Genomic DNA, 72,089 nt, shown 5'->3' on the forward strand with positions numbered 1-72,089 from the left:
GCACCGGCCCTGGAGTCAGGAGTATTTGAGTTCAATACTGGCCTCAGACACTTAATAATTACCTAGCTGTGTGGCCTTGGGCAAGTCACTTAATCCCATTGCCTAGCCAAAAAAAAAAAACAAACAAACTAAAAATATAGGAAAGATCCAAGGGAACCACAGAATAGGTGAAAAATTTTGGCAACTATTGATAGTTTAATGGAGCAGAGAGTTTAAGGTCTCGTCTGCTTTTCCATACTCCATAAATTCAATTCAACAAATATTTCTTAATCACCTACTGTGTGCCAGTCCTGATGATAGTGACACAAAGACAAAATGAAATGTTACCTGCCCCCCAAGGAGCCTACATTCACATTTCTTACCCAATAAAATGCAAACTATGTATATAGTACACATATGCAAATATAGCTTATATATGTATGGACAAATATACATTTGTTTTTTCATGTCCCTAGCCACTTAGCAAATAAGAAAATACCTAAGGAATGCTTTTTGAATTGAATTGACTTCCTAGTAAGATGACCTGGGACATAAAGCAAAGAACTTTGAATCAAGAGCTATAATGCTTTCTCTTCTGTTTCTAGAACATAAGTATCTTCTCTCCAGCCTCAGTAGCATCCCTGTTGCTTAGACCAGAAACTTTGCTCTCCAATCTGGAACCTCTACTCTGGTCTCTACTAGGGACTGTCTTACCTGATCCACAGTTTCAACCAGACCCTAACAAAGTTTTACTTCACTCCCTACTCACCAGACATCCTTCCACCTTTACTGCGGCATCCATATCCTTTCTCTCTCCACACCTTTTAATTCTGGAATCATAATCAAATCAACTCTGTCATTATTTCTGGAAAAAGAGTTTGTGGCTCTACTTCCTGAATGCTCCACTCACCATCTCTGTTGCATTCTAGAATCTAGTACCTCTCTCTGTCCTCTGTGGGCTGTCTCTCCCAATGGAATGTCCACTCTATGAGGGAGACCCTTCAGTTCCAAGGAGACATCTGTTCATTACCCCGAGTCTTCTCTTCTTAGAACTAAACAGCCTTAGGTCCTTCAGTCAATCCTCCTGGGACATGGACCCAAGGCCCTTCACTACTTCTGGTTCTTTTCTTCTGGAAGCTCTAAACTGTGGCACCCAGAACCAAACACCATATTCCAGAAGCTAGTTGGTGAGAATGCAGTCAGGAAGACCTGAATGCAAACCCCACTTCAGATACTTATTAGTTGTGTGACCCTTGGTAAACCACTGAATCTCTATCTGCCTCAGTTTCCTCCACTGTAAATGGTAAGGATAATAGTACCTAACTTGCAGGAATACTGTGAGAAGCAAATGATATAATAATTAGAATAGACTTAGCATGGTGTCTAGCACACAGTAATCACTATATAAATGTTAGTCATTATTATTATTAGAGGACAGTGGGACTCTCAGGTCTTTCTTCCTAAAGGCTATCCCTCACTCCATGCTCCTTTTAGCTTTCCTGGCAGTTATATCATACTGTTGGTCATATATTGTGCTTGGTCCTCTAAAACCCCTGGATCCTTTTCAGATGAAGCATTGCTTGGTCCTACCTTTGATTTATGTACTACTTCCTCCTTGGAAGAAATCCTCCTCCATCCTTGGGTTGCAAAAATAAAACAGACCCAGTTCCTGACCTCAGCAGCTACCATCAGGGCCCTCTAGGACCATCAAATGGAATCTGTTCATTTTATAAAGATGCTGAGTCTCAGGGAGGGGACTCGTTCAAGGTCATACAAATAGCAAGCTTATCAGGGGCATCTTAGTCACCTAATGAGGCCCTCTCCATTTCCAATCAGATTTATATCAGTAGCAAAAGCATCACCCTTTAGGGCATTTACCAAAGGAGAACAATACAAACAGATCCTTCCTTGGTCTGGTTCCTGCCCTGCATCATCTCTAACTCCCACTAACCCTAGAGGTCAGTTTTAGGGATTCCATTATTTGGAAACTGTGACTCACTCTCCCCTCATAGAATCAAGAGCACCCCTCAAAGAGGGTCCCTCAGACTGGGTCCCATTCTACATTCCCTTCCTGGAATATTCTCCAGAAAACCTGAACTAGCACTAAATTCCTATAACTGTGTCTTCAGATTTAATTTCAGAGCAGTGGTGTTTGCAAATAAAATTCCCTGGGATATTCTATAAGGTCAATTAATTCAAATACCTACATGAGCCAAAAAATAGGATGATGGAAGTGAACAGCTGCAGTGGCTCTTAGAAAATATACATGAATATTTAAAATATAAGTCAGCTCATATTAAAGAACAGAAGGAGACAACCAGAAAATAGGAAGATCATTTGATTTGGAGAGACAAAAGACCTGGATTTGAATTTTACTTCAGACACCTAGCTGGATGACCCTGGAAATATCATTTGACATTTCTCAACTTTAATATCCTCATTTGTAAAACAAAGATGATAATAATGCCTGTCTCATTAGACACTATGGATGCTTGTTGTGAGGATCAGATGAGATCCTTTATCATGTAAAATTCTTTGCAAACCTTGCAACCTGATGTAAATGCTGCTATCATTTCCCCACCCCCAATTACAAAGTAACCTCTTTGAAACCAGGAGCTATTTCTATTAGTTTTTATCCAGTCCAGGTAAACAGCCAGTGCTTAAAAATGCTCACTGATGGGGTGGCCAAGTGGATAGAGCCCTGGAGTCACTAGTACCTGAGTTCAAATACAGCCTCAGACACTTAATAATGACCTAGCTGTGTGGCTTTGGGCAAGCCACTTAACCCCACTGTCTTGCAAAAACCTAAAAAAAAAAAAAATGCTCACTGGTTCATAGTATGTGCTTAATAAAATCGAGCTCTACCACAAGTCTCATTTTCCTCACCCATTAAAGTGAGGGAGGTGGGAGAAAAGTTCACTATAATCCTACAAGTGAGGAAGATGATCATAATAGCATTATTTTTCTTTGTTTTTATCAGTTATGATAGGAGTGAGGAAAGATATATATATATATATATATACATATACATATATATACATATATATATATATATATATATATATATATATATATATATATATTAGGGCTTTGAGTCAGAAAACCTAATATTGGTTCAGATTATTTACTAGCTTATATACTCCTGGACAAGTTATTAAATATTTCTCAACCTCAGTTTCATCATCTATAGAAGAAGGAGATTGGGATAAATTTATTTCCAGTTCTAAAATTAAAGAAAAAATCCATATTCATTCTAATTATCAGATTTTTTAAATGTATGTTATAATACAGAGAGTTTAAGTGACTTGCCATTGGGAAGTGATTTCTCACCATTGGGAAGTGATAGAGAGGCAGGACTTCTGACTCCTAACCCAGAGTCTTCTGGATTGTACAATTCTCCTTCCCAAGGGAGAACAATGGTGAGCTACCTTATTTATGGGTTTGGTAGCAAAACAATTTACAAATAAATGTAAATCAGATGCGGAGGCCAGCTGCAGAAAAACTTCATGAGAAGGGATAATAGAAGGGAAATAAGTTGTGATAAAACCCAAAAGCTTTGAACAAGTTCCAAAAGGCAACCTGAAATGCCACCTCTTTTTCCCCCCTCTCTCAACTCTTCAAGGAAAAAAAATCCTTTGTAGTTTAGTTGTCAACAAAGAAATGCTATCCAGTGTGGACACATCAAGTACCTTTTTTATTCAAGGGAGTCTCAGAGGAATGGAACTACCTCTAAGATTAGATGGAATCTAATTTGGAGAACAGAAATTTATCCTTAACAGGATTCCTTTAATAGCAGGTGCTATTTAATATTATTGATGTGGGTGTTAAAGGACCCCAAAGCATGTCACCTCCTGGAAGGGTTTGGTAATTTCCTTAGTGTGATGGCTGTTAAAAAAAAATTCTCTTCCTTCTTTCCTTTCATAGCTAACCCAGAGGGCATTTACTGAGTTCAAAGACATGGGAAAGAGAAATTTTTATATTCTATGAAGGCCGAAGGGCTGCAGAGAGAGAGAAGGAGAGACAGTGCCAATTACCTGGCTTTTGATTTCCTTTTAACCTAGTGAGTGATTTAAAGGGTAGAATACACAGATGCAGGAAAGAAACCTTTTCAAGACTGTTGATATTCCTCTATTTACTCTTGGTGAGTCACTTAAGCAAGATAGAGATGTGAGGGAGGAAGGGAGGGAGGGGGGAGAGAAAGAGACAGAGAGAGACAGAGAGAGAGAGACACGGAGAGACACAGAGAGACACAGAGAGAGACACAGAGAGAGAGAGACAGAGAGGTGGACAGACAGACAGAGAGAGAAAGAGAGAGAGAGAGAGAGAGAGAGAGAGAGAATGAGAGAGAGAATGAGAGAGAGAGAGAGAGAGAGAGAGAGAGAGAGAGAGAGAGAGGAGACCAAGGGACAGACAGATATACAGAGGGAGAGAGACAAATGGAGGGAGGGAGAGACAGAGAGAAACGGAGAACAGCAGAGAGTGAGAGAGATAGAAAAATCTAAATCAGTATTGGAGTTGAATTGTTTAGGTAGCAATCAGAGGTCCATTTGGGCCTGGATTTCATTCATCATTAAGAGGAGGTGAAAGAAAGTCCTTCTGTCTGAGGGGTGAGAGGATTATTTGATTTTTCCAAAGCCACTCAGACATGAGGCAGAACTAATTGGTGATAATTGTGGTGTCAGAAATCAGATCTGTAGAGGCTGAATTTCCTTCAGGCTTGAAGGTGACAAGGAGAAGCCAGGTAGTACAATGGAAGGGGCTCAGGATTTGGAGTTTAGAGGACCGAAGTTCAAACACCAGTTCTGTCACTGCACTTCCAATAAAGAGAAACATTTATAGAGTCAGAGTTACATATTCAAATTCTGCTTCTCTTATTTATTAGTTGTATGACCTTGGGCAAGTCATATAACCTTGAGGTGGATGGGATACTTCCTGAGGACTCTTGTAGCTCCATGTCTATGATCCTAAGATACTTCCCACCACTTGTACCCTGATAAATCTTCATACCTTCCATTCCCCACAGCATCAAATTAAAAGTCCCTTAGTAACAAACCCTGCAAGTTCCCTCAGGCCTCCGGGACTCCAAGGTTTATTGGCACCTTCCTGATGATGATTGGTCTTGATTCAGCTAGAAGGCCTTAACTTCACTCCCTTCTCCTCAATCATACTAATTTGATCACACAATAAAGAAACTGAAGCCCAGGGTTAGAGCTACAAGTTAACATGACTTGCCCAAGGTCCCACTGCTAATAAATGTAGTCAGATTTTTAGACTCAGATCTTCTGACCCCAGGTCCAGGGTTCTATCTACTATATCATGATTCTTCTCGATCCCTACTTCCTTCAGAGAGATGAGGGAACCTTATTACCTTTCACCTATGCTATTCCAAGGTCTTCTTTTGGTCTCCAGCCTCCACTCTCTGCTCCCTTTTACCCATCCATCGTTCAACTACCAAAATGACGTTGGCTTTTGGCAGTTAGGTTCATAGGCTGGAGTCATAGGTTTGGAGTCAAGAAGACCTGAATTCAAATTTGGATTCAGATGCCTTCAGGTCTGGGACCCTGGACAAATCCCTAAACTCCTGTCTCAGTTTCCTTATCTGTAAAATGGGGGAAATGATAGCACCTCCCTCTTAGGATTGTTGAAAAGTGCTTCACAAAGTTTAAAAGCCCAAGGCTAGCTCCCTCTGTATATTATTATTATTCATCTCAACTATTAAAGGAGGGGGTTGGATTAGAGGGTCTCCATGTTTTATGGATTTCAGTCTCCATGACTGCTCTCTCCTGGTTCTTCTCCTCCCCCTCTGCTGCTCCTTCCCTTCCTCCCTCCCTCCCTGAAAGTGGTCATCCCTTCAGGCTCTGTCCTCAGGCCCCTGACCATTTGGTCCATTCTCTTAGCACCTTCATCAAATGTACAAATGCAAATCCAAAGCTGCCACCTGTCTGTCTGCAGATCCTGCCTATAGAGAACTCAGTTCAGAACTCTGGTCTCAAATTTCCAACTGCCTGCTAGACACCTGCACTTGCATTTCCCCCAGGCTACTCAAACTCAACCTGTCCCAGGTTGAGATAATTCATCTTGCATTGAGCTCCAAGGCCTAGCCTTACTTTTGGTGATGGTACCACCTCTTTCAGAATCAGTCACTAAAACCCAGAATCTTTAGACTCACCCACACACACACACACATATTGCGGTCCACCAGACTTGTCACATTCCCACCAGTCTTCCTCTACAATATTTGGGGGCTCTTCCTGATCCTTCCTTTTTTCATTTCTTTTAGCCTACTCTGGATCATATGAGCTCTCATCAGAACTATTGTGGAAGCCTTCTCGCTGGTCTCCCCTTCACCAATCACCCCTCTCTTTGATCTGGCCTTCCTCTACAAAGTGACCCTTATGGTTATAAGTCTGACCATGCCCCTTTGGTGCCTTATTACTTACCAAATAACACACAAAATACTCAGTATGGCATTCAAGACCCCCCCATTATCTGGCCCCTGATTTATCTTTCTAACCATTTATCTTGCTACCCTCCATCATGCACTTTGCATTGCCACCAACCTAGACCACCCATCAACCTCCTCTTATTCCATTCTTCCTCCATGAGGAGGAATTTGGCACTTCATGCTCCATATGGATAGTGAACTCTTTCTACATACCTACTGATTGAAAACCTTCTTTCCCTTCCAGACCAGCTTGGCTGATCCTTGTAGGAATTTAGATACTGAGGCCCTTTACCTTCCTTCATAATATGGGGAGTGGGACCACCTCAAAAGTTCCTTCCCGCTCAGCATCTATAATCCCCTGACTCCAAGATCACATTATCTAATCTGCTCATTTTGCATATAAAGAAACTGAGGCCCAAGGAAGTGTGACTTGTCTAGGATCACATAGCTAAGAAATATCCAAGGTTAGATTTGAGCTTCAGTTCTCTAATTCTAAAACCAGAGTTTCCACCATCTTCCCTGAAAAGGATCATAGTACACTTATAATGTGAGTAAAAGTCAGAGAGAAAATGGTTATGGTTATGTCAGAAAGAGATGGATTGAATGACAGCTTTTATCTATCAACCAAATAAGCTTTGAACATGAATAATTTGCTGCCTATATAGTTAGAATAGGATGTAAATAAAAAAATGGAGGGCAACCTGGGTTCACAACTGACTTTGGGAATGTACTAATTTACTTATTTAATATGAGAGACATACTAATTTACTATTGTCCTCAGAAAGCCGAGAAAGGTGACTTTCTTTTTTACTTACTTCCTTTCTTTCTCTATGGCTAACAAAATAAGGAAACTGTGCATTGGCAAAAAGAAAAAAACAAAAAACAACACAGAAACACTGATGTGACAGGTATGGGAATGACTCGTTTTATACTGAAATGGATGTTATTTTAAAGATTCAAGAGGGAAGATACAAGGTTCTCTCAGTTTCTCTCTCTATATATATAAATATATTATATATATATATATACATTTATGTGTGTGAAATAACATATAAATATATGTCAGATCATAAAATGAAATTTAAAGTATAACTATCCCCCAAATAAACTAACAGGACTCCTTCCCTCCTACCAGTCATCCTATCTTTTCTTCAGTGGCTAGAGCACTGGGTCTAGAATCTAGTTGGCCTCAGATCAAATTTATCCTCAGATGCTTGAGTATACTTGGAAAAGCCACTTAATCTCTGTCTACCTCAGTTCTCTCTCTCTGGAAAAAATGGGAAAAATAGCCACACTATCTCCCAAAGCTGCTGTGACATCCAATCAAGACATTTGTGAGGCTCTTTAGCCTGTCACTGGTGCTTGTCCATTAGTCCAACTGATCTTACCAAGGTTTGTGCAGATCAGGTTATTATCTCAAAACAGATTAAGATCTATATGCTGAATTGAGTGATAGAATAAATCAGGAAATATCCTTAAGGAAATGAACTCTTTCTTCATTTCAAGGTCTTCCTCCTTCTCTGTCAGCCCAAATGACCCTTCATCCCTGGTAATAATATGACAAAGCTGATGATGTCATTGCTCCAAATGATTGCCACAATTTCTTTCCAAATGTATTCTAAATTCTCAGGTGAGCAGGGAGTCAACCATGAGAACTCTGACTCACCAGAGCTCCAGCCAACTGCCCTTGGTCACTGTTGGGTCAACACACTTTAGACAATGGGCCGTTCCATGTGACGTATCAAAGGGAAGGCTCAAATTCTGGGTTTCACTGAGATGGGAGTTGTTCACTGCTTTAAAGGTTAGTTGGATGTATGAGTGTGAAGTTCAGCAAATTGGGTCTCCTAGGAGTGAGGCAATCAATGAGATCCCTGTCCAGCCTGACCCAAGGCTTTCAGAGGCTGGAGATTCATTATGCCGATTCTTTCACCATGTCAACCCCTTGAGAACAGACCTCGTTCCCCCCCCCAAAATACCTTTAACATTTTCATCCCAATAGTCAATGGCAAGGCCAAAATTAGAACACCTGAGTACACACACACACACACACACACACACACACACACACAGTTTAATCTTTGCTGCTCAAATCAAAAATGAGGACCCTGGTGGCATTAAGAAGAGCAGAACTTTCTTCGAGGTTAGATAGAGCTTGCCAAATTATTTGTGGTTCCAGGATTTAGAAAGAAAAACAGCAAAGATATTTATTGATTTCTTGAACTTTGATCCTTGTGTGGGAGGCCAACACTACTAAAATAACTGATCTTCACATCAAAGAATATGATCCAAGAATTTTTTAGCCTTTAGCACCCAGGTAGAATTCTCCTATTAAAGCTCAGCTATTTATGTCACCTCCAGGTCCTGATCAAACCTGAAAAATTCTGTCTAATATCTAAGTTTTGTCCTCATTGTAACAAAAATCTGGACATCTAGAAACACCCAAATTTTACAAAAGCATTTCTCATGGGACCAGTATAAATCATCTGCATTGGAAGGAATTTCAGAGATCATCTGGTATAGTCCCTTAGTGGTTTTAGGTGAGGAAACAGACACCAATGAAGGTAAAGCGATTGTCCCAACTTCTCCCACGTAGCAGAAATGAGATAGGTCCTCGGTTCCAAATCTGAACCAATTTTGTCATCCATTTTCCTTGGAAAATGAAGTTTCTACTCAATCATTCTAATGATTTAATAGTATGGAGCAGCTAAATGGAATCAAGCATGGGGTCTGAAGTCAGGAAGACTCAATTTCTGAGCTCAAATCTAGGTTTAGATGCTTCTAGCTGTATGACCCTGGTCAAGTCACTTTACCCTGCTTGCCTTCAGTTTCCTCATCTGTAAAATGTATTGGAGAAGGAAATGGTAAACTACTCCAGCATCTTTGCTAAGAAAACCCCAGATTTAACAAGGAGTCAGACACAACTGAAATGACTGAACAACAAAATAATTACATTTTTGGGTAACTCTAGTCCTTTTTTCCTCTACCACCAACATCTACATCACCCTTGAACTCCCAAGGAGTCCAATAGAAAATCCAAAGAAAGGAATAGCTATTGATTCTTCTTTAAGGAAGTTTCCTCTGTCAAATGTAGGTATTTTCTTTCCTAGAAGGTGCATGTTAAAAAAAAAGACAATTGTGAAAAAAATACAGAGAAAAGCCACATAAAGGGAGATAACAGGAAGATCTGAGAACCTACATGATCTGAGAACCTACCTTCTCTGAGGATAATAATGATAACTTCTGCCCTTCCATCACCTAGGTTGTTGTGAGGATAAAATGAGATATTTATAAAGTAATTTGCAAGTCTTAAAGTGCTATATAAATCCTAACTTTTATTATAGTTTAGCTCTTACTAAATGTTTGTTGAATGAAATAATCTATGTATAATGCTTTGTAAATTTTAAAATGCTATAGAAATGTTAACATTTAATAAGGTTAATATTAAGAATTGGACAAATGGCTTCCTATGCTCTTAAAAAACACCACATTAATATAAAGTATTGTCACTGCTTTATTTTCTTGAATATTGAACCAATTTATCTATACGTCTGACCAGAGTCAAGTTGGGTTACTGGGTTATAATCCTGGGTCTCTCACTTCACCTCTGAATCTGTTTTTTGATATGCAAGATAAGTGTGGGAGGGAAGGCATAGACTAGACCCTCTAAGGTCCAGGACAATACCATGATTCTATTATTCCATATTACTGTGACTGCATAGGATAATAAATTATCATAATTCAACTAAATTATACCCTATTCTATATTTTTGTCTCTGCAAATTTGTATTGTAAGGTTCCTTCTGGCTGCAAAATCCTGTCAAAGAAGCAGAAAAGATCCAGAAATTCATTATTAGTTCTTTTTTTATTATTGTAAACTTAAATACTACAAACAAAAGAGGGGGGGAAATGTCAGTGAACACTAAAGAATAGAACATAAAAATAATGCATATAATGAAACTATAAATCTGTTCCACACTGATTACTCTTTTTCAAAGTTTATGATAATTCTGCATGTTATTTTTATGTTATTCTCATCTGTGCTTTCCTCTGAAAAAAACCTTTGGATTCCTTACCTTCTCACCTCATGTGTGGCAATCTCTGTATAATTCTATCCTCATGTCATACTTGAAAAATTTCCTTTTAATCCAACCAATCCTCTATTTTAATCTGCCACAGGCCATCCACACCATGGTCACACAATGTATTGTACAAAGAAAAAGAAACTACTTTGTGAACTCAACCCAAGCACTGATTCTCTAGATTACCCCCATAGCCAAGGGGACTGGGAAAATGATATAAATTTTCCCAGCACCTGAGAATATTGGAAGAATTAAAGAGAACTGCAATTCTAGGGTCTATAGGACTGCCCCCAAAATAAAACACAGGGAAGAGAAAGTAGTCCTACTGTCCATCTCACCATCCAATGAGTTAGAGATTAAGACTTTGACTTGCTGTTGCCCTAGAGCAAGCTTCCCTTGATCCCCAAAGGATTTCTCTCTGGAAAAAATAAATTTGACTGAGAACTTAAAATATAGACGGTATGGTTGACTTTCAGGCATAACGATAGCAGGACCAGTGATCTGTAGAGTCCTTCATGTGATACTATAGAAGAGAAGGACTTAAATACATAATGTATCTTGCTATGTCTATCTCTCTTGAACAAGAATCCCTTTCTTGTGACAGATTCACTGTTTGGTACAAAGGATTGATTCTAAGGTGTGCGTTTGGAGTATATAATACCCATTCTGGGGAGCTCAGTGGTACAATGGATAGCATACTGGGCTTGAAATTGGGAAGACGTAACCTCATGAGCTCAAAATCTGGCCTCAGACACAGCTAGCTTTATTATTGTTATTTATTGCTGTTTTTCAGTAGTGTCTAACTCTCATTTGGGGTTTTCTTAACAAACTTACTGGAATGGTTTGACATTTCCTTCTCCAGCTCTTAGCAGATGAGTAAACTGAGGCAAACAGGGTTAAGTAACTTAAGTCACACAGCCAGTAGGTGTCTGAGGCTGGATTTGAATTTAAAAGGTGAGTCTTCTAGACTCCAGGCCCAGAACTCTAGCCTCCATTCATAGCTACTTTTGGGGCAGACATTGGCAAAGTACTGATGCTAAAAAAAGTCCTTCTCTCACAATCTAATGAGAAACACATTATACAAACATCTATATACAAAGATTATCTAACTTATTTTTTCAGGTTTTTGCTAACTGTGGCTGAAACAACAGCAGACTGTTGCATCTCCACAAGGGTGACTGTTGTAGGATGGTTGTGGCTATGGTTGGAGGTCTTGCTATCCAAAGGGCTCTGGCATTCAGGGTCCAGGTCTCTGCTAGAGTCTGAAGTGGTCAGAGAAGTCATGGTACTATGACTTGTGAAAATTAAGATAAACTATGTAAAACATTTCTGCATACTGTAAAACACTAAAGTCTCTCTATTATTATGACTATATTTTGTGGGGAGCAGTACTGGAAGCTGGAGGGATAAGGAAAAATTTCACATAGAATATAGTACTTGGACTCGATCTTGAAAAAAAAAACCCAAAGATTCCCAGAAAGAAAGCTGAGAGGAGAATCAGTCCTAAGCTCAGGGGACAGTCTCCAGTTCTTGTTCCTATGCTGCCAATAAGACTGATGAGTCATTGAATCCTTTCTGAGAAGTTAAACCTATCAATGATTCAGACATTAGACACTCTCATTTCTGCACCAGCATATCTGACAAAATTTGCAAATAAAATTTTATTTTAGTCACGTTCAGAGAATATGTATTGGGACAGTAAGATTTGAATCAGAGTAATTGCATTGTAAAGATTTGGGATATTTATTAGAATTACAAAAAGCCAATAATATAGTTTATTATTCTCCTATTTCAAGTCTTGGACCTATTTTCCAATAGATTGCAGTACTGATTTATCCCATGGGCTACTTTAGAAAAAAAGGCAGCATTGGTAATTTTCATTTACAAGTTACTGCACCCGCCTTGTCAGGGGCTTCTAAAATATTATTCGCGGCATATATGATTCATGACGACAAGCAGATGGTAAATTTCCCTTTGGCAAAATGCATTAGAACTCTTTGATTCTCTAGTACTTCTACAGCCATGAGCTCTAATGTTAACAAATTATGTGAGATAATGCCTTCAGGAAGATAGCACTTTGAGGAGTGCAGATAAATTATTTTCTCTTGTTTATCGTTCAGTTGTGCTCAGCGTTAACAATAGACATCCCCAGGAGGTGAAGGGTCGCAGGAGCACCATCTAGGAGCGGGTGCTCAATTCATTCGTTTTAAGTTATGCATTTAGTGAGCAAGGAAAATCAGCCCCTTTACCGTGAGGTCACTAATAGCCTTCAGAGGGAGAAGGCCCTTCCGAGGATTACGGTCATGAACCACTTTCCAGATAATGGAGCCAGAGATTCACAACGATGAGGGAGTCAAAGCTAAGTGATGGGAAGTCACAGCTCTCATCATACACGAAATACCCCACAGCTGGAAGGAAGCCTCAGGAGCACCTCCAGGTACCAAAGGGAAGCAAAGACACCCTTTGGAGGAAAGCAGTAAGGTGTTGGTGTGTTCACCTGGCTTTCCTGATTCTGGGCTGGTTGTTGACATACAATTTGATAAATGGAAATTGATATGAAGTTCTTTGGATTCACTCTGTTACCATGCTGGAAGGGCACCTTCCCCTTCTATTTCAAAGTGATGTCAAGGGATGCCCAATGAAGGGACTGTCATAATATCTCCTGGAGGAACAGGAAAGCACTGAGCTATTGAGTTGAACAAGCCCACTCAGTCACAAATGATGGGAATGTTGATTAGTTGTTCAACAAATGTTTGTGGGTTGGTAGATTGGAGTTGGACTGAGAGTTGGGCCTAGCAAAGTAGGTACACTCTGTAGGACTGATTATGCTGACATAAACCATGAGATTGGTCAGCATTAGAATTTGATAGAATGACAGAATGACAGAATGATGGAATGAATGAAAAAACATTTATTAAGTATTATGCATCACCTGATATCTAATCAATGAGGATAGAAACAGAAAAAGCAAGATAGTCTCTGCTTTCAAGGAACTTGCATTCTAATTTGAGGAACCACGCATGTATTTCAGAGTGGATGGAAAGACCTCAAAGTAGAAAGGGAGCTGTGGTCAGATTCAGTCCTGGGAATGTGGAGGGTGCTTTGCCAGGTTATATGGCAGTGTCTATGAGTCTGGAGCTCTTCATGAGAGAGCAGATGATAAAGTTTGATGGGCCTCCATTTGGTCAAAAGGATTGGGGTTAATGTTTCCTGTTCATCCAAGCAAGTCCATTCAAGGGACCATCATTCAATTCAGATCCCCATCACTTGTCACTTGGAATAAAGCAATACCTTCCTAACTGGTCTCCCACAGCTACCAAAACAATCTTGAGACATAGAGCTGACCATGACACTTCCCAGCTCATGAAACCATCAGTGGTTCACTATTTCCTTTTAAGTAAAGACTCCTTTTGAGGGCTCCTCTAATCCCCAAGGTCTTGTATTCTCTCCTTCCTCAAATTAACTTGTACTGTGTAGGCTTGTAGGTTTAGAATTGGAAAAAAAATAGGCCATCCAATCCCACCCCTCACTTTACAGATGAAGGCAGTGAAGCTCAGAGAGGTTAAGCTATAAGGACCTCAAGCTGGTAAGAGCCTGGGTCTGGCTTCCAAATCAACCCATTCTCTCACACTGCCTTGTTTTGTATCATCTGGTAGAATATATATCTTTTCAGGACAGGGAATGTTTAGTTTTTGTTTTTGTATCAGAATTGCACCTTGTATATAGAAGATAAACAAGAATGTTTCTTAAAATGAATAAAAATGGAACTGAGTACAAAACAAAAGCTACAAGCTCAAACTCTTAATCATCCACTTGTCTTCCCTTTTAGGGGGAAAAAAAATCAAATTGCAAGAAAACAAGCTTTAAGGGTTATCAAACAAGATCCAGCCTCCAGGATGTGCCCTGAGGTTGCCATGGATTCAGTACCATCACTTAGACCTTCTGTGTCTCAGCTCTTGCACAATCAATCAGTCAACAGCATTTATAAAACAACGCTAATGGACTCAGCTCTATGCTAAAAATATGAGATCTTATCCCAAACCTCAGGCTATTGACATTCTGATTGAGAAGCCTCTGATTGGAGAACATTGGCAGAATACAATCTGTGGCTAAATTATGTCATTAAAACAATAATAATAATAATAATAATAATAATAATAATGTTTTCCTTCATTTTCAAAGAAGATCATGACATCAGGGAGGTAATGCCATGACAAGCACATGAATTGGATTTGAGTGTGTGTGTGTGTGGGGGGGGGGGGATGCTAAGTCTCCGGCCTCACTTTTTCCTCCAGCCTCACTTTTTCCTCCAGAGTCATCTGGATAGGAATCAGAATTTCTTCATCTCCATTAAAACTTTAAATGTTGTTCAAAAACCAAGGGGAGAAGGAGGATCATAGAGAAATCAGTTGAAAAAACTAGGCCTGTTTAGCTTGAATCAAAGAAGGGTTAAGAAGGACATGATAGTCCTTCAATTGGGGAATGGCTTAGCAAACTGTGGTCTATGTACGTCATGGAACACTATTGTTCTATTAGAAACCAAGAGGGGTGGGATTTCAGGGAAACCTGGAGGGATTTGCATGAACTGATGCTGAGTGAGATGAGCAGAACCAGAAAAACACTATGCACCCTAACAGCAACATGGGAATGATGTTCAAGCTTGAAGGACTTGCTCATTCCATCAGTGCAACAATCAGGAACAATTTTGGGCTGTCTGCAAAGGAGAGTACCATCTGTATCCAGATAAGGAGCTGTGGAGTTTGGACAAAGTACAAGGACTATTCCCTTTAATTTAGAAAAAAAACAGATAGCTTATTGTCTGATCTTGTTACCTCTTAGACTTCTCTTTAAGGATATGGTTTCTCTCTCATCACACCCAATTTGGATCAAGGTACAACATGGAAACAAAGTAAAGACTGACAGAGTGCATTCTGTGGGGGGGGGGGGGGGAGGGAAGCAAGATTGAGGGAAAAATGTAAAACTCAAATAATATCTTTAATAAAAATAAATTTAAATTAAAAAAAGGAGGACATGATAGCCACCTTTTTTTTAAGGTTTTGCAAGGTAAATGGGCTTAAGTGGCTTGCCCAAGGCCACACAGTTAGGTAATTATGAAGTGTCTGAGGCTGGATTTGAACTCAGGCACTCCTGACTCCAGGGCCGATGCTCTATCCACTATACCACCTAGCTGCCCCTCATAATAGCCATCTTTGAGGGATCATTTGGTTCTACTTGGTTCTGGAGGAAAGAACTAGGAATAAGGGGAAGAAAAGGGGGAGGCAAAAATGGCACACTGGAAAGTAAATGGCTCTGGAATGAAAGAATTGGGCTTCAAATCCCACCTCTAAAGCTTGGTGCCTGTGTGACTTTGAACAAGTCCCATGATTACTCCAGGTCTCAATGTCCTCAGCTGTGAATTGAAGGGATTGGACTAGATGCTATTGGGGACCCTTCTAGTTCTAGAAACAAGATGCTATGCTAAATTTCAGAGGGTGGTATTAGGTTCATGGTAAGAGAAAACTTGGGATGTAGCTGGTTGCCCCTCCCTGAAAGTCTTCAGATCAAGGTGGACATGACAGCTTCTCAGGTATGTTGTAGAGGAAAATAATATTCCAGTAGAGATTGTATTAGATGGTTCCTGGGCCTCTGAAACTCTGAAATCCTGAATCTCTCTGAGCCTCGGTTTCCTTTTCTATAAACTAAAGGTAATACTTGTAATTCTCAACTACCAGGTATGGTTCCCAACAGGTTTCATTTCTCATATTTGCTCCACATTTGATGCCTGCTGCAGTTTTCATAGTGACCAGGAGGTGGCGGCACGGGTCCCTGTAAATGAATTGAATAAATGCAGAGCTGCCTCCGCCTGTCACTCAGCCTGCATCTCTTGCACTGTCCAGCAGGTGGCACCAGCTCCTTCTGATGTTCAGTGGCCTCCAGTTCATGGCTTTACAATGTTCTACAATTCTAAATTGGTGACATCACTATTCCTCTTAGTAGGATGGGGGAGGGGGAGCCAAGACTCTTTAGTCTTGGGTCCCCATCTCAATATTCAGCATAAAGTATTGAGGGTTTCCTTTTCTAGGTGAGGTGACCCTGATTCTCCAGCCTACCACTCAATGAGGGTTGCACCTGGGTATCTCCACCCAGTCAAATTTAGTCCTCTAGTTCACTGAGAGGAAACACATCCTGCCCCACCTACATGTACTTTTAGCTGCACAGTAGAGACAACTATCTCTTCATTACAGACTTTATCTTCCAGATTCCAGCAATCTAGAGGCAGATTAAGGGGTGTGATAAAAAGGGTCAAGAAAGATCCAAGGTCAAAACTAACCTCTGACACTCTCTAATTGAGTACACACATCCTGGGAAAATCTCAGAGCTATAATGTTCTCACTAACATCTACTAAGTGGAACAAAGTCTAGAGTACTCATTTGTTTTACAGGATTTTGTAGGAATTAAATGGAGACAATGATTGGATGCCATTTTGCAAAATTTAATATTTGAACTTCTCTCCTGGGTCTATGAGCTCAAGGATGTGGATATTCCATCCAGTTGTGCTAATTGAAGTTTATTGTGGTCATGTTTTGACTACAAATTGAGATAGAGATCATCCCTAATTTTGCGGGGGGAGGGGGAGAGAAAATTACTTAGCTAGTAAGGGTGTGAGGCTGAATTTTAACTCAGGTCCTCCTGACTTCAGGGCCAGTACTCTATACACAATGGCACCACCAAGCTTCTTCCTTTCTTCCTTTTTCCTGACGCCACAGGGTTATGAATGGTACACATGGGCTGCCTCCTTTCTCCATCCCTTTATCCTTTGCTTTGCCAACCAGACTGAGATGTCATAATAGAGAAAGTCATGGACTTGGACTAAGGAAGACTTGTTTCAATCTTACTTCAGATACTTCCTACTCATGTGATTCTAGGCAAGCCACTCAACCACTCTTGTGCCTCAGTTTGCTCAACTGAAAAATGGACTTGATGGCCTCTAAAATCCCCTCAACCTCTATATCTATGATCCTATGAGCTTGACAGGCCCTGACCACACAACTGCATTGCCTAGGGCTAGTTAACCCACTGGGTGTCAGAACCAGTGACTGAAGAAGACAAGGATGTGGGTTCAGTCATTCTAGGGAACAGCTCATTATGCATCCTGGTCATAAGCTGCACCCAGACCCAAATGAGCTATCACACCTGGTTATGAGGTTTCCTGGATGAGACAAAATGATGACTCAGTGTTACCCATCACTACTAAAAGAGTAGCAAATTAATAAATACATTTAGACAGCTTTCCTTGCATGGGTACTTAGAAGCCCTGGTGGGGGGGGCAGGAAAATTCAGGGAGCTGGAGGGTTCATAAAATATCTTCTTTAAAAATTCTGAGTCAGAGTCAATAAAAGCAAACATTCTAATGTACTATGTTGTTGTTATTGAGTCATGTCTGATTCATCATGACCCCATTTGGACTTTTCTTGGCAAAAACACTGGACTGGTTTGCTGTTTCCTGTTCCAACTCTTTTTACAGATAAAGAAACTGAGACAAACAAGGCTAAATGATGTGCCCAAGGTCTTGAATTAAAAGTGTCTGAGTTCATATTTGACCTCAGGTCTTCCAGACTCAAGTCTTGGTGCTCTATTCACCAAGCCACTTAGCTGCCCCCATATTGCAGATAGATAGATAGATAGATAGATAGATAGATAGATAGATAGATAGATAGATAGATAGATGATGGATGATAGAAAGGTAGATATGTGTGTGTATACATAGATCTATTTATATATACACACATGAATATCTCTATATAATCTGCACATACATATACACAAAATATATTCAATAGACTTAAAATACAATAAATATTCCAATATACAAACCAAAAATTTTAATGATACAACTTGATCAAGTGCTTCATTTTTTAAAATGACTGTGTAAATTTGACACTGAAATGGAAGAGGCAGAGTAAGAGAGCTGGCTAGTATGCCAAAAGTAGCGCAGACCTATTTTACTGTCTCCAAGCTGTACATGGAAACCAAAGCTCATCTTTTGGATAGTATATTTTACCAGAATTGCTGTTGTGAGTACCAGTGGCTGAAGAACCATAATTATTCCCCAGAGGTCACTGGCAAGGGATAATGGCAGGTATAAGCAATCTACAACAGGCAACCAATGGGGATCACAAGGAAAATGTCTGATAGGAAGAGAATATGAACTGCAAGAGATGCAAGGAGGACAACCAAATAGGACGTCAGAAGAAATCAACACAGTTGGGTAGAACCCCTAGGTTGAAATTCTGGGAGAAAATGGATGAGACAATCATGGAATAAATATGGAATTAAATTGGGCAAATCATAAAATTCATGGACTAAATAAACTATGATTTGCACCATTGGAGGGAACTCCTTGATTCATAAAATCACATACTGGCATATGAAAGCCTACTAAGTTTGAATTCAAATTCTGCTTTATATACTCCCTATCTAATAATAATAATAATAATAATAATAATAACAATGTTTGTCCTTCATTTTCAAAGAAGACCATGACATCAGGGAGGTAATGCCATGACAAGCACATGAATTGGATTTGAGTGTGTGTGTGTGTGTGGGGGGGGTGCTAAGTCTCCAGCCTCACTTTTCCTCCAGAGTCATCTGGGTCCAGTGGCCAGATAGGAATCAGAATCTCTCCATCTCCATTAAAACTTTAAATGTTGTTCAAAAACCAAGGGGAGAAGGAGGATCATAGAGAGATCAGTTGAAAAAACCCTGGGAAAATCATTTATCTTTTCTATACCTCAGTTTCCTCATCTGTCAAAAGGTGAAAATACTAGCAGCTACTCCCCCCAGGGGTTGTTGTGAAGATTAAATGAATAAATATGTATGAATACTGCAAATCTTAAAGCACTAAGTAAATGCTAGCTGTTTTTAATTTTAGCAAAATAGTAACAAAAATGGCCTACTCATTTCTACATCTTTTTTCTGAACACTCTTCTATATGCCTTTTTCACTGAATCAGTTACTGTTTATATTGTCTTAGCTACATCGTCACCTATTACTTTACATGAATTTACAAGATTATTATTTGTATACTCTTCCTTCAGCACTACTTTCTTAAAGTCTTCCTGCATTTATTCATTTTCTTTGTAGAAATCATTTTATTTGGTGGAATAATAACCCCCTCCCTTCATATGCCATAGCTTGTTCATACATTCCTCAATAGCTGGACCCATGAATTTTGCCTAACAATTTGCTATTACAAAGAATATTTTTATATAAGTTAAGCAAAACATTTCTCTGAAGGAGAGATTCTAAGCTTCTATCCCCAATACTGGCCATGTGACCTTGGGCAAGTCACTTCACCACAAATGGGAAACTTCCTTAGGAGTCTCAATTATAGAGAAGATGCTGCCTTGTTAGAGGCAGTTTCTTCATCCAGAGAATTTTTCATTCCAATGAAATCACCAGTGACTTCCCTCCCTCTATCTCTATTATTCTTACACGTGGTCAAATTTTTATTTTTAACTTACTCTTAAAATTTGCTTGCAAGACATTTGATTGGGGCTTGAAACAAACCAAGAGAGTCATATGTCAGTCAGCCCCAGGTTTTTGGTCATCATTGCCACCCTCTGATTAGATAGATTCTGTTCTTAGATACCGAAATTCAGTTCCCGGTGAAATTGTCTTTGGAATCTGATTATCTGAAGGTAAAATGTAGCATGGAAGAGGGGCCTTCAACGGACCCCTCTAAATAGATAATGTTCAGATGTTTAGAGCTGTGAGTTAAAAATGAAATCGTTTTGTACAATGCCAGCTTTCACATCTGCAAATTGAAAACCCTAATGCAATAGAGTTCTTTGAATTCTTTGCTTCCAGCTGGGGGTAGATTGTCATATCGGAGAATGATCATCAGATAATGCAGAAGAATTCCATAGATCATGAAGCATTCATCCCCTAATGTGATAGCCTTCCCACCCTGGCCGGTCCATTCAACCCTATCGGTCTCCTCTTGCTATTGGCTAAGACTCAGACAATTTCAATACAAAATAGAAAATAGAAAATACAATCTACAGAAGTCAAAAGACTCCAAAAGAGAATTATAGGCCTCAGTCTCTTGTTTAAATAGCCAAAGAAACTCCAATTCTCATAGAGGAAGCTTCCATCTAAGCTGGTGGCCTTCATCTCAGAGCCAGCAACCTAAGCGCATAAAATACAGATTACTTTTGATGTAGGCAATGCACAGAAAAGCAACTCTTCCGTGTCCCAATAAACTGGAAAAAAAGGGCCATCCTGTGAAAGTTCTACCTTCCCACCAGTGATAGGGCTAAGACCATCCATAACTCCAAGGACTCCGGGTGATCTCTGGGACACATCACTGCACATTTGGGAAACATTTCTTCCTAGGAGTGCTTTGGGTTCGGAGCCAGTTGGCATTCTTTTTTATTTTAACATGCAGCAAAGGGCTGCCAACATTTCCATTTAGAGTGTGTGATTAGGACAGTCGTGTAGGCAGCTGCAAAACAAGCTTATCTACTTACTAAACTCAGCCCAGACTGTTCAGAACTTGCTGCTCTTATGGTTTTATAAAAGATGATGTGAGTTGCTACCAGGTGGGAGCCCAGCCAAAAAGAGGAGGCGGTTGCATTAAGGGTCATTTCCTATTTTCATTCAAGTTTTTGTTTCATTTCAATCTTTCTTTAAAAAAAATTATGAACTTAACAAACACCAAATTTTTAAATGACCATTTTCCTCTACAATGTCAGACTGAAATAGAGAATTATACAGGAAATGAGGAATCTTTATCGTGTACAGCTAAATTTTTCTTTTAATTCAACCTTTAACTTTTCATTTTAATAGAATTCCTATCATATAAGTATTCTCAAATAAAGGACAGCTAGGGGGTAGAGAGGCTAGAATAATGGCCCTGGAGTAAAAAAGATCTGAGTTCAAACCTGACCTCGGACACTTAGTAGATGTGTGACCCTGGGAAATTCACTTTACCTTGTTTGCCCCAGTTTCCTGAACTGCAGGAAGAAATGTCAAACCACTTCTGTATCTGTGCAAAGAAACTCACAAATGGGATCTCAGAAAATTGCACTTGAATGAAATGACTCAACAATAGCATTTTCAAGGAAAACAAAATTGGTCACATCCCCCAGTGGATCTTCATTCTATATATTCAGGTCATGTGAAGGAGGAGACAGTTTCAGAGAGACCTGGGAAGATTTTTATGAACTGATAGAGAACAAAGGAAATAGAACCAGGTCAGTGAGTTATGTATTATTCAAAAACCAAACCAAATCTGTAACTTTCAAAGCTGTCCCTGCTTGTCTGTGTTCTCTTCTGTTCATTTAAAAAAATAGTGATTCAGTGAATCATTCTTTTCTTTCTTCAATGAGATGCTCTCCTTTTTATTAACCTTGTGACTGATCTGAACTTTCTCCCTCCAAATATCTCCCTAAAAATGGAAAAAATTAAAACTCTTGTACTAAATATGACTAATCAATCAAAAAAATCTTCCACATTGGTTGTGTCTGAAAATATATCTTTTATTTTGTATCTTGTGTCCTTTATTTTTCTGTTAGGGGAAGGATGGAATGTTTCCTTATCTGTCCTCTGGAATTCAAGTTGCCCATTGCCTTCCTCAGATATCTTCAGTTTTTGCCATGTTGTTGACATTGTATAAATTGCTCTCCTGGCTGTGCTCACTTCACTATTTCTTCTGATGAAGGCATTTTTGCAGCAAAATGCCATAGAAATACAGTATATTATTATTATCTATTACAGATTAAGCCTTCAGATAGGAAAGAACCAACCTTCTGGATTGATTTCGGTGGCCAGATAGACCCTGACTCAAAGTCATTCATTCCCCAACCACCCATCACCCAGCAAAATACAAAAGCTCCTCATGTGTAACAGTAATATCACAGAAGGGTATATCAGCTCTCTTTCTCCTCTCAGCTAGAAAGGGACAGAAAGGCTCACAGGCCATCCCTGCAGGACTGTGTCCCTGGAGCCCTCAGAGGCTGTGTGGATTCAATGGGCTCATCCTTGAAGGGGAAATGTAAGTGAGCTTCACGTTAAAGGATTGTTTGGAAGAGTTCTAGAATCATTCTTCTACTAAAGGACAGTTCGGTGGTCATAAGGAGGACTTTTAATCTCCAAAGTCAAAAGTAGGATCCTAGAGCAGATATATTGTGAAATAGAGAACCTCTCAGGGTCATTCTGGGGATACCCTGATCTTGCCAATGGGCCACACATAGGAAAACAAAAGGAACAAACTCAGCAATGAAAGGGTATCAAACTTGTAAACTAAATCTCACCCATGAGTGATAAAAATTGGACATGAGAGGAGTAAGGAGGAAAGACATTCAGGGAAACTGATGGCTGTTTAATAGCTACCTCTCTGAAAAAAATTCTGCATAATTAATATTTTCTTTATCACAATCAACAAAACATATCAAAGCCTCATTTGCACTTTGTAGATTTCTGAAGTATAAACACTCACACTGAAAATTTAACAATCGGCTTTGAGCTATACAATTCCTGATATATATATATATATATATATATATATATATATATATATATATATATATATATGATGGGGAATAAGAAGGGAGACCACTGTCACCCAGAGACATTCCTCCAGTTGAATATGATACTTTATGAGTGACCATTCTGTACGACCAAGAAGAACCCATCACTTCCACTTCAATGAACAGAGAAGCTCCCTCTTCTCTACTGGTGAGGACCACATTCTCAAAATTCCCAACTGTCATGAAAATATTTGCTCCAGGGAAATCCTTATCCAGACTACTCCACAGGATGTTCCATGTGCAATACCATGACCCTTGCTGACAACTTAGGAGATACTAAAAGTTAGAGGGAAAGGACAAAGGGCAGCCAGACAGGAGACACAGGACAAAGACAGAAGATGTTGGAGAAGTCCAACTGAATGGGGAAGTGAACTTCCTTCCCATAACATCTTCAACAAGTATCTTTAAATACTTTAAACTTTAAATACTTACTCTAGTTTGACACTGGAGTAAGGAATCAAAAATGAAATGATTCCTGCCCTCAAGGAGTTTATAAACACACACACACACACACACACACACACTGCTTTTCAATCTTTCAGAAGGCTAGTACCATCTATACATGCACTATTGAAACTGGGAGAAAGCTTGTTGTTACAGTAAGGACATGTATTCCTACTATTGGCCAGGCACTATAAAAATGCTGTGAAAGGATACTCCTAATACTCATAATAGATGGAATTGTCCTCATCACAGACATTGTATCCACTCCCCAAAGACTACAGTCAAACCACTATTAAGTTGGCTTCCATAGGACAAAATTTTAAATGGCAGAAATCATGAGAGAGCCACAAATACGTTTTTATCTAGTCTTATTAACCACGGAAGCATGCACAAATTACCTCACCTCTTTGGACCCCATTTATTCCATCTGTAAAATGGGCATAATAATGATTGAACTGCTCAATTCATAGGATTTTTTGAAGATAATGTTTTACAAACCTTAATGTACTATTAACCTCAAAGTTATTATTTCCTCTGTGCTGCCTCATATAAATTTCCTGACCTTGCTGTGATTATATAGCCAATCTAAAAAAGAATTGATAGAAATGTAAAAACTGACCAAATGCAAAAGAGAACTCTAATGAGCCTTGGGAAATGACCAATGACCATGAATGTTTGGAATAGCCAAGATTCTCCCAGTATTTAGACTAGCAAATTTTTATTATTGTTCAATCATGCCCTGATCTTCATGAGCCCATTAGGGATTTTCTTGGCAAAGTTACTGGACTGATTTGTCATTTCCTTCCTCAGCTCAGTTTACATATGAGAAAACTAAGGCAAACAACATTAAATGACTGGTCTAGGGTCACATATCTAGTAAGTGTCTGAGGCCAGATTTGAACTCAGGAAGATAAGCCTTCATGACTTCAGGCCTGGTACTCTATCCATTGCACCACCTAACTGCCCAGACTTGCCAGTTGGGAATGACATAAAACATTTACTCCAAAGTGCTCTAGGTCAGATTTTTAATCTGTTTTAATTTGTTGCTTTAATGCTATTAAGGAAGAAAAGTGTGTGCACCCATCAAGTCCATTCAATAGTAAGCATCAGGAAATAACAAGACTCTTCCTCTTATGATTGACTTTTAAATATTCAGATTTTGTATTGGGGTGTAACTGACTGCTAGGCATGATGACCACCCAACGCCAATGAATCTGGAAATATAATTATTTAAAAGTTGGTGGCCAAATGACTTCTAGATCATTTCTTCTCAGGGCAATATTCTAATATAGAGCAAAAAATCATCTGAATTAGTTCTTAGGACACCTGGGCTCTAGGTCCTGGCTGGGTCATTAATTACCTTTGTGACTTAGGCAAGTCCCTTTCTAGGACTCTGCTTCCTCATATGTAAAATGAGGGAGCTGGGTCATGCTCTTTAAAGCTCCCGCCTGCTCTTATCATCTTTCATGGGTTCATTAATCTTCCATCATATCTTTTATACACCAGGCTTACTCAGTCTCACCTGTCAACCAACCTTTCAATTACTTTAATTCTAAAAATCCATTAAAGTCTTAACAGATGCTAAAGAAAAACATCCCTCTTTTATTATTGGTTTTGTGAATTCTCTCAAAGACAAACAACAAGGCTTCTATTATGCCTGGGTAAGCATTTATTTCATTGTTTTATAGTCAAGTTAACATTGCTTAAGTACCTTCTGCTAAACATTGATGATGTTGGGTCTTAGTTTTCAAAGAAGACCTTAACATCAGAGAAGTGATACCAGGACAAGCAAGTGAATTGTATTTGAGTGAAGGGGGCTGTGCTAAGTTACCAGACTCACTTTCTCCTCCAGAACAACCTAGGTCCAGTGGTCAGATAAGAACCAGGTTGACTGGAGGTGGCCCTGGATGTGAGGCAATCAGGGTAAAGAGATTTGCCCAAGGTCACACAGCTAGTAAATGTCTGAGATCACATTTGAACTCAAGTCTTCCTGACTTTAGGGCTGGTTTTCTACCCACTATGCCATCCAATGCTTAGCTTTAGGGATATATAGAAAAGCAAAATCAATCCCTGCTCCCAAGAAGCTCAGATCCTAAGAGGGCCTGCATTCAAACCATTGTGGATAAACAAGTCAGATACAAGGTGAAGTGAAGATGGTCTCAGAGGGAATAAGGGGGGGGGGGATTGAGAATAGCTTTCTGTAGAAGGGAGGATTTGAGCTGAAACCTAAAGGTAGCAGAAGGCAGAAGTAGGAAGATGTGCCTTCCAAGCTGAGAGAAGGCCTATGAAGAACAATGCCCCCAGTCAGGAGAGAAATCAGGTATTCTGCCAATGCTACTGGCCTCCTTCTTGGAAGAGGAGCACAGAGTATGGAAAGCATTAAGTCACAGTAAATGCATTTTTGAGATATTATATATTAGTTAGCTTCCTCATTAGCCTCTTCCTTTTACAGAGGTGAAAAACAAGACCCAGAGAGGTTAGTGACCTACCCAAGGACACACACATTCAGAAGCTAGACTCGAATCCTGCTGCCATGGCTACAATCCCTAGGCTCTTTCTGATAAACCACTGATGGTTTCATTTTATCAGAATAAATAACTTATGCCTGATCTTCTGGCCTAGAAGAAAAGGAAGTCTTCTTCATCTATACAAGAACTTATTATGCACCTACTATTAGCCAGGCACTATAAAGAGGTATAGGTCAGTTTGGTTTTTTTTTAATTTGTTAATGATAAAAAGTCTATTTGGGAAATTTTATTCCTAATTTTAGACTTCTTTCGTCTCTATAATTCAGTAGATTTGTGTTTCCATCTCTTCATGCAGATATGTGGACCTTCTCATCTTGTGAGACTTTACCTTTTGTCATTCACAGGGTCCATCGAACTCAAACCCTAGGGAAAATGAACCTTCTCTACAACTCTTGTACTTCATGAATACCAGTAGAGAATAAGTCTATTCACTGTTTCTCCCTCACTCAGATGAAAAGAAGTCATTTCTAACTAAGTATTCTTTCTGATGATGTCCTTTAAGCTGCTTCTACTTTGCATTTGTTCATAAAATGCTGAGAAAAAAATGCCATTTGTCTTCATTGTACAGATGAAGATGTTGAGTCTCAAGAGGTGAAGAATTTGCCTATGGTTCCATTATCAGAGTCAGAGCTGGGTGGGATTCAAACCCAGATCTCCCCAGTGCCCCTTGAATGACCTCATCTGAAACCCATCACCAATAAACAGAAAGCCCAGCAACCATATAACTCTCATTTCCTCTTAATTCTTGGGGAAACCATGGCTGTCCATGACTTACCAACCCACTACATTCCCAGAAGAAAACAGTTGTTAAAAAGCTATATCTTTTTTTTTCTTTTTTTGTTTTTTGTTTAGGTTTTTGCAAGGCAAATGGGGTTAAGTGGCTTGCCCAAGGCCACACAGATAGGTCATTATCAAAAAGCTATATCTTTGATAAAAACAAAAATTTGAGGTCATTAAACTCCATAGCCACACAGGAGCGCTTCTTTCTTTAAAAGGTTGCTATTTAATTCCTTTTCTTTTTGGAGTATAATCAAGACTGAGGCTCCCCCAGGAAGCCTCTTGGCTGACACACATCTAGTTTGATCTGAAGACTGACCCCAAAAAAGAATCATTATCCATCTTTGGCTCATTGCCCACCACCTGGAGTTACTCCAGGAAAATTTCTAAATATAGTTTACCTCAACTCAAGTCTAGGTTTCCTCAAATGTGGGTAAAAGGGTTCCAGGTTCTAGACAGGCCCTCAAGTAGCAATGCAGCTAGGCAGGATCATGTCTACTTTAGCCCCCACAGAATATGCACAATCTATTCACAGGAGCCCATAAACTAATCAATCCATCAGGAAGCAATCTTTAGGTGCTTTCTGAATGCAGGACAGTGTTTTAAGAATAGGGGAAAATGCAAAAGATAAACCAATCTCTACCCTAAAGGAAATGAGGAGAAAGAGATAGGAAGCCTTCAAATGACAATTACCTCTCCTTGGGATTGCTATTAATGCCTCACATTGTTCCTCCTTGATTTACTGTGCCACCTTTTGGGATGAATTTCTCCTTGCCCCCACTACATAAACAAAATATAAGTTATGAAACTTATATTTATATTTATTTTTTCACTCATTCACTCACTTAGGTAAGGAATACCTAATGCTAAATACCAGGATGACCTACCTCTTATCTCTGTAAGTATGAAAAATCAACACATCTCCTTTCCAATTAAAAACAAAAAAGGAAGAAAAGTATAAATAATACATACTATCATTATTTCCATTCCTTAAGCACTGTAATACATAGTTAACCAATTTGCCACTACTAACATTATGTCTTTAGTTGAAATTGCCACTTCCAAACACCTGCCTGAGACATACCTTTCTGGCAATGAAAGCTCATTGAAAAAGGAAACCTACCATTTCTATGACAACCCTTCAATGGGGGAAAAAACCACATCTTTTTGCAAAATCAAACTTGTCATAACATGGGACAGTGGGAAGAACACTGGTCTGGGAACTGGGACCTGGGTTCTGGCTCTCCCCTTGTTTTCTGTGGGTCCATGGGCAAATCACTTTGCCATTCTGGAATTTCATTTCCTCATCTTAAATTGAGGGGGTTATTTGTGATGACCTAGTGTCCTGTACAACTCTGACAATTTTATCTTACCTCCAAATATTACTGTCAAAAAGTTCTGGTCCAGGTCATAAAGGGATTGTTGGAGAGTGCAAGCCCAGTCACCAGGATGAGATGTTTTCTATGCCTCGCCCAAGGGAAATTTGGGGAGTTGGATTGTTTGGGTCCCACTGGAAGGGAAATGTTGGGGATAAGAGGGAATCAGAGGATAGTATGACATGACCTATACTATACTGATGATATAACATTATGTAATATGATATAACAGAGCATAAGGTAGTATATTAGAGGGTAATTTAATGTTACAATATAACATGATACATAATACTATGTAATGTAACATGATATGCAACATAGCACAGATATGATATGATACATGATGTGCTCTATTTGTAGAATGTTCTATGTTTTATAAACCCTTTTTTCATAACAACCTTATGAGGCAGGTAGATATAATAAGTACTATCTTTAGCGTAAATGGAAGTATGCAAAGCACTTTTCATAAATGATCTTATTTTCTCATTTGAACATTCAGGATCATAGACTTCAAGGTAGAAAGGAGAACAGAAGTCATTGAGGCCAAATCCCTTCCTCACTTTCCAGTTGAGGAAACTGAGGTCTGGGAAGGTCTAACTTACTTGCTCGAGGTAACATAGGTAGTAAGTGTCAGAGGCAAGATTCACACCCATGGCCCTGACTGCAAATTGAATGCTCTTCTTCCTCATCAAGGGCATCCGCCCCAACAGCCCTGTGAGGTAGATACACTGGATGTTATTGTCTCTAGATTTGGGAGGTTGTGGACTTACCTATGATCCTTCTTCAAGTATCCCCCATTAAATACAGGACCCTTCCACATGAGGAATGAGGCTCCTGCTGGGACTAGCAGCCAAGGATAGGGCCCTGCATCTGGGGCCGAAGGCTGGTATCTGATCTTTCTCACTATTGCTTTCTTCTAAAGGGAAAACCAGATAAAGCAGAGGGGATGAGATTTGGGATTAGAAGACAAATTCCAACTCTTTCTGGTGACCTCTGGGACTCAATTTCCTCAAACATAAAATAAAGGAATTTGAACTCAATAGTCTCTCAGCTCCATTAAGGTTCAAACACTATGATCTCTTCAAGTGGTAGAACCTCTGCATATGGAGGAGCTTGGAAAACATTCATCATTCATAGTATCCTCTGTCCTGGCATTTCCTGGGGGGGCACTAGAGTTTCAGGGTAAATACTCTTGTGAGCAAACTAGTCAATTGGTCTTAGGGGCCCTAACCAGGACTCTAGTACATGAGACCTCTCTGCTCCAATGACCTTCTTTTTTTGCAAGGCAGTGGGGTTAGGTGACTTGCCCAAGGTCACACAGATATGTAATTATTAAATGTCTGAGGTCATAGTTGAACTCAGATCCTCCTGATTCCAGGGTTGTTGCTCTATTCACTACATCACCTAGGTGCCCCTTGTTTCAAAGTTCTTAACCTGTGCTCCATCAATGTAATTCAAAGGACCTGTGAACTTGGGGAGAAAAAAATACATTTTTATGTCAACAGAATTCATTTCCATTTTTAACTCTGTATTTTATCATATGCATTTAAAAACAAGATTTTGAGGATTCTGTAAGTTCCCCCAGATACCAATGAGGGATTAGATCCTTTCCTTTTCTAAGAGATGAAGCACCCACCTTGCTTTCATCCTGCCATTTTCCCCAGTCCATGTTTCCCTAAAATGCCATCTCCTGAGTCTATTTCTGTGGTAGAGTCATGTTGACTTGACAGCCACAACATGGAACAGAGTGGATATTTTACAAATTTTTTGGTTTATGAAACTGTTAACTTGGTCACTTTGGTCAAATAATCATTATGAGAAAAGATTGAAACTAACCACTTAATCTCATGTAAACCACCACTGCAACAAACGTCATTTCCTTCAATTATCACTTTCTAATAGGTCAGGTATGGCGTCCAAGAGGGAACCACCACCTAAATGTTTTGATCCATAGGACACTGGCCCTGTCCATCTCTGCAGGCTTTGGAAGCTTGGTATAGACGAGGACACAGTCAAGTAGATTTCCTGTGGATAGAGAACTGCCAATTCTTTCCCCCAAATCTGGGGCCATGTTTGCTTCTAATAAGAGCTCTTAATGAAAATTGCTATGTGCACTCCACAGCAAATACTGTTTGGCACAACTCACTCTTGCACTCCCGCTCTTGTTTATATAGTATTTTCATCATTTACCAGGACTCTGTTTTTATCATCAGGAGATTGATAGAAGCAAATGCGGAGCATCAGGGAGAAAGAAAAGGCTTGAAAACAAGAGAGTACTGCCATTTTCACAGTCCCATTGCTTAATTGATACTCGGTGCATTGCTATTCAGTTTAAAACCAATTATCTTGATTTAGCCATACAAAGAAAAACTCCTCTTTCAAGCTCGCTGGAGGGCTAGGAATCATTTTTAAATTACCTTTTAGATGTCATCCTGGAAAAGGGTGATTCCTATTGGAGGATGCTGGATTGAAGGGACAATTTTCAAGAAATAGTCAAATTATCATCAGTAAATTTGAAGAAATGGGATATATTCTTCTTGCATATGTTTCCTTACTTCAAAATATGCTCACTATGGCAGACAGACAATCTACTAATTCTCATCTGCTGCAAAAGTTTTCCAAGTATTTTTAAAACATAATTACCTAAAGAAAAAGCAAATGATAAATGTCTTTGGATAGGGTTAGTGTAGAAAATAGAGGCTATGCCCAGCGAGGGAGTGTGGTAAGGTTCAAAGTGAACTGGTTGTGGGTTCAGATTTCACCTCTGATATTTACTTCCTGTGTCAAATTTAATTAAGTTTCTTGATCTCCCTGACCTTAATTTTCCCATCTGTAAAATTAGTTGGAGTAGATGACCTCTGAGGAGGTCTCTTCCAATTTAAGCCTTTTTGATACTCTGACACTCAAAGGCATTATAATGTTAAAAATCTTTTTATAATTTTACCCTTGTTTCTCCTTTCCGCCTTCCTTTTCCATTCTCTTTCCCTTTTCCTTTGCTTCTTTTCGGTTTTCCTTTCCCTTCCTTCTTTACTTCCTTCCTCTCTTTCTTGTTTTTCTTTCCTTCCTTTGAGCTATAAATCCAACTCCTCCAGTCAGAACCTGGCTTCTTCCTTCCTTTCCAGTCTTCTTATAGCTTACTCCCTTTCATATATTCTATGATCTAGCAACACTTGACCTAGCTGTCCTTTGACCAAAACACTACATCTTCTAACTGGGCATTTTCTCTGGTTGACCTCCATACATGGAATGCTCTCCCTCCTCATTTCTGCTTCCTTCCTTCCTTAGCTTCCTTCAAGCCCCAGCTAAAATTCTATCATCTATAAACAAATGTTTTCCAATCCCTCTTAATTCTAGTTCCTTCTCTCTTAGATTACCTCTAATTTATCATATCTACATTTTATTTGTCCACAATTGCTAGCACATTGTCTCCTCCATTAAAATGTGAATTCTGTGAGAACAGGAACTATTTTTCCTTTGTATCCTCAATACTTTAGAACAGTTCTTAGCACACAAAAAGTATTGACAGATCTTTTTTGTTGCTCGTATGCTTGCTGATGCTGCTGAAATTCTCTGCCTTAACTGACTTTCATTATAAATTATCTATAATTCATTTCCCCTTTCATTCCTTCTTGCTACTTTATGAGATGATATTGCTTATAATCTTCCAACAATCTTCCCTATAACATTTAGAAATTTATTTGCATGGGAAACTGATGTAGTGTTTGGCTGCCATATTTTTCTATTAGCAAGATTATGTATCCACTGTTTGAAGTGAAATCTGGTTTCTTTTAACCTCCTTCTATGTATTAGATGACATTCATAGAAATACTAGTCCAATGTCTGTTCCTTTATCCATTTCTCATTTTTCTATGTCAATAACTTATTTAAATAGTTTATGATGGTAGTATATTGTTTGTAGGTCATTCGTCCTTCTTTTTCCATTTTCACATTTGGTATCGATGCTTTGCCTATACACCAGGAATAGACTGATAAATGACTCCATCAGTAACAAGTTGCTTTATTTTGTATGACATCATTTCCTTTTTTTTGATGTGTCATATCCATATCTTATAACTCCCTTCTAGGAAAAAAATACAAATGAGACAAAGGTAAAAGGATTTTAGATAGTCCACAGACTTTTGGACTCTTTCGTTTCTTGATAGTGAACCACTTTTTCCAACCCATTTTTTGCTCTTGTGGCCATGTCCACTCTTTTACTTAAGCTATCAAGTAATAAAGTACATATTGCCTTTACTTGAAGATTCTTGGAACCAATATGTGAAGTTTTTCCTTTATTTCCCCAACGTGTATCTGGTAATGTCTTCAACTTACATGATGTGCTTTTAGAGGCATCATAGGAGGATCCTTTTTCCCTTCCAAATTGTATCCATTTATCAATGATATTCAATAAATCAATGAAAAAAGGAAAATTATCTTCCTTTCATCCCATCATTAAAAAAATAAAAATAATAAAGTACAAGTATCCCAGAAGTAATAATTTGACTCAAACTGGAATTACTTTACTTCAATGTCCCTCAAAGATCCATGAAAATGCCTCACAAATTTGGGTCTTCCCTCTTGCAGCTATCTTGCATCTCATCCATCCCTACCTATTCTGTTTGACTTATAAATATATTTACCCTTTAGTTTGTCACCCCATATGCTTCAAGTCTTCCTTGGATTCTCTTAATAAATGACAAAATACTTTAAATGTGATCCTATCATGTTGGAAATTTTCCTGCTAGTGTGAATCAGATACTTTCCTTAGGGCTACTTTTTTTTAACTGAAATTTTATTTTATTTTTTCTAATTACATTCATTGGTAATTTTTCAACATTCACACATTTGCAAATTTATGAGTTCTACCCTCCCTTCCCTCTCCCCTTGTTATGATGGTAAACAGTCTGCTAAAAGTTGTACACAAAAATTCATATTTAACATATTTACTTATAATTCATTTTGTGAAAAAGGAATTAGAAATAAAGGGAAAGAAAAACCTTGAGAAAAGAAAAAAAAAGAAATTTTAAACAAGTGAACATAGTTTGCATTCAGACTCTATAGATTTTTTTCCCCCCTCTGGATACTGGTGGCATTGTCTACAGTATTTAGAGAGCATTCATTTATGTTATCTCATTTAATCCTCACAACAACTGAGTGAGGTAAGTGGCAATATCTCATATTTACATTAGAAAACAAGATCAGGGGCAGTTAGGTGGCATAGTGGATAGAGTACCAGTCCTAGAGTCAAAAGGACCCGAGTCCAAATCCAGATTCACTTAATAATTACCTAGCTATGTGACCTTGAGCAAGTCACTAAACTGGATGATCTCACAAAAACCAAAAAGTAAAGGAAGTAAAAAAAAAAAACCAGAGAGGTTTAGAAACCTGTCTGGGGTCACCCAACTGATCAAAATATGAAAAAGAATATGAATCCAAGTCTTCCTGACCTGATCTAATTCATAGAACCTGTCTTCCAGGGTTGTGTAAGGATTGAATGAGATAATAACTTTAAAATACTTACAGTGTTTGGCACATAATAAATGCTACATACATTTTTGTTGTTGTTGTTATTATTATTATTATTATTATTATTATTATTATTATTATATTGCTGGCTCCAAGTCAGAGGTGTACTGATAAATATTTAACAACTGACTCTCCAAAAAAATGTACCTATAACACATTTTTAAGTTAAATCTGCATTACTATTTTCTCCAACACTTATTCAAAGCTAAACAATCAACAAAATAGAAATAAAATTCTGCTTAGGAGCTTTTGCCAATTCCTCAAGTGTAAATGTTCACATTGAAAATTTAACAATTCACTCCCCAAGTCAAAATGAGCTGGTTCCAGCTTAGTCCTGTTCCAAACCGAGGACTCTAGGACATAGCACTTTTTACTGAGAGAAAAGGTAGGTTGTGGTCTACCAGTTAGAATTCAAGAAAGCATGGAGGCCATTATATATGATCATTCTCTTGTTCCCATCAGGCAGCACTGTCAGAATGACATCCTAGAAATGTTTCCCTCTATGGATACTTCCCCTCCATGAGTCTCAAATCATATGGGACATGCTCCTTTCTGATATTCCCCCTTTTTCAGCCTCTTTCCCCTTCCCCCCTCCCAAAATATTGCTCTTCCCCAGGATTATTTCCAGTATTAATGATGTTGCTCCCACTGATGAAGGCTGCTCTTCATAGTGATTAATACATTTCACTTTATTTAAAAAAAAAGTCAGGGCAGCTAGGTGGCACAGTAGATAGAGCACCGGCCCTGGAGTTAGGAGGACCTGAGTTCAAATTTGACGTCAGACACTTAATAATTACCTAGCTGTGTGGCCTTGGGCAAGCCACTTAACCCCATTGCCTTGCAAAAAACCTAAAAAAAAATGTCACAGGGAAGGGGTTAGGGTCAGAGTCACACCATACTGGTTTTCCTTGAGCAAATTTCATCTGATCTGAATCTATCTGGCACTTTTTAAAATAATGTTGCCCCTATTTTCAGAACATCTGTGCCAAACCCACAAGATGACAGTTTAACAACCAAAGTAGTTTTCAGATGAAGTAGAAGGTGCAAGAGTAGACAATTCACCCACAAAAGGCACTTCAAAACCACAGGAGATTGAACTCATCTCTTTTTTTCCCTTGCATTCCAAGACCTATACCGTATTAGTGCTATTTATAGTATGTCTTTTGTCATAATCATTCCCAAAATGTGTAACAATATTATTAACCATATTTTTCAAAAAAAAAAAGAAGGGAATATGATGTGCCTAAGAAAAGAATTAATTTTTTACACAACTACAGACTTAATCCAGGATTTAATCCATGACCAGATGTTGTTCCAATTGGAATGAGAAAAGGAAAGGCTCAGTTCAGAATTTGGACCTTGTAAACCTTCCAAGGTAGAAAACATTTCTCATTTTGAAAATAATTCACTCCTTCCTCCCTAGAGGAGGAGGAGATCAACCAATCTGACAAGCAAATAAACATTTATAAATTCCTACTAAGTGTCAGATGCTGAGTTAGGGAGAGACCTAGTTATTTCTCTCTTGTATTAATACCTAATTATTGAATCAGAACCACGGTTTTCCCTCTTTTCTACTTCCTCATCCAGAAATCTACCAGTGTAAAAAAATCTTTCTTGAAGATTTACACACACACCAAGAACTAATCAGAATGTAAAAGAAATTCTAAGTTTAGGTTAATAGAAAGATTCCTACTTGTTGTGTTTTCAGATCTGGGAAATATTGGTTCTCCCTTTTGTCACAGAGATATGGAAATTGAAGTCTCCTGAACCAAGATTTGGGTATTCCAAGATCTTTGTTATGACATAGCCAAGCTTCTCATGGCAATATACATTCTCTCATTAATTGTCAACATATCAGAGTTGATTGACACCCTCAGAAATACCTACTCTTCCAAGGGCATATAATAATAGTAATAATAATGTTTGTCTTTTATTTTCAAAGAAGACCCTAACCTCAGGGAGATGATGCCATGGTCATACTCAGAATGAGTATCATTCTCAGATCCTCCTAAACTGGTACTCAAACAATACAGGCAATCATTGGGCCCAAACCCAGAGCCTTTTCACCGTGGTAGAAATCCCTGGTGCTTGTCTAACTTTCAAGAACTCAGACTTACCTCCAAACCAAAATGAGAAATTAAAAAACTTAAATGGACTTTAATAAAATGGTCAATTAAGGGGCAGCTAGGTGGCGCAGTGGATAGAGCACCAGTCCTGGAGTCAGGAGGTCCAGAGTTCAAATCTGACCTCAGGCACTTAATAATTGCCTAGCTGTGTGACCTTGGGCAAGCTGCTTAACCCCATTACCATAAATAAATAATTTTTCAAAATGAAAAATATGTATGTATGTATATATATATTTGTGTTGTGTTTATATATTCAAAGTTGTTAGAAAACAATGGATATTGTGTTTATTTTTTGTTTTCAAAAAAGGACTAATGACATCACACTAATGGCATCACACTAATGGCATCTTGACTTGTGGGTGAAGTGGATTTAAGTGAGATAGAGTTGTACCAAGTTGTCAGCCTCACTCTGTTTTCCAGAGTTATCAAAAATCAATGGCAAGTCAAAAATCAAGATGATTGGCGATGGTACAGGAAGCAGTAGATAACTTTGGAACTTCATTATCTGATTAAGGTCTAGTTAAGCCCTCCACAGTGCCTCCTTCAACTTCATGGCTCTTAGAACAATCTATTTTCATCAGCCCATTCCACAAAGGGAAGTTTTCATATGTTTCGGGTACACACACACACACACACACACACACCCCTAACTCATCAACAGGTTTGAGGTCCCTCAGTCACCCTCAACCTGGTTTAGCTCATCTGCCAAGACAGTTTTACTAGGGTGTGGCCACTCCATCAGCTACAATTTCTTGGAGCCTCCACTGAGGGTTGAGGGCAGACACCAAAGGTGAAGAAGCAGCCCTCACACCAGAGGTGCTAGTCCTTCTGTCACACCTTATACATTTGGACTTGAAATCCAGGAAAAACTAGACAACTAACCCTTACTAGCTATGTGATCCTGAGCAAATCACTTGGCCTCATTTTCCTTATCTGCAAAATGGAGGGTTTAGACTCATTGACCTCTGAGATGCTTTCCATTTCTAAAATTATGATCTTATGACCCTCTATGTAAGTGGATCCCAAGTTCTGGTAGATCCCACAAAGCTGGTTTTGAGTTATGGATCCAGCAATGGATGGTCAGTCTACTGTCAAACATCTCCCCTGCCTCATCCTTTGGATGTCCTTACCTAAAGGGAATTCCCTGGAACTAAAAGTATTAGTTACAAATGGTCAGACTCTACTTGGGAAAGGTCATCGCAAGAAGGCTGAAACTTTGAATTCCAACTGGAATCTTATTCAAGGCTGAAACCTTGAATTTTAATTCAATTTAGGTTTTATAAACCTCTCCCTACTTGCTATAATCCTTTCGCTGAATAAATATAATGTTTTATTGTGGAACTAAATATATTGTATCATAGATGTACAACTGGAAGGGACCTAAGAGATCATTTGTTTTAACTACCTTCTATCATTCTACAAATGAGGAAATCAAGACCTAGAAAAATCAAGTAGCTTGGCCAATATGATGCAGACAATGAAATGGCAAAGCAATATTTGAGGCCTGGGTCTTTTGGCACCAAATCTGGTGCTATTTTGACTGTATCACTCACCCTTCCTCACCTGTTGTCTTGCATGATAGTTAACATTGCTATCATCTCCTTTCAAATAGACCCCATTTTCTTATTTTCCCAAAGTTCACAACCCAGTGCTTTGCCCATAGTTGATATTCAATAAGTTTGGGAATGAATGAGTAATGCTAAAACACCATCAGACAAATCTATGTTACCAGGAGTCTGGATTCAGTTAAATGGCAACACTTTAAATTGACTGGGCTTCATAAAAACCAAGTGAATCCAGTTTATAAAGTGCTATTTCTGCATGTGTAAAGAGATTAATCCTTAGCTCTAATTTGAGACTGGGTATATTCAGCAAATTGCCTGTTTAGGTGCCCTGGTTGGATATATATCAGAGACAACCATCTCCTTCCAGTGTATGACCTTCCTCCAAGTTTTGCACCAATTATCAGCCCAAACAACGCCCCAACCCAAAGCCACATTAGAAGAATGATGGTTTCCTGTTCTCCTTCAGCTCAGCAGAAACTCATTGCAGCTTTTAGCTAGTGCAAGGGTCTGTTAACAACCATTGCAAGAAATTCAGTCTTGACACAGAAACACTTCACTAGGTCTTGAGTGGGAAATTAAAGTGGGTGTGATACATCCAACCTGTTTTCCTCTACCTCCATGGATTGCTCAGAGCAACATGAAGTTGTTGGGGGGGGGGGGCGCTGCAAGGTACTATAACGACTCCTAGAAAAGCATCCTCCAGTAACCAACTACCCACCACTGTCTGTTTGTGTACCAGGAAATAAAAAAAAGACATCTAGGTTGTTATAATCAAGGAATCCTCTAAGTCAGATGAAGGGCCTGTCCTGGACATGTTCTTTTTCCAGTACAAGGAAGGTAAACTTGGCTTACTTGCAGCTACAGCAGCTCCTCATGGAAGTACATAATTTCAAAGAAATAAAGAAATAATTTTCTCTACTCCCTCATGAGTTTCAATAACGAAACCCTAATGGGGGGGAGCAAGAATGCTATGATTTATAAGTTGATTTTTAAAAACACTTTCCAGATGAATTATAGCAATCTGCATGAGAATTTTTTTAAATCCCTCCTCCCCATATCGATCATAATTCAATCACTGAAGGAGAAGAAAAGGATTCATGACCAATAGCAAAGAAGTGGCCTGGCTCTTGACTGATTTGTTGACAATCCTCCCCTCAAAGGGAACAAAGAACAGGGTCATGTCATCCCCAAATGCTGACTTCAAACAGAACATTGAGCAGGAAAAACATAGCAGGGAGAAGCAGGAATGAAAAGAAACAAGGATTTGAAGGGCATTTCAGCTCCAACAACTGAGATTATTCACTTTCAACCCAGCAGAAACTGGTTTCAGAATTTAGCTAGTTCAAGGGGTTGTTAACCATTGCAAGTAATTCAGTCTTGACACAGAAACACTTTGCTCATGCTGACATTCAACATGACTGCCATTTTTTAAACTTGTATACAAGGCTGAGGTGGGGCAGGATACTGGATAGAGAGCTAGTTTTGAAGTCAGGAAGGCCTGGGTAAGAATCCTGCCTCTAACCCATGATTCTAGGCACATCATTTCTCCTTTCAGTCCTTCTGGAGAATTTTCTGGGAATAAATGGCAAGCAGATGCCAAACAACACCAAGGCTTCAGTATTATCATGGGGCTTCCCTGTACCACTGAAATCATGGGTCTAGTTTGAAGAAAGCATTCTAGGAGTTGAAGATACAGAGATCAAAAATGAAAGTCTCTTTACCCTCCAAGAGTTTATACTCCAACAGAGGGAGGACAATACTTCTAAGAGTCATAATTTCATCCATGGGAGCAGGCTACAACCCATTCAGAGACTGGTGGAGCATCTCTGTCAGTTGCTTTGGCCTAAAATTGTGTCACATAAGTCTAACATGGGTAGATAAGGTTCCCCAAATTCAGGCTGGGTCAAAGATAACAGTCAAGCAACCTATCACCAAGGTCATCCTCAAAGTCTTTCCAGTTGATAAACATTTGTTAGTTGTGCTACACACCAGATTTCTAAGACCCATCAAACTTTATACTCTATAGGAATGATCTAGAATCTGCTAAATGAAGCCAGGTTCTTGCCTCTCTATGCCACAAGGAGACATCAGAGGAAGATGTCAATAGAGGAAATGTATCATGGCCAGGGGGCTGCAGTGGAAAGTCAAACAGACCTGAACTCAAATCCTCCCTCAGACACCAGCAGTCTGACCCCAGCTAAGTCATTTAACCTCTCTCAGCCTCAGTTTCCTGATCCGTGGAATAAAGATAATAATTACACCCACTTCATAAAGTTATTATGAAAATCAAATAAGTTAAGATAAATAAATATTTCAGCAGACCTTAAAGCCCCAAATAAATGTCAGCTACCAGTGTAGCTCTTAAGTTTGTTCATGGCACTCCATGATAGGGACAAAGTGAAGATTCAGGTAGAAGAATCCAGATCCATTTGGAGAGGAAGAGGAGGAGGGTGGGGGGCTGAGGGGAGGTGTTGCAGAAGAAGGAATCACTGATGCTGAAGGAACAGGAGAAATTCGATGAAGGTGAGGTGAAAGGACATTTCAGCTATGACAGAAGTCTACATAGAAAGCTCCAAAGAGTGCAGAACAAGACCAGGGAACATACTGTATAGCAGGAGTGCCCATGTGGGAAAGGGAGCCCTGTTTAATCTTAGAAAATCAGGAAATAGATCATACAGGGTCTTGAATTCCAGGCTAGGAAGTCTATATTTTACCCTACCACCAATAGGGAGTCATTGATAGTTTTTGAAATGTCTTTCTATCTTCACACTTTCATCTATATCCATGGTGGACACAGGGAGCAAATGAGCCCTACCTATACATAATTTGTCCATTTTATACCTTTATGTGGCAAGTGTTAAAGTTTCATTTTTCTGGGGATCTGGCAGATCAAGATTTGCCCTATCCAGTTGGTAACCAATTGATCAATCAACAAGGATTGATTCCAAACCTAATATTTTCTAGGTATTGTCCTAGTTACTAAGTTTGCAAAGGAAAAAAATCTCTAATCTCAGAGAACTTTGGTTCTCTATCAGGAAAAGCAATACATATATAAGTAAGGCTATATATGGGGGGTGGCTAGGTGACACAGTGGCTAGAACACTAGTCCTGGAGTCAGGAGAACCTGAATTCAAATCCGACCTCAGACACTAAATAATTGCTTAGTTGTGTGTGACCTTGGGCAAGTCACTTAACCCCATTGCCTTGCAAAAACCAAAAAAAAAAAAAAGACAAGTAAGGATATATGTAAGACATCCAAAATGAATGCAACTTGGGGAAAGGAAGAAGAAAAAAAGCATTGATATGGTGGTGCAGTATCCCAGCTAAGTCCTACATTTAGGAGCAATGTTTCGAAAACAATTATGTTTGGTTTTTAAAAAGTGAAATACTCCTGAGTCCTCTATAAAAGGAGGGAGAAATCGTCTCCAATCCATGAGAAGATGCCTAGCTCAGATGTAGTAGAAGAATTCTGGGAATTCTTAACATCATCACTTATCAGATTTAACATGATGTTCCCATCAATATATACTAGTAAATGAATACAGCTCTCTGAGGGATACAAAAACCATAAACTTAGATGTTAATAATGGATCAACCAATCAGCAAGTATTTATTAAGTGCCTTTTGCATGCTAGTTCATCCAAGAATGATATAAAACCTTGACTTCCCCTTCTCTCAGGAGAAACCATGTCCCTAATGGAGATGTTTGGAAAACTGAATAAAGATGGTAAGAGCGAAAGGAAAAACAGAGTAGGTCTCCCCCCCCCCCCCCCCCCCCCCCCCCAGATAATGTTTTACAAAGATTGGTGGCTTTCTGATGCCTTTGTCTGAGAGATTTGGATGCATTTCCTCTTTAGATTGTATCTTGGGAGTATCTCTCTTCCATATACCTTTAGGGCAGCCCCAGTTTAATACATCAGCCTCTTAGAAACCTTTCCACCATGACCCAAGGACCAATTGGAGTTCATTCCTTACACCAATTAGTGTCATGATTCAACACATTAATTTGGGGGAAAACATTTTTCCAAAGTCAGATATCTTGTTTTTTCAGGCCTAATCTCAGTCTTCTGTGGCTGAACCCTAATCTACTTTTGGAGAGCTTTAGGTTTTGAGTTTTTCCTTATAGCTAACTAAAATCACCTCTTCCACAACTTATACTCAAGCTTTCTTATTCTATTCTCTAGGGCTAAGCAGAAAAAGTTTATATGACGGTCCAGTTATAAGGTCCTCCTGAAGTCCTTTCTTCTCCAGGTTGCACATCCTCTGCCTTCAAACAGTATTCCAAATCTTCACTCTCCCCATCCTGCTCACCCTCCTCTGGTGCTCAGAATTAAACTCAACATTCCAGATGTGGTCATGCCAAGGTAGAGTATATAGTGGGATATTACTTTTCTCATTCTTCACACTATACCTCCTTTTAATATAATTGAAGGTAGTTTTCTTTTGAAGATTTGATGGATTCTTTGTTTTATAAAGTTTAAATCCAGCCTCAGAGATACTTACTAGCTGTGTGACCCTGAGTAAGTCACTTTGCCCTGTTGCCTGTTCCCTCATCTGTAAAATGAACTGGAGAAAAGAAATGTCAAACCACTCTAGTATTTCTGCAAAGAAAATCCTAATGGGGTCATGAAGAGTCAGACAGGATTGAAATGACTCAACAACAACAGGAACCATGTCCCACTGTTGACACTGAACTCAGATTCTCCTCAGATTCTCCCTACATTCATGTAGATATAATATGTGTGGGATACAGAGAAGGAAAATATCAGTTCAAATCCCCCCTCAAAGACATACCAACCTTGTGTTCATGGATAAGTTATTCATCCTTCCCTAATCTGTTTCCTTTTCTGTAAAACCCCTAGTTTCCCTTCAGACTCTCGATTAATAATCCACAATCCACCTTGTATTTCATGTTAATGTTTTTAAAAAGTGAACTGCATATCATCTTCTGGCTATCATTTTCTCCCCAAGAGAAGCATGGCAAATTTGGGGGAGAATGATCCCCATGAGGATATGGAGGAATCACTGCTTGTCCCTGAATTTGATAGTCAGTTTGATTAAATATGGAAGGTTTTTGCTTTTCATTGAAATGTCCTCTGTTTTCATACAAAAAGAAAGATCTCAACAGGGTTTCTGAATGATTACTAACTCTCAACATGCCATAAATCACAGGTATATAAATGTAAAGTTACTATTATCCAACTATCGTTTTATAAGTACCTGTAGATAGGTTGAGTTGGTTAATTGATTGATTGTTCAGTGTCCTCGCTCCATCGATCCAGGTCACAAGTCTTCCTTGCTTCCTCGTTCTTTGCTTCTCCACCTTCTGCCCTCTTTTCTGTCCCTTTCATACCATTATTGAATCTCAGGAATGAGAGTCATTTGGCATTTTCCCATTTTGTGAGTTCATAGGATCATAGATTTTAGAGACCTTGAATCTCATCTCTTCTAGTTCTTTCATTTCCCAGATGAGGATAAAAGCATTCAGAGACCTCAAATGTCTTCCTTGCTTGAGGAATAGAATTGAAACAGGAATTGTTTTTATTCCTTGTGGACATGTTTTATAATATAAAGACACATCAATATTGCAATCTTTGTTTACAATTGGACCCAGAAGAACAGTGGATATAAGAAATACATGTCTATATATATAATAAGATGTATGGAAAAAATGTCCCCACTGTTGCAATGCTCTAGCCTTCTAGCCTTGACTGGCAATTTATGGGTATGAGTGTACACATATATTTCAATTCATGAATAAAAGTTTAACAGAGGTATGTTTACATAGAGAGTAAGTGGAAAAATCAGCATTCAAACTCAGATCCTTGAGTTCCTAGTGATCAGAAGATTCAACCTTTGGAAACTTAGCACATTTCTTTTCATCATGTTATCTTTTTATATGTTTACATTTTAACTAGAGGTAAGATCAATGTTTTGCTACAGGGACCATGGTTTAAATTTTTTTATATTCTTCATAACATATAGTCTAGTACCTCTGAGAAAGCAAGTTTCATTCTATTTCTAATGGGAATTGTGCTATTATTATTATTACCATGACCATTTGTATAAAGAATGTAAGGATGTGTTTCTTGTGTAATTAGAAAACTTCTTACCTTACAAGTCAGGCCAAACTTCATGGATGACTTGAGAGAATTTGGAGTCTGGAGAAGATTCAAAGCCAAGGACAAGGATAATTCGGTTGGATTTAATCCTTACATACAGACAAAGGTGGGGATGATTGAGGAAGAAGGCAGAAGATAGGGAGGAACATAGCAGGAGGACCTGCAGAGGTTCTGAGGAGCCTGGAGGGTACATTCTGGTTCTGACTATGGGAGAGCTAGAGACATTGACAAATAGAGGTTCCCTGGGAGAAGTATAAAGAACAGGCTTGTTCAGGTTATAGTTTTACTCATTGACTTCAATAGTGGACCCTGCCAACTCTGATGTCACACACTCCCTGGGTCAACTTGAGCCTCATCTTTAAATGAATGGGTTCAACTGAATAGAACATGAGGGCCTGTCCAACTCTAGGTCTAGGATGCTATAATTTGAATTCAGAGAAACTAGATGATGGCACAATGGATAGAGAGGGCCAGGTCTGGAGTCCGGAAGATCTAAGTTCAAATCTTATTCAAACATGTGTGATCCTGGGCAAGTCACAACAATAACATGAACTGATCCCAAGCAAAGTAGGTAGAACCAGGACATCAACATACAAAATGTAATGCAAAGCAACACAAATTGTCAACTGACCTCAGAATAAATTCAATGTCCAATATTGAATCTAGAGATCAGATAGTCAAGGATACTCAATGGGGCAGGTGAGGAGAGGTTAGGACACTGATTGATGGGATTATCCTATTATTTTGCTATTGCTTAGAAGGGGGGCATCCTAGAGTTTGGGGAAAGGGTATATTTGGAAAGAATCATGACATTAAAAAATAAAGATATGAATAAATTTTAAAATAGAAATGCCCCATTTCCATTAAGATTGAAAAAAAGGTTGTGGTTTTAGAGATATTTTGAGAAGGAAAAAGAAGTGGATTTAACAACAACCCAGATGTGTCAAAGAAAGGATCCTGCTAAGTTGCAATCTGCACTAGGGCTTCCTCTTGGGAGACTGATGGCACTACAATATTACCAATTGAAACAGTATGGTTGATGATCTCAGTCTTTGTCAGATTTACTTAGAGTTAATGATGAGACCTCCTGAAGGGTCCTGTAAAACAGAGAGAAAAGATGCCCCAGGGGTATCCCAAAATAGACCTTACATACATTGATCATGAAGGAGCCTTCTGCAGGGCAGCCTTTCTCCAATCCGCAGGTGAGACTGCAGGAGGGACTATTTTGGAGCCTCAACTGAAATGAAACTTTGATAATGTTAGCAAATTAGAGTCGGGGTAGAGGGAAGTAGGAGAGAAGGAGAGAGAAAAGCTCCCTCATCTCTTCAAGTCATAGCATTTCATGAATGAAAATAAATGCCAAGAGCAAGATAAATATTGGAAAAGTCTGAGAATTATCAGGTAGTCATTCCCTTTGAAGGATTTGGATATTGAGAGTTGGCTGAGGGAAAAAAGCACATGAGAATGTAATGAGACTTTGACATTCAAAACATGGCATCCTGTTCCCCCAGAGGCTAGCAGCCACCTTCTAAAGTTATCTTCCACTTACATTTTTGACATGTTATCTCCCCATTAGAATGTAAGCTCTCTGACAGCAGGACCCAGTTTCATTTTTTTTATATTTCCATAATCCACCCACCACCTGGTAATAGCTAGCAATAATAATAATAATACATGACATTTATACAATTTTTTTAATTTTGTAAAACACTGTACAAATATTATCTTATTTCTTCTTTACAACCCCAGGAGGTTGGTACTATTATTAGCCCCATTTTAAAGATGAAAAAAACAGAGATAAATAGAGTTCAAGTGATTTACCCATAGTCCCACAGCTAGTATCTAAAGCAATATTTGAATTCAATCTTCCTGTCTCCCAGTCCAGGGCTCCATTTACCTAGCTGCTTGATGTGAAATATGCTTACTGATCAATCCTATATATAGAATATATATGTATAGATAGAGATTTGTTTCTTTTCATTGAACTACATTCCTTGAGGAAATTCTAATATGGGTACTTCAGAAAGTACACTGAATTTGAAGTCATAGGCTCTGAGTTCAAATCCCACCTCTGCCATGTTCTGCCTTTGTAACTTTAGTCAAGCCATTTCTTTGGACCTCAGATTGTTTGATTGAACTTAATGGCCTTGAAGGTCCCTTCTAACCCTAAATCTGCTGCAGCTAGACAACAGCTCTGACCTTCATTGGTCTCTGTAGAATCATAGGTGTGGAAGAGACTGACTTTGCGAGTAATCAACACACCACTCCTACCTTGCCCCCATGTTTGAGAAGCTGGTCAGTGCCCTGCCTGCTTTGCCATCCATCCTTCCTTTGAACAATCCTAATTACAAATGAGAGTATGTATTCATCTAGCTGTTTGTAAGTGGGAAAGCAGTTCCATTGCTTAGCCCCCTCCCCATCTGGTTCTTGCAAGACTCTCAGGTCACAGGAAATGTCACATGTGACTCATTTGAGCTTATGATCTTCCAGTGTTTACAGGACCAGGGTCCACAGGCTCAAAACAGACTTGTAATTTGGAAAAGAGAGACAATCCATGACACTCAATTCTTCCATGGACTAACCCTAAAACATAGAAGGATCATAGGTTCTCCAGTCCTAAGGTCAAGCTGAGGAAGAAGCTCTGAGTTAGTTGGCAGAGCTTACGTCTACAGGCACTATCACCCTTACACCCCAGTAAGAGGAGACCCCTACTCCACTCCAGCCTTAGCATCTCCCAATCTGAAGTACTCTGCTCATCACAGGCACCAAAGAATATTAAGAAAAAATGAAATAGGCAAAATAATTTGGAATGACCTGCAAAACCAAGTAAATGTCATCTTACTTGTTGGTTGGTTGTTGTCCTTCATTCTCAGAGAACCAAAATGACATCAATCATCTGAGTCAAAGCACAGTGTGTTCAACTGTGGTCAATCAGACCAATATGAGCTTGGAAAGTTCTACTGAAGGTAGAGCACAAATAATTTCCATGAACATTTGGAGTGAAGATGTCTAAATTTGCCCATTTCCCATTTCTTTTGAACTACTATAATTCTGCTTTTGCTTATAGAGGACAGCATCTTTTTTGATGCAGACATGCCATGCTCCTTGGTCCTATACAAAGCCTTCTTTGGTGAGGGACACCATGTTGGGTACTCCTGTGCCACAGCCTTCTTTGTAGCAGACATTCCATGTTGAGATATGCCAGCGTCTCCCATTTTTCACAATCGATTCCAAAGTCCTTCAGAGAAACCTTGAGAATGTCCTTGTATCACTTCTTCGGATAGCACTTTCCTTCTAAGAGTTCTCTGGATATCCTAAATGGAGCCCACCAATTGTTCTAGGTGAGCCAGACTAGCTGGGGATTCTAAGAACCTCGAATCCTCATATGATGAAGAATCATAGGAAACAGTCCTCATCTGCCCAGAGCATTTTCACAAAATTGTGTTAACTCTCTTAGATTTCTACCTCATTGTTCACTGCCATGGGTCACTTGAAAGTACAATGTATATCATTGATTGAATGCATTGTGGAGGATTATAAATTTAATTATACTATAAATTCCCAATGCCACAAGCTAAAGTGGCAAAGCAAGGATCTTCTTCACTGTTGCAAGTTGAAATTTTATAAGAGAAATGCCAAACAATCTCTGCAGCTTGGCCAATACTCAGTGGTGTCACAAAGGGTAGTATGAACAACATGGTGGGGATAGTGTTTGGGTTTTTTGACTAGATCAAGTGACAAAAATAGTAAGGCTAAATTTGAAGATTTTCCTTTGATATCTCATGTCGGTTTCAGGTTGATGACATGATATAGAAATCACACTTTCTATGTTCTTTGTAGCAAATTGCTTTTGATGTTCTGTATTTGCTTCATGGGGGCAGCTAAGTGTCATTATTATTATTTTAAAATTTGACAGAGTAGAAATAGCACTGAACCTTGGGTTGGTAAGATCTGAGTTCAAATTGGATCTCAGACATTTACCAGTTGTGTGACCCTGGGCAAGTTTCACTTAACCCTATTTACCCCAATTTCTTCATTTGCAAAAGGAATTGGAAAAGGAAATGGCAAAGCACCCTAGTAGCTTTACCAAGAAAACCCCAAATTAGATCATGAAGAGTTAGATATGACTTAACAGCAACAAAACTGGTTTCCTTAGAATTTCTAATTTTTCTTCCTACTTTAAAATTCTGATTAATAATTCACAAAATAAGACCTACTTGTTTTTAATATATTGCAATCATGATGGTTATGAATGCAGTGACCTTAAATTTAAAAATTTTCCCATCTAATGCAAAGGTTGGTGAATGATTGTCATCACTGTGTATATGTGTGACACCTCTCCCCCCATCCTATTGGTTTCTCTAGTTACATAAAAATCTAGATGCTTGTATATAGACTAGAATATTTAAATTTGGCACTTTTCTAGTTTCTATGTTTAAAGTATTATAAACATATTTAAAATATGAACACTGCTATCTTTGTATCAACAATCAAAATGTAAGGTCCACTTGATTTCACATGCTTGAATTATTATCTTAAAATATTTATATATTTAGCATAATTTAAAACATATATATACTTATAATTGATTATTTTAATTTCAAGGAAAATAAAATTATTGTACCTGAGGTTTCAAAAACCAGAGCACTATGAAATGTAAAGAGAATCAATATTCCAAATTTTAAAATAACAATTAAAAAATTAGTATACAAAACAACCCAAATTAGAATTATCTCTTTCAGGAAAATAAATATCATAATCTGGACCTTCTATAAAGAGTCTTCAGAGTTCCAATCTATGATACAAATGTTAGTCATTGTACTTTATTAATACATCCTGTTTCAAAAACAGAATCATTTTCATTTTTCTTGGAATGTATGCTATTGGGAAATAATACAGTGCTATTCACCATATTCTAATTTCTAGGTATTTGCTATTGAATGATGTATAAATATTTCTTTCTGAAAATGAAGCTTTGAATATTTGTGATGAATATCCCAGGACCCTAGTATCTACTTATTTTGTGAACATGTAAGTAACCTGAGTCTTTCATTCCTGGAGAGCTCCAGAAAAGAGATGAAACCTGTCCCATCCAGGTAATTTCATGGGCACAAACAGTTCCCAGAAACTGGCTGCTCCTAACCACATAGGAGGTCAATGAAGCATATCTACATCTACTCTAGCATTTGTTTTTCCCAGAAGCAGATCCATGGCATTTCCCATAAGCATGCCTCCATGTTAGGTGATCTGAGTACCCATTACATAAATAATGCCCTGGATGGTCTTCTGATTGAAAGTCCAAAGAAAGGAAATTACCTTTTCCTTTTCTGCAATGTGAAAGATTTTCTTCTTGGAAAGAAAAGTAAATTCAAGAAAAACAAAATTATTTCCAGTATCCACAAGACCTAAGTATCTTATACAGTACTCTCAAGAACCATTCTGAATTCATTTAGAACACAGTCCCTTCCTCTAGATATAACATCATAGACACACCTGGATTCTGGAAGAGAGATAAGCAGGACCATAGGATCTTATGCTAAGCACTTCAAGAAATTAGGAACCAACTATCTGATCAATTCAATTCAATTTTTAGCATCACCAAAGTGAATGTCAAAGGCAACTCGGAGATTATTTTGGTGACCTGCCACTGCTAAAAGTAACACAAGAATAGTTACTGCCAAAAAACTCCCTGCAGGGCTTAGGTGTACCTGAAAGTGAGTCAGGGTTCTAGTCAGGGTATCTCTGGACTCTGGACTAGAGAGAAATCCAGAAAACCTTTGGTCTCATACTAGTATGGGCCCCAAGACATCAGCTCATTTCCAGGCTTCACTTCTCCCTTCCAGTAACTCCTGCACCTGGGCCTTAAACTTAGAAGCCTTCTGCACATAATCTTATGTGTTCTTAAGATTAGCTAAAGGAATGCTAACTGCATCCTATGCAAAATTTTGTTTGCAAATCTTTTATTTTTAAATAACATTTTATTTTCTCCCCATTACATGTAAAAACAAATTTTTAACATTTAAAAAAATTTTTGAATTCCAAATTCTCCTCTTCCCTCCCTTTCCTTTCCTTTCCCTCATTAGGTAAGCAATCTAACCTAGGTTATACATGTGTAATCATGGAAATATTTCTATATTAGCTAATTTGTGGGAGAAAAGGAAAGAAAGATTGAAAAGAAGAAAGGAAAGGAGAGAAAAAGAGAGTGAAAGAGAAAGAATAAAGGAAAGAGAAAAAAGAGTGTGAGTGAAAGAGAGCAAGAGAGCAAGAGACAGAAAGAGAAAAGATAGAGAAAGAAAAAACAAAATAAAGGGAAAAATAGTGTTTTGATCTGCAGTCAGACTTCATTAGCTGTTTCTCTGGAGGCAAATAGCATTTTTTCTCATGAACCCTTTGGAATTGCCTTGGATCATTGTATTGCCGAGAAGATCCACATCATTCTCAGTTGTTCATCAAACTGTTTCTTCTGGTTCTGCTCACTACATCTGTTCCTATAACTCTTCTCAGGTTTTTCTGAAACCTAAATTCTCCTTGTCATGTCTTGGAGCATGCTAATATTCCATTACAACCACACACAACTTGTCCACTATTCCCCAAATAATGGACATCCCTTCCATTTCTACTTCTTCACCACCACACTAAGTTTTTCAAGCCTTTAAGAAGAATGATATCTAGCCAAAACAACCTAATGTCTTTGACTTACAGCATTGTCAGAGAATTTTGTGAACATCTGAAAAGAGCAATATTAAAACACAGCCAAGAAACAAATATTTACTCCCACTGTGGTAAGGAGGGAGCATTCCTTGGTTTGCTTCTGTCTTATTCCTTCTCTGTATCATATGAAAATATTGCAAGAGAGAGGGCAGCTAGGTGGTATGGTGGATAGAGCAACAGCCCTAGAGTCAGGAGGACCTGAATTCAAATCTGACCTCAGACACTTAATAATTACCTAGCAGTCAATCATCATTAAAGATTTCATTGCTTTTCATAAATTATCCAGGAACTTCTGAGAGGTCATCTCAAGACAACCTTTATGTGTGAGAGACCAGTCTATTCTTTTCTGGTCATTTATCTTTAAAACAAAATACAACATTATCCATCCCCCAAAACCCCCAGGAGCAGCAGCCTGGCATTGAGGAGAGAGCCCCAGGCAAGGAGTAAGGAAGATCTGAGGTCAGGTCTTGCCTCTGGCATGTACTGGCTTCTTCATACTGGGCAGGACCTGGATGGCTCAGAAATCTAGTCATCTCTCTAAGCTGTGTAAGAATGGTGGGTAGAGGGAATTTGTTCACTGGGAAAGTCATTCCACTGAAATCACAGATAGGAACAAAAACCCCCAAATTGTGGATGGTCTGTTTGTCTTAGGACTCCAAATTTAGGAAAGTGAGAGGCTCTTGAGGTTGTCTAGTCCATCCCTTCTTTTGTAGATAAAAAGAGAACGTCCAGAAAGATAAAGTGATTTGTCCAAAGTCACATAGATAGAAAGTGAAGGAAGATTCCAACTCAATCCTCTTGACCAAATCCAGAATTCTTTCCACTATCCCATGCTACCCCAATAACAGCAAACCAAAACTGAAATAGTAATTGTTTTTTCTCATACTAGATGAAATTTGGCCATCCATCTCTTCAAAGATCTTTAAATGATTTTTCCCATGCAATTTTTCATTGTTAATATGCCCTAGCTTGCCCACACCTCCACTGGGCACGTGTATCTCTCCACTGTTGTACATACCAATGCTTCCATCAAAGTCCAGGGCTCTGGAGCAAGTCTCAAGTACAATATTTGGACCTCTGAGGAAAATTCTTGGGTAGATTTGGGCACAAATCACAGTGAACAGGAAGGGGTGGATGGGTTGCTTTCTATCCTCACTGATAATGTCAAAGATTTATAAAAGCATCTGGGCATCCCAAGCTCCTTTAAGACTTACCTCAAGAGGCATCTAGGTGGTGCAGTGGATAGAGTACTGGCCCTGGAGTCAGGAGTATCTGAGTTCAAATCCGGCTCCGAAACTTAATAATTACCTGGCTGTGTGACTTTGGGCAAGCCACTTAACCCCACTGCCTTGCAAAAAAAAAAAAAAAAAAACAACTAAAAAATAAAAAATAAAAAAAGACTCCCCTCAAGTGCTTCCCTAATAAGAGCCAAGTAATAAAGAAAAGATAATAATATCAAGCAACTATATGGCACTTGACATGGGTGAAGTGATACATCTATATGCATATATATATTATATTTAAAATTTCATCTTCACAACAATATTGTGAAGCAGATTATATTATTTCCCCCATTTTATATAGAGGAAACTGAGTCCCAAATAAGCCATCAAGCTGATCTTCTATATATAATCTTTTCTGATCCTCCAGGAGTTAGTGCTCTCCCTCAAAAATTACCTTATATAAAAGTATTGGTATGAGCTGTCCTACCCCTAGGATGTAAGTTTCTTGAAGGCAGAGACAAATTTTTGTTATTCTTGTATGCTTGTAGGCTGATTGACTAAATGAATCAACTCATCTCCATTTGTTCTCTCACCCCTGACCACTAATCTAAAGTCCAGCCTAATTTCCCCATTTTGTACCAAGTAACAGATATCCCTTATTCATCACATTATAGACGATGATCTAAATAGTATTCACATGGAAGATCCAAAGAAAGGAAACTTCCTTTTTTGCTCTACTCTCTGACAGACCTTCCTTCTTCCTTAAGTCAACTAACGAAAGTCATTCTAGGATGGAAAATGTCACTGTACCCTTCCTGTTCTCAGTCCATTTAACTGTTTAGTACTCTTCAGAGTCACTCAGAATTTCTTAATTTAAGGAATCCCTCTGTCTCAAAATAAGTCCATTGGACTAACCTTTTTAAATCTAGTTTGAAGGTTTATATTATCTTCTTTCCATTGTTCTCTCTCTCTCTCTCTCTCTCTCTCTCTCTCTCTCTCACACACACACACACACACACACACACACACACACACACACACACACACACCACACACTCTGCAGGGATTGCCCTAGCTACTCCCCCTCCCAGAATTGTATCCACACCTGCAAACAATAGTTCTTTGTTGGAAGACTGGACCATTTAGGTCAGGGAGCAATAGGTACAGATATACCCACAAATTACATTTAACATATGTAGAATGTTGTATCTAACCTCACTCATTGGGATAATTTGGTATATATCATTTCCCCTTGTAATAGGGTTTCATAAGTCTACGTGGAAAACTCTCCAAGATCATGCTTCATAAAGTGGTGAGCAAAGTTGTCCCACCATTTAAGAATCTCTCTGGGAATATGACAGACCTCGGTTGGTTCTTCTTTTGGAGATTACAATGTAGTACAAAGCCTACCATGTGGGTACTTGCATGGATACCAGCCTCTGGGCCGATGTCACTGAGTCAAGGGCCAGGGTAGAGATACTCTACTATTTCCCTCCATTGTTTACCTGATCAGAACAATGTTCTTTTCTTTGGACTCAACTCTACCTGAAATCTTTGTTAGCTTTGTCATTACCAAGTGTTCTCTTCTCCTTTTGCTTCAGTGAAATTGCTCTATTTAGGGGCAGCTAGGTGGCACAGTGGAGATAGAGCACGGACCCTGGAGTCAGACACTTAATAGTTACCTAATTGTGTGATCTTGGTTCACTTAACCCCATCACCTCGCAAAAACTAAAAAAAATTGCTCTCTTTGTTTTCTTCTGTTCTGACCTTACCTAAATCTCTTTTGCTAAAGCATTTACCTCCTTTTGTCCACTAAATACATATCTTCCCTTTCCCCAGGGTTATACCTGCACTGGGAATTTCTATTCTTTGTCTACAATTTCATCCTTAATGATCTCATCAGCTCTCCTAAAATCACTCATCTTCCTATGGAGAAGACTCCCAAATCTCTTTATCCACTCCTAATATCTCTCCTGAAATCCAATCCATTAGGAATTCCCTACTAAATATCTTCATTAATTTCTCAAGGGCCCTCAAATGGAACATTTCAAAATGGAGCTTATGATAGTTTCCATAATCCATCCTTCCTGCAAAATGTTGGCACCACCAGCTTTCCAGTCTAATGGGTTTTTTTTTTTTTTGACCTGGTATTCAGCATTCAGGTTTGGGGAAAGAGACCTGTATTTGACATCAGGCATTGAACCCTGACTTGGCCACTTTCTTCCTAGACCCTCAGCAAATCATTGAATCTCTGTAGTCCACATCTAATCTGTAAATTGAGAAAGCTGGACTACATAACTTCTAAGGTTCCTTCCATTTCAAGAGCTAGGAACCTATTATCTTAGAATTCTTTCTTCTTCCTCAGCTTTATATACAATCAATTGCCTGTCCTCCCTGTACAACATCTCTTTCTATTCAGTCATCACTGAATAGTTCAAACCTTCATCCTCTCTCACCTGGACTATTCTAAAGAATTCGCTGAATTGATTAGCTCCAAATGTTAAATCAGCTCTGGAAAACACAGGTAGATTGTAATCCATTTCCCCAAAGTAGAAAGTCTTAAGGCAAACAAAGACACTGAACCATGGCCAGGAGAGGAGTAGACTTTGTCAAATATAACTTGGCATCTTTAAAAGAATGTCTTGGAATGACTTTCAATTATACCTATACTGGAATCCTCACTTAACTTCTGAATTTGCATTTTAGGGAAATTTGTTATACCTAAATTTGACCAAGGGAAAGTTTTACTTTTAGTTAATTTGGACTCATGGAATCTAAAAGATGAAACCTCATTCTAAGAGTTAAGAAATTCTGTTTCTTAGCAAAATGGTCATTAGCATGATTTGGGCCACAAAAACAATAATAATAATGACAAGAAAAACTAAAACCATATTATTTACTAATAAAGTAACAAGAATTTTCTCTCTCCTTGGAGAAGATTCCAATATTAATCTCAATAGATGTTTTCCCTTTTATTATCATTTTTAATAGAAAGGGATATTATTATATTGTTAATCATTCACAATTATTAATCACCCTCATGCTGTTGAATGCAACATTCAACCTACAAAAAGAGCTCTCCCTGCTGCCCTAATAATGATAATTTTATCCAGATTCGTGATTTCATCAGTGATGTGGGGAGCTGTCAAGTTTCCTTTACTAGGGAAGACAGGTGATATCCTTGCCACTTAGTCTTAAAGAAAGACCTGGGCAAAGCAATTCATCATCATCATCATCCCTTTACCAATGTCATTATCATTGTCATTATCATCACTGCTGGCATTTATTTAGCACTTTACGTTTGGTAAAGTAGTTTATATATGTTATCTCCTTTGATCCTGAGAAAAATCCTATTAAAAAGGAGCTATGATCTCCCCATTTTGCACATAATGAAACAGACTTTTCTGGGAGACTTCTGATGTCCTTCCAGCTCTGGATCTCAAATCCTATGGACTTTTAAGTTGCTCCAATGATTAATGATAGACAGCTAAAAATAATTTAGATAAAAGGAAAAAATATTAATTTTGAAAGCATTTTATTTAGGTTATACTAAGTTGATATGTAATAAAAACATTGATTTTTTATTTCTTAAACACATACGATGTGTCACTTTAACAACTTCTAGGTTCTATTTCTCCTCCTTACAACACATGATTTCTAGAGTATGAGAAAAAGAACAGAGATCAATGGTTTCTGAGAATTTATAGTCACCAAAATGATTAGGTTACAACAGTCATCTCTAAACACATGAAATATTTACAGATCACCTAAAAAATAGCTTCTCGATTTCCTGACTGTTACCTGTTGACCTCTGGTGGGGGAAGTAAGTGAATTTTGCCATCAGTATCATTTTTCCATTTTGAAGTTTAATATAGTGCCCCAGGTTCTCCGACACACACAATACCAATTTCCCACTGATGTCTTATATCTTGTGTTTTTTTTAACCCCATCTCAGGAAAGTGTGGGGAATGAAATAGGAGAGATAACTTTGATCTTGGGAACTAGATGTTATCATACAATGTTTATGGCACCACCCACAGTGTCCTGATGAATAAATATGATGAGTAAAAATACCAAGCTTATCAGAGCTTATCCTTGACAGGAGAGAGGTCATCTGGGTTGGAGCTTCTGAAAGAAAAAAAGTGTGTGAGGGCCAATTATAGGGACACCTAGAACCAGTAAAGATTAGGCTTCAAGGGAATATCCCCTGAACAAGATACCTAGAGGGAGGGCACCAGAGACCAGATCAATAATAACCTTTCAGATCTCAGTCTCAAGGAGTCAGATAGGGTATCAGGCTGACTCTAATGAGGAAGGGGGGATGGTTCTAAGTCATCTTCTGGGAGTGTTTCACTTCCTACCCTCTTGGATTAGACTGAAGTATGTTTATGCAAACTGAAGTCAGTCTAACCCCTAGGGACCTAATACTACTACCACCACCACCACCACCACCACCACCACCACCACCACTACTACTACTACTACTACTACTATTACTACTACTACTACTAATAATAATAATAATAAGTATGAGCTATCTTGGGTTGTTAAGAGCCAGACAAAGTTTGGCTGATGCTGATATTCTGTATAGTTAGGATACCGGAATGGTTGTTGTCCTTGCTAAGGGTGGCAGATTTTCGGTTCCTGCTCCCCTTCCCCTTAGGATCCCGAGAAAATGTCTTTTGAGAAAAAGCCATTAAACAGTCTCTCCTCCTGTACTCTCTCTCCATTCTCTCATTCCTCTCTACTTCAGCTCTACCTTTCCTCAGTCTGCATGCTGCTCTAATTACCCATTACACCTAGACCTCTGGAATCCCTATTCTGCTGGGTGGCCCCCCCTAAGATTTCTTTTATCCGAGGAAGTTGAAAGAGAAGTAGTTGATTGTTTTTTATTATGAATTTAATGCACATCAAGAAACATGAATATTTCTATATTCAAAGAAGAATAGAAAAATAAGTTTATTATATAATGAAATCATTGAGCTCCAGATATTTACAGCTTAGGCTTTTGAAAACTACATATGAATAGATAATTTTTATTATATAAAATTAAAAAATATTTGACAAAAATACAGTATAGCTAGGATTAAAAGAAAAAGTTAAATGGAGAAAAAAATCTTTCTAGCAAGTTTATTTGATAAAAGTCTCATTTCCAAGAGACATAAGAAACTGATTCAAATTTATAAAAATAAGAGACATTCCCCAAATGATAAGTGGTTTAGGGATAAGAACAAACAGTTCTCAAGAAAAGAAACCAGGGATAGCTAAAGTGAGATGACAAATATTCCAAATAGCTAATAGGTAAAGAACTATAAATGAAAGTAATTGTAAGATTTCACCTCATACCTATTAGAGTGCCCAAGGTAACAGAAAAATAAAATGTTGGAAGAACTGCAGGGAAACAGGCAAGTTGAAGACCAGAGTCATTGTTACCCAATCACTTTGGAAAGCAATTGAGAATTTTGCACAGAAAGCTATCAGCCCATGCTTTTCCAGGAGTGGGCTGAGCCAGCTCTTACCAGTTCCTAAGAGCCAAGCCTTAAGTTTCCAGCATGAGAGTTTACACTTCAGAAACCGGCAAACTCAATAAATCAAGGCTTAGCTTATTGTTTTCTTGACTGTTGAGATTTAAGAGTTAGATGGAGAAAATGTTAAGGATACAAATTAAATTTAAAAGCCTGTCAGCTGTCAAATATTTACCAGCATACACCTGCCTTTACCTGCACACTTCTACCAATGCTAGACTTATACCCCCAAAGAAATCAAAAAAAGAGATGCTATTTGTAAAGTGCATGCAGACCTATCTATATAGATATTATATATTTGTTTATTTATTCATAGTAGCTTTTGAGGGTGCTATCAAACAACTGAAAACTGCCCATCATTGTGGAGTGGCTGAACTGATTATGGCACATGGATATAAAAGAATATTATTATACTGTCAGAATTGAAAAAAGAGTCAAAGAGATATTAAAAGACTTGTGTGAACAGATGCAAAGTTAAGTGAGCAGATCCAGAGAACAATTTATATAATAACATGAATCTGTAAAATGAATCATTTGGAAAGAACTCTGATCAGCTCAATGATGAACTATGATTCCAGTTGACTGATGGAAAATATGATCCACTTCAGGATGGAGAGATGATGGACACATACACAGAATAAGATCTTTCTTAATTCTGATGCCTTGCCTCCACTGATCATTTTCTATTGTTCTAGGTGTTAGCCTATGGAAATTAGAGGAAAGGAGAGAAAAGGCTTGGCTCTTAGGAACTGGTAATCAAGGGACTAGAAAGAAAAGGGTGCATGGTAACCCCCCCCCCCCAGGGATATGGGAGAGTAGCAAGGACAGAGAATAAGACTTTAAAGGGATTACCTGGGCTACTTAAAGACCTGCTCTCTCAGATTAAGTTAGAGACAGGGATAGAAGAAAGGAAAAGCTCACTTGTAATCTGTTTTCTGTTCTCTTTTTCCATTTTATATTACAAGACATAAAATTTAATTATAAGGTTTTAAAACTGAATCTCTTGTTGAGATATTGGGGGGGGGGGGTATTTCAATATTTCTAGTTTCCAGGGATTCTGAGGCTAAATGAAATGGTGAGGGTGGGATCAGAGTCTCAGTTTACTTTCTCCTCCAAATCGATCCTTCCCTTTCCTCTCCCACTACTCAGTCCCAGAATCAAAGAGCAGAACAGAAGCAGACTAGATTGGGCAATTGTGTAGGGATTTCAAGGGCCTTTTAAATGCTAATATTCTAGCATTAAAATGCTTATGAAATATAGAAGACAATTTACTCAGAACAGTCAGAACTAAAGGACATCTACCCAAATAGTGAGAGGGAGCTCAGACTGTAATAGAAGTGCTGGTTTAGGTGTTTCAAGATCCCAGGATTCTGGAGTGCCAAAATTTCCTCAAAAACACTGAACTTCTTACAATATTTTACTCCTGTTTTGAAAATGCCACATCCTAAATTAAATTGGAATATGACTGACTCCTTCTCTGTCTCTGGATTCAGGTTTCTTTCCTCTCCCTCCTGGCCTCCCAGCAATGTAGACATTACAGGCTATTTGTGGACACATGCCCATGTGTAATGTTAGAAGTCTCCCTACTTGCCCATTTGAATATTCCACTAGTGGACTGTGCAGTCAACCCACATTGCCTTCCTCCCACCATCCTCATCCTCTGGCACATAGAAATAGTTTGAAGGAGATGGGGAATTGCCCAGACAACCATCCAATTGGAATGATGAGTTTCAACAAATGTCTTTTGAATCTCATTTGATTTTTAGAATTGTACTCCCAGATCATGAGATAATAATTACATATACTTGAGCTAGGAAAATGGACAGTAGACTTCCTCATTTTAACTATAAGAGGAACTAAAGGAAAAGACCAGAATGATAGATAGTGTACCACCACTGAGGACCCTCTATGTACTGCCAACAATCAATCTATAACCTTTTCTTGAATATCTGCTATGTACAGGCAACCCTTGGGCTGACCATAGTCTTGAATGCCAAACATACTCTTGCCAAAAAGACCATATTTATGTAGAACTCACATACAGGACAAGTTCTCACAATGGGGTCAGAAAAATTTGATCCAAAGACACTCTCAAGATCTCTTCTAAGAATTTTGGAATTGATTATGCAACATGGGAGGCATATTCATAGGACAACGCAACATGGTGTGATCTTATCAAAGAGGGGGCTGTGCTCTATAAGCACATCAGAACTGAGACAGTTCCAAAGAACTATGAAATACTTAAGTTTGGAGAATCCAACCCAGGTGATCATATGACTGTTTGTGCCAGACCTGTGATAGACCATTCTGAGCTTGTATTGATCTGTTCAGTTACCATCTGATATACCACAACACTCTAATATAGTGATATCATTTTGATCCTCTTAGAGAATGAAGGACAACAGCCACCCACTGGCACTAACCCTAGTCTATATGAGATATACTTAGACAAAAAAGAATCAGTAGCTGCCCTTAAGAGCTTACATTCTAAAGGAAAAAAGATAGAAGGAAGCTGTCTATATGCAAATCTGCTAAAAATTTACAACTTAATGGGGATATAAGCCACTGAGAATTAATAAAGGTCTTGTATGAAGTGCTACTGAGCTGCTTGACTGATAGTCTTTCTTGATGAGGAGGAATTGAACTCAAACCTAAAAACCCAGAGATGTGGCTCAGGTTGAATTTTCCAGCACTTAGAACAGTATCTGTCACATAGTAGATATTTAATAAATACTGGTTGACTGACAGATTGAATCTGAAGAAATTGTAATCATGGCTCAGGTAAGCCTGTCCAGTGGTCTGCCTTTCACTCTCCATGGATGGTTGTTGTCATTCTTGCTTGAAGAGGACAAAAATGGCATCACTATGAAAGAGCCAAGGTTTAATGTGCCTGACTGTGACTTATCAGGTCATTATAAGCTCAGAAGGCTCTACCCCAAGTTGGGCACAAACAGTCATTATGTACATTAGGAATGGAAATGTCTCTAAATTCATACATCTCACATTCCTTTTGAGCTACTGCAATTCTGCTTTGCTCATAAAGCATAGCGCTTTCTTTGATGTGGGTTCACCTTCCTGGACAGAGCTATGCCATTATCTCCCATGTTTCACAATCGATTCTAAAGTTTTTCAGAAAGACATTGAGAGTGTCCTTATATTGCTTCTCCTAACCTATAAGAGCACTTGCCTTATGAGTTCTTCATAAAATACTCTTTTAGGTAAATATATGTTTGGCATTCAAAACACGTGGCTAACCCATTGGAGTTGTGTTCTCTGCTTTAGAGTTTGAATTCTTGGCAGTTTAATTCAAGAAAGGGCTTATCCAGTATCCATTATTTCAGTATCTATTATCTAGGTAAGTGATCTTCAAAATATTCCTAAAACAATTCAAATAGAAGTGATTCAGTTTATGGATATGGTACTGGTAGATCTTCCATTTGGTAAGCAACATAATACCTCTTCTTTCCCATACTTTTCTTTGGAGACTTCCAAACCCTGAGCTAGTTCTGACAATGCATGCATCCACTTCATTAATTTGTACATCCCTAGAAAGTATACTGCCAATGTAAGTAAATTTATCCATAGTTTTCAAAATTTCTCCATTTGCTATAACTGAAGGTTCAATAGATAGGTGGTGGAATGCCAGCTGGAGGAGAACTTATGTTTTCTTGATGTTGTTAGATCCAAATTAGCATAAACAGAAAAAAAAAACAATCCGTGCTCTGTTGCTTCTTCACCACAGGGGCTGCATGGAGTGGATAATTATCCGTGAACAAAAAGTCACATACCAATTCTTCCTTCACTTTAGATTTGGCTTGTAGCCTTTTCAAGTTAAATAACTTACTGTCAGTGTAGTAGTTGACCTTGTTGCTATTCTTGTTCTCAATGAAGGCATCCAACAACATCATTAAAAACACAGTAGAAACCATTGTAAATCTTGCACAACATATATGCTTGACACAAATAAATACTTTCTTTGATACAAAGGAAAGAGCACTAATGTTGGAATCCAAGGTACTTATTTCAAATCTCACCTCAAACATTTACTATTAGTTAAACCATTTCATCTGGGCTTTGATATCCCCATTTTGAGTTGATCCCTTCTCTCTAGTTAACATCTACAAAAACTATTTGAGTAGTTCTGGTTATTTGTATCATGTAGTATATTTTATTAAAATCATTATCCCCCAATCTTTAAAAGAGATTTGTTTATACATATGGATGTTTAATTAGGGATAGAGAGAGGGAGAGTCTATTTGAAATGTTTTATTGTAAAGGTCTCTATAAATATGAATGGTGGGATGACATCCAAGCACAAAATGATCTGAGAAGATTTTCAGGATTGAGTTTAAACACAGACAAATCCCAAGTTCTCTTTTAAAGCCTGGAGATTCTCCCAACTTCCATCCCCTAACAAGAAAACCTGAGGGTGGGTTAGTTATTACACAGAAAGGTGGTTTTCAAAGTGAAGTTCCCCTGGGACTCCCCAATACCATTTTAGGAACTGTGAGATGTCAAAACTCCTTTCACAATTACACTAAAACATAATTCCACCTATTAAATACCTCTTCCTTTTCCAGTTTTATATCTGAGTGAACCAGGATTTTCTTCACATATTTCAAACAAAACAATTTATACAAGAAACTGAATACAGAAGCAGATAGGGTATTCTAGCTATCTTTTAATAAGTAGGACATTAAAGAGTTTGCAAGAATATACAAAACAAGGGCATTTAACAAATTTCGGGGGGAGAAGTAGTTATTTTTCAAAAAAATTGTTTATGTTGACATAATCAGTATATTATTTTATTTGAAATATTTTAAATAGTAAAAAATTTTTAAATTTTATTTTAAATAAAATTTTATTAATTATGTTATATGGTGAGGATGACATCCAAATACAAAATTCTCTGAGAAGATTTTCAGGACTGAGTTTAAATGCATAATAAATACATAAAACATAAACTTTAACAACTAACTGAACTAGGAATACATAAACTTGAACAATTAACATGGTCTTATTGATATAATCCACCTTAACAAAAACTCCTTGGGATCCTCAATAATTTTAAGAATGTGAAGGGGTTCTGAAATGAATTAGGCTAACAACTTTTAATCTTAATCAAACCACTTTTCCATCATGATCCCTTCTTTTCCTCTCCTGCCATACCCACCAATCTTCTTCCCAATGGCAAAAGAATATAAAAAATCAAGACCAATTTTCTACAGCAAATACAGTGCCCCCAAAGTTTGCCAACCCCTTATCCCACCTCCAATTATGCTGGCAAAAAAAAAAGTCCAAATACCAAAACAGTATTTTACTAAATGTTTGAAAATTTTTCAAAAAATTTTTTAAATCCCTCTTTATTATGGCCATAGTAAAATCACTGACAGAAAGATATCCACTTCAACTATAGGAAAGTTTCCTCCACCCATGTGCAAACAGGTATGTCCAAGATTGGAGAGATAACAGTCTTCATGACTCCTAGCAATCCTGGACTTTTCTATAGCTTTGTCTTTACATCTGTCTAAACCAATGACTTAGCTTATTGATTGATTGATTCAATTATTCATTTGTTTATTCATTTATTCATCAATTTACCTACCTAACAAATAATTAATGATAATTATTTATTACACAGCAGTGACTGGTTGTAGACCAACTGTTGATCCTTCCCTCAAACAGTAGGCTGCTGCTTGGTCTGTCTCATCTCTCCCCACTCTATTCACCTCTCAAAGTGATCTTCTTAAGCCTCTCCCCACCTCCATTCAATAAACTCTAGTGGCTTCCTTTCACTTCCAGGATCAATGTAAGTCCTCTCTTTGGGGTATCCAAAACTCTACATAGATTAACCTATCTTTCCAGTCTTCCTCCCTCCCACACCTCACTTAGCAATCCATTGAGAGACACTGGTTTTCTTGTCAAATAATACACTCCATCTCCTGGCATTTTCACTGACTGTCCTCCATGCCTGCAAGGCTCTCCCTCTTCAACTCCACCTCTGGTTTCCCTGACTTCTTTCAAATCCCACCTAAAATCTCACCTTCTCTAGAATGCCTTGCCTAATACCTCTTAAATCCATTGTCTTCCTCTTGTTATTTTTCTTGAATTTATTCTGTATTTTTATGTTATATGAACATAATTATTTTCATATTGTAATTGGAACTAGTTAGGATTTTTTTTCTCATCAGCCTCCCATCTATCATTGTGTCTGGCATACAGTAAGAATTTAAAAACTACTTCTCGACTATGAACTGAATTAATTGCATAGCTACACACATACAAACATACACATAAACACACACATGCTACTGTTTATCAAATTCAGAATGGCCAAAAGATGAAAATAGAAACAAAACCAAAAACAACCTTATTCCTTCTTTCAGATTGTTATAGTAAAATGTCCTTTGAACCTCATTAAATGTTCTCTCCACCTCCTCTCTGATTCCTTTATATGCATGTATGTATATATATATATATATATATATATATATATATATATATATATCCCTAAGCTGATGTCTTAGTTTCATTTCATAGATGACATCATCCATAAATATTAAGAATTATTTTGCTAGCCTCCCTTACCTTATTGTTTTCAAAATTGTGTTGTCCCCATCATGGACTTTACTACAAGGATCTGATTTGTTCTAGCTGTTGTGCACAAATTCACAGACTAGAAGAGAGTGATTTTTTTTCTAATAAAATTCATAAGCTAACTCTGATGGACATTCTTAAGAGTTGCAAAAAATGTCTTGTGAATTGGCCAGCAACAATGGAATAAGTGAAAGGTCTCTCAAGAATAAAATAAGATTTCATTAGGATGAGTTGTTTGCCTTTGTTCTCAAAGGACCATGACTTCAGGAAGGTGATGCCATGACTTACAAGTGAATTGGATTGGAGTGAGGATGGGTTGTAAGTTCTTGCTGAGTAGCACTGGGATTATGAAAAGTAAAGTACTTCCTTCAAATTCACTCTCCATATTCTCATAACCTTTATTTAGGAGAAGAAAGGGAGTTTCAAGAGCACAGGGTCATCTCCAACTGGCCATTGTAATTAGGTGAGTAAAAAAATCTTGTAGTACAATATTTTGCAGAGCCACTAATGAGATGTTATTTCCAAAATCTAATCAAACTGTTAGGTGGCACAGTGGATAGAGAGTCAACCCTGGAGTTTGGAGGACCTGAGCTTAAATTCAGCTTCAAACACTTACTGGATGTGTGACCTTGGACAAGTCCCTTAACACTAATTGCCTCATATCCACAGTTGTCTCCAGTCATTCTGATTCATATCTGGTCACTGTATGCAGATGTCTCTGAAGGATAAAGTGAGGCTGGTGGCTTAGCACCAAAATTCAATTTGAGTGTTTATCATAGTATCACCTCCCTGATGTCATGGTCTTTTTTTTTGAGAATGAAGGACAAACAACAAACAACAAACAACATAAGAACTGTGTTATTTTAATATTCATTTTTAACCCTCACCTCTAAAAATAAAGGATTTAAAAAAAATATTGCCAGCTCACAGAAATAAGAGACTTTGTAAACACATATAAAAAATGGACATGGAGGGCCACGCTTTTCTGGGGTCAGGCGTGGCAAATTCAGTATCATCAGTATTTCCCTATTTCCTCTTCATATGATAAAAGTATTCCAAATAATCAAGATGAGATTTTATATTTATTCTCTAGTACAATCATTTAAATTCACCACTTTTTAAAAATACAATACATCCCCCCCCCCAGCTACAAGATAAAGCAAGTTGAGTTCCAAATTTTCTCCCTCCCACATCACTCCCCCTCATTGAGAAAGTAAATTATTTGGTGTAGGTTAAAAAAGTGTAGCCATGAAAAACCTTATTGTAATAGTCATATTGTAAAAGTAAACTTAACCCTCCCTCACACACAAAAAAGAGAAACTTTATGACAAAATTAAGTTAAAAAAAAGAATGCTTCTGTCTGTATTCAGACACCATCAGCCCTATCTTTAAGATGGATAGCACTCTTTATTATTAATTCTTAAATAAAAGATTTATTTATTCTTCTGGGTCATTCATTGCTGAGAAAAGGTAGATCATTCATAGCATATCATCCTGCAATATTGCTGTTATTTTGTATAAAGTACATTTCCCATTGTATCTGCTCATGCAAGCTGTTTTTTTTTACTGAGAGCATCCTGTTCCTCATTTCCCATAACAGAACAATTTTTCATCAAAATCACATCATAATTTGTTCAGCCATTCCCAACCAGTGGGCATTCCTTCAATCTCCAGCTCCCCACCACCAGAAAAATGCTGCTATAAATATCCTTATACATATAGATTCTTTTCTTCCCATTTTTCATCTCCTCTGGAACATAAACTTAGTCGTGGCTAAACAGCATGGTTTTATAGCCCTTTGAGCATATTTTCCACTTACTCTACAAAACTGTGAAATCCTTTCTCAACTCCTCAAAAAAATGCATCAATGCCTCAGTTTCCCTATTTTCCTTCCAACATTTGTTATTTTCTCCTGTCCTATTAGCCAATCCAATAGGTATAAGGTAAAACCTCAGCATTGTTTCAACCCACATTTCTTCTATCAATAGTGAAGTAGAACAATTTTTTAAAAATATTTAAATAGATTACAATGAAAACATCATCTGAAAACTGTTCATATCTCTTATTCATTTATTATTTGGGGAATGGTTCTTACTTTTGATAGATTTGACTCAGTTCTCTTAATTTGACAAATGTGGTCTTTATCAGAGAAACTTGTTTCAATATTTTTCCCTAGTTGCTTTTATTACTGTATTTCCCCACTGTATTCCCTCATCCCCATTTATTATTCTTTTTTTAAGGTTTTTGCAAGTGGGGTTAAGTGGCTTGCCCCCAAGGCCACACAGCTAGGCAATTATTAAGTGTCTGAGACCGGATTTGAACCCAGGTACTCCTGACTCCAAGGCCGGTGCTTTATCCACCATGCCACCTAGCTGCCCCATCCCCATTTATTCTGTTCTCTCTCCTTTCACCTTGTCCCTCCTCAAAAGTTTACTATATCTAACAACCCCTTCCCACAATCTTTCCTCCCCTCTATCACTTATACTACCCCCTTTCTACCATTCCTTTCCTCCCCTATTTTCCTCTAGGGTAAGATAGATTTCTATTCCCAATTAAATGCTTATGTTATTCCCTCTCTGAACCAATTCCCATGGGAGTAAGACTCAGTCACTCCCCCTACATTCCCCTTCTTCTATTCCACTGAAAAAGCTTTTTCTTGCCTCTTTTATGTAAATACCACTTCTAATAAAAATTTAATTAAAAATTTTAAATAAAAATTTCCTAAAGTTGAATATAAAAATATGTTCTTTGTTTTAATTTTCCCCTTCTTTAATTCAGAAGACAACTGAAAGTACTCCTAATGGTAGGTCTCACAGCAATCAACTCAACAGAATTTTAATGAAATCATGGGTCAAATTAGAAATGCAACAATAAAAATGTTTTAAGGTACATAAATCTTCACATAAAAGGGATTTCCATCTATTACAGAGATATACTTATCTACCAATGAAAACTATAATAAAATAAATTATATTTTTGAGAATTCATGCATTCAATTAAATTGAATATTTATTAGGCATTACAACTGCATTAGCTTGAACAATGAATCTCATGAAGTGGTCGCATTATTCAGATTCACATTGTATATTTCCATTTGGCCAAAACCAATTGCTGTATTTTACATAATTATAACTTCTAAAAGTGCAATTTCAAATCCAGGTGAGGGCTTGATTTCTAACTCTATTATTGGGGCACCTAGGTGGTGGAGTGGTTTCAGCTTTGGACCTGGAGTCAGGAAGACCTCTGTGCAAAGATGGTCTCAAATACTTGCAAGTCATGTAACTCTGAGCAAATGACTTTATCTCACTCTGTCTCAGTTTCCTCATCTGGAAAACAGGATTAAAAATAGCATTTACCTCTGAGGGTAATTATAAGGATCGAATAAGTAGATATTTATAAAAGCACGTTAGCACATTGCCTGCCACAAAGTAAGCTCTCTCCACATATATTAATATATTATATTGTGAATACATTATATTTTAATATTATTAATTTTATTATTGTTGTTGTTGTTGAAAAGCACTGGACAAACTCAGAAAACTCTATGTGTTAACCGTTAGTGTTGATTGTTCACACTAATCAAGATACTATAGAGAGTACTGATAATACAGAGGTAAAAACAAAATGGCATCATCCCTTCTTCCCACAGCTTTCACTCTCTAGGGGAAAGAAGAAGGACACTCAGATGATGACGGGATCAGGTAATAATCCAAACAAAAGTTATCCCAGAACAGTACAACTTACAAAGAGCCTTCTTCCCATTAGCTTCCTTAAGCTCCAACCATATTAAAGGTATCATGATTGCCATTTTCAAATGAAGACGTGAGACTATGTGATTTACCTGGGGGCTTGTATCTGGTAAATGACAAGGGCAGGATTCAAACCCAGGACTCTCCCGATGTGGAAGACACTATAGTCCAACTATGTCAAACTTCCTTTTGGGGTTCAGACCAAGAATCTTCCAGAAAGAGGAAAATAAAAAGACTTTCACCTACAGAAGGAAAAGGATAAAGGATAAAGGCTTCACAGAGAAGGAGAAACTAGACTAGAACCTTGAAAGAAAACAAAGTCTGCCCAGACAGAAAAGGGAGATAAATATGGTACTTTGGTTGTAATTAGTGGACCAAATTGACTGGGATGTAACATGTACTGAGAAGTCCTGGAAAGGTAGAGTAAGATCCAAATTGGAAAAGGTTTTAAATGCCAAAGGGAAGAGATTGCATTTTATCCTCCAGCATTAAGAGCCATTGAAGTCTCTTGAGTAAGAGAGTGGTATGTTGAAATGTATACTTTAGGAGTAATGATTCAATAATTATGCAGAGGATGAGAGAGGGAAGAGACTAGATAGAAAGAGTTTAACTAGAAGGCTATTTTTAATATCCTAAGTGAGAGATAAGGAGGATGTGACATCAGTTGATTTGGGTACAAAGAGAGATAAAGAGATAGCTTTTTGGAGTTTTTTTAGATTTTTTTTTTTGCAAGGCAAGGCAAGTGGCTTGTCCAAGGCCGCACAGCTAGGTAATTATATTAAGTGTCTGAAGCTGGATTTGAACTCAGGTACTCCTGACTCCAGGGTTGGTGCTCTATCCACTGCGCCACCTAGCTGCCCTGAGCCACCTAGCCTCCCCAAGAGATAGTTTTCAGAAATCATGTGCAGGTAAAACCAAGAGGGTGTAGCCATAGAGCACAAAGACCTAAAGTCAAGAAGACTCATCTTCCTGAGTTCAAATGTGGCCCCAGACACTAGCTGCTTGACCTTATGTAAATCACTGAATTCTGTTTGTTTCAGTTCTTCCTGGAAAATGAGTTGGAGAAGAAAATGGCAAAACACTTGGTATCTTTACCAAGAAAATTCCAAATTTGATCCCTAAGAGTTGAACATGGCTGACAAAATGACTCCCCTCAAAATTTGCAAGATTGGATATGGGGAAGGATTGAGTTGATGTTGATTTTAAAATGTTTTATTCTCAACAGAATTAAGGAAGTTATGAGAAAGGCTGGACAATCCTCTGATTATTAATTCTCACTAAGAAACATAATTGGATGACACATGTTTCATAAACTTGCCTCCTGTTGACATGGCAAATGTCCCAATTTAAGTGATTCCTCAATAAACAGTGATGTCTCCAGATGCTCCATTTTACATTGTGTTGGTGGCCTCAAGCTCCCAGACACTGGAGAATCACTTAAACAAGATCCATGGTCTCTTCAAAGAATTCAGTCTCAGAATACATACAAAAAGAGGCTGAAGACTGCCTTTCCAGGATTTAGTTTGCAGAAGAACCTGCAGGAGAGCAGGCCTACTCTGTGGAGGGAGTTTCTTGTACAGACACTGAAGTTGGAAAACGAACTGAACAGGAGGAAACAAGAGGACTGCTGGGGAATCACACAATGAATGCCCCCAAATTTCCCTCTTCTTGCCATCAATATTCTTTCTGTGATGCAACATGATTGCCTAAAATGGAATTTCACCATTTCTGAAACATCAGATATACATATCACTAAGGCCCATGGTTGAAGAACACGATGGTTATATAAATGGTCTGAGCTGTAATAATACCTAAGGCCTGTGAGCAGGAAGTGGTATATTATAGAAAGATAACATCAGAGAAGGAAAGGGAAATGGACTGGTTCCATGTGAAAGATCAATGAGAACCTCTACAAGGCTTTAGGGTTCACGTGATCTTCAGAGACAAAGAGGACACTGAGCAACTAGAACACAGAGTAAGTCTTCATAGAGAGGTTAGGACAAGGTCCTTAGAGCATGCTCTAGTTGAATATCAATCTGGCAATCTGTAGACCTGTAGGAGGGCATACTGCATTGATGAAATTCCAGGTTCATTGACATATTGAAAGACAAAAATTAGATTTGAACAAAATTTGATGATTCAAAATGTAAAACTTCTTATTCTAAAGCATCTTGATTAGAAAATCAGTCGGTGGGAAAGTGAGGTGGTGTAGCGGATAGGTGATCAGGTGGTCCTGCGTTCAAATCCAGACTCAGAGACTTATTAGCTATGTGACCCTGGACAAATCACCTAACCCCAATTGCCTCTTACCAAAAAAGAAAGAAAAATAGTCAGTCTATCAACTTTTCACAGCAAGTTCGAGTATCGGTGTTAGCAGACTTATCTTTGAGCACTGTTTAATACTGGATACACCAGTGCTTCAAATACATCTCCCAATAGCAAGACTTTCAGTGCTTTGTTATTTTGTTGATCTTCATAAGAACCCTAAGAGGGATTATTGCTCCCATTTTATGGGGCAGTTAGGTGGTACAGTGGATAGAGCACTGGCCTGGAAATCAGGAGAAGCAAAGCACAAATCCAACCTCAGACACTCACTAGTTGTGTGACCTTGGGCAAGTCACTTAACCCTGATTTCTTCTCATCCAAGGCCAGCCCCAGTCATCCTGATCCATATCTAACCACTGGACCCAGATGGCTTTGGAGGAGAAAGTGAGGCTGGTGACTTAGTCCCCCCCTCACTCAAAGCCACTTCATGTATTTGTCATGGCATCACCTCCCTGATGTCATGGTCTTCTTTGAGAATGAAGGACAAACAACAAGAAGATAAAGACATTGAGATTTAGGTCAGATGACTTGTTCTGAGTCAGACCCCTAGTAAGTGTGTGAGGCAAAATTTGAACTCAGTTCTTTCTAACCCCAAGTCCAACACTATCCACTGTGATACCTAGCTGTCTTTGTGTGCTGCCTTTCTCTAGGGCTAGGAACCTGGGAGTCAGTTCAGCTAGAACCTTCCAGATCAACAATGCCAGGCTATATCTGACCATGGCTTCCACCATAGCTTACTGTCACCATTTTGGTGACTGTCACTTATGAATTAACCAAAACTGAAAATTGGAAATCCAAGAATTCTAGAATCTTGGTTCTGGAAGGCTCCTTCAAGACCAACTCGACCAGAGCTCTCATTTTACAGATAAGGAAATGAGCCTAAAGAGGCAAATCTAGTGGCATAAGGTTAAGAGAGTAAGAAGTGGTTGAGCTGGGATCCCCAAACCATCATTCTTCCTGCTGTCTCTGGAATTCCGAAGCAATATGAACCAGAGTTTCCATCATACTCTAACAGCATGAACAACTCAGTCAGTAGACTCAGGTCCAAATTCTAGTGTCCTGCCAAAGTCCTCCTCTCTAGTCCACATTCCTTACAGCCTCTCATCAGAGGCTTCCTCACCACCAAGTCCAAGCCAATTTCCACATATACCAGTCTCCTCCTAAGATTTTGATCTTTAACTAACACAGCAGACAATCCTGCATTAATAGCTTCTACACAATAGGGATGCATTTAAAAACATGTTCTATGAATGGTTAGAACAGCAGAAGCATCCAAACCCTGCTTTCAGGGAGGCTTCCCCTCAAGTGCCAGGACACATTCTGTCTACCATCCCACCTCCCATTGAGGTATCCTAGATCTCTATTACTTTCCAAAATAGGAAACAGAAAAAATATTTTCATAAGCAGATGGTATCATCTCCTAAACTGTTTGTTCAATAATCTGTTATTCTGTATCTGCATCTGCTTAACAAGAAAATTGCGGGGAGGGGCAGCTAGGTGGCACAGTGGATAGAGCAATGGTCCTGGAGTCAAGAGGAGCTCAGTTCAAATCCGAACTCAAACATTTGACACTTATTAACTTTGTGACCCTGGGCAAGTCACTTAACCCCAAATGCAAAAGGGAAGGAAGAAAGGAAGGAAAGAAGTATGGGAGGGAGAGAGAGAAAGTGGAGGGAGGGTGGAAAGGAAGACTAAGTAAGTTAGGGTAAATATGTTAGCAATGTAAACCCTGAACTAGTCTAGTGAAAACTGATTCCTCATTCCTTTCTAAAATACAAGCAAGCACATTCTATATCTACTAAATAGTTCCTTAGGAATAATCTAACTCCTTGAAGATATAGAGCTTTATTTTTGGTTTTGTATCCTTGGAAGAAATGCTAATGCCTAAAATATGGAGGGAATGTAATAAATGTTTCTTGATTTATTGATTACCCTGCAAATATGTGGAGTGCTTTTCAAAGGAATAGAAATTGAGCAAAACTATAGTAAATTGGCTATTGTTGCCTTTGTCTGATTCTTTCTCCTTTCTCTAATGATGTGTCTTGATCTCTTTGTGGTCACATGGATGTCTGCCTATCCATATCATCCTGTCCACCTCTTGTTCCTTATCTCTGGGTAGATTCATTTCTGACCCTCAGAAAACTTCCTCCAAATCAGTTCCTCTTACAGTTAACAGTTTACCCAATCAGTGATATGAAGATGGATTTTTAAATAGTTTAGGAGTCTAATCACAACCCCCCATGAGATATCCCCATGACTCAGTGGATGCGCTCTGCCCAGAGATGTCATTTCTGCAATTTTGCTTTGAATTGGCAAATGATTAGTTTGTAGTGGCTCTGTAATCTCATCTTCCAAAATCAGCAGTCAATCTGAAGGCGAGGACTGGTCATGAAGCCAC

The 72,089-nt window shown here is 38.3% G+C and overlaps 2 long non-coding RNA genes across 2 annotated transcripts; one reads left to right on the plus strand and one right to left on the minus strand.

Annotated features, from left to right (window-relative positions):
* The first annotated feature begins 8,062 nt into the window (after positions 1-8,062).
* Positions 8,063-14,665, plus strand: LOC141493618 (uncharacterized). The gene is made up of 2 exons (XR_012470253.1): positions 8,063-8,225; positions 14,333-14,665. It is a non-coding gene; the product is annotated as an uncharacterized LOC141493618 (long non-coding RNA).
* Positions 14,666-29,112: 14,447 nt separating this feature from the next.
* On the minus strand, positions 29,113-48,073 carry LOC141494353 (uncharacterized). The gene is made up of 3 exons (XR_012470414.1): positions 43,553-48,073; positions 42,660-42,948; positions 29,113-29,138 (listed from the first exon to the last, which is right to left on the minus strand). It is a non-coding gene; the product is annotated as an uncharacterized LOC141494353 (long non-coding RNA).
* Between the last annotated feature and the right edge of the window lie 24,016 nt (positions 48,074-72,089).

Source organism: Macrotis lagotis, chromosome 7 (genome assembly GCF_037893015.1).
Source record: "Macrotis lagotis isolate mMagLag1 chromosome 7, bilby.v1.9.chrom.fasta, whole genome shotgun sequence".
NCBI lineage: Eukaryota > Metazoa > Chordata > Mammalia > Peramelemorphia > Peramelidae > Macrotis > Macrotis lagotis.